This window comes from Coregonus clupeaformis, unplaced genomic scaffold (genome assembly GCF_020615455.1).
Source record: "Coregonus clupeaformis isolate EN_2021a unplaced genomic scaffold, ASM2061545v1 scaf0043, whole genome shotgun sequence".
NCBI lineage: Eukaryota > Metazoa > Chordata > Actinopteri > Salmoniformes > Salmonidae > Coregonus > Coregonus clupeaformis.
In genome coordinates, this window is record NW_025533498.1 from 736,089 (window position 1) to 792,145 (window position 56,057).

The 56,057-nt window shown below is 42.7% G+C and overlaps 3 protein-coding genes across 4 annotated transcripts; all 3 read left to right on the forward strand.

Moving 5' to 3' along the window:
- The first annotated feature begins 23,333 nt into the window (after positions 1-23,333).
- On the forward strand, positions 23,334-27,914 carry LOC121577780 (purine nucleoside phosphorylase). Its single transcript, XM_041891660.2, has 6 exons — positions 23,334-23,523; positions 24,403-24,566; positions 25,055-25,158; positions 26,351-26,526; positions 26,797-26,987; positions 27,257-27,914. Exons 1-6 carry the CDS (start codon positions 23,501-23,503, stop codon positions 27,472-27,474), a joined length of 876 nt encoding a protein of 291 aa, XP_041747594.1. The 5' UTR covers positions 23,334-23,500; the 3' UTR covers positions 27,475-27,914.
- Positions 27,915-28,582: 668 nt separating this feature from the next.
- cunh20orf96 (chromosome unknown C20orf96 homolog) lies at positions 28,583-34,512 on the forward strand. The gene is made up of 10 exons (XM_041892937.2): positions 28,583-28,808; positions 29,040-29,220; positions 29,397-29,533; positions 30,129-30,287; positions 31,015-31,114; positions 31,460-31,617; positions 31,709-31,810; positions 32,130-32,216; positions 32,433-32,551; positions 34,266-34,512. The coding sequence occupies exons 1-10, from the start codon at positions 28,752-28,754 to the stop codon at positions 34,324-34,326; spliced, it is 1,161 nt and encodes a 386-aa protein (XP_041748871.2). The 5' UTR covers positions 28,583-28,751; the 3' UTR covers positions 34,327-34,512.
- Positions 34,513-36,091: 1,579 nt separating this feature from the next.
- Positions 36,092-44,754, forward strand: LOC121577778 (GTP-binding protein REM 1-like). Of its 2 annotated transcripts, none has more exons than XM_041891659.2 (5): positions 36,092-36,257; positions 37,210-37,568; positions 41,517-41,599; positions 42,548-42,755; positions 43,501-44,754. In XM_041891659.2, exons 2-5 carry the CDS (start codon positions 37,235-37,237, stop codon positions 43,776-43,778), a joined length of 903 nt encoding a protein of 300 aa, XP_041747593.1. In that variant the 5' UTR covers positions 36,092-36,257; positions 37,210-37,234; the 3' UTR covers positions 43,779-44,754. The 2 variants fall into 2 exon arrangements, with proteins under 2 accessions (XP_041747593.1, XP_045068645.1); XM_045212710.1 differs by lacking the exon at positions 36,092-36,257 and adding an exon at positions 36,689-36,986.
- The last annotated feature ends 11,303 nt before the right edge of the window (positions 44,755-56,057 follow it).

The following is a 56,057-nucleotide window of genomic DNA, read 5'->3' on the forward strand; positions in this document are numbered from 1 at the left end:
ATTTCTGCGTATTGCACCATTAAATAATATTGCAAAAGAAAATGTGGCAAAGAAATGAACTTTTTGTCCTGAATAGAAAGCGTTATGTTTGGGGCAAATCCAACACAACATCACTGAGTACGACTCTTCATATTTTAAGAATGGTAGAGGCTGCATCATATTGTGGGTATGCTTGTCATCTGCAAGGACTAGGGAGTTTTTTAGGATAAAAAGAAACGGAATACAAATATAAGCACAGGCAAATTCCTATAGGAAAACCTGGTTCAGTTTGCTTTCCAACAGACACTGGGAGACGAAGTCACCTTTCAGCAGGACAACCTAAAACACAAGGCCAAATCTACACTGGAGTTGCTTACCAAGACAACATTGAATGTTCCTGAGTGTCCTAGTTACAGTTTTGACTAAAATTGGCTTGAAAATCTATGGCAAGACTTGAAAATGGCTGTCTAGAGCTTGAAGACCTTGAAGAATTAAAAAAAGAATAATGGGCAAATACTGTACAATCCAAGTGTGCAAAGCTCTTAGAAACGTACCCAAAAGGACTCACAGCTGTAATTGCCGCCAAAGGTGCTTCTACAAAGTATTGACTCAGGGGTGTGAATACTTATGTAAATGAGATATGTCTGTACTTCATTTTCTGTAAATTTGCTAAAATGTATAAAACATGTTGTCACTTTGTCATTATGGGGTATTGTGTGTAGATTGGTGAGAAATAAATACAGTGGGGGGAAAAAGTATTTAGTCAGCCACCAATTGTGCAAGTTCTCCCACTTAAAAAGATGAGAGAGGCCTGTAATTTTCATCATAGGTACACGTCAACTATGACAGACAAAATGAGGGAAAAAAATCCAGAAAATCACATTGTAGGATTTTTTATGAATTTATTTGCAAATTATGGTGGAAAATAAGTATTTGGTCAATAACAAAAGTTTCTCAATACTTTGTTATATACCCTTTGTTGGCAATGACACAGGTCAAACGTTTTCTGTAAGTCTTCACAAGGTTTTCACACACTGTTGCTGGTATTTTGGCCCATTCCTCCATGCAGATCTCCTCTAGAGCAGTGATGTTTTGGGGCTGTCTCTGGGCAACACGGACTTTCAACTCCCTCCAAAGATTTTCTATGGGGTTGAGATCTGGAGACTGGCTAGGCCACTCCAGGACCTTGAAATGCTTCTTACGAAGCCACTCCTTCGTTGCCCGGGCGGTGTGTTTGGGATCATTGTCATGCTGAAAGACCCAGCCACGTTTCATCTTCAATGCCCTTGCTGATGGAAGGAGGTTTTCACTCAAAATCTCACGATACATGGCCCCATTCATTCTTTCCTTTACACGGATCAGTCGTCCTGGTCCCTTTGCAGAAAAACAGCCCCAAAGCATGATGTTTCCACCCCCATGCTTCACAGTAGGTATGGTGTTCTTTGGATGCAACTCAGCAATCAATCAATCAATCAATCAATTTTATTTTATATAGCCCTTCTTACATCAGCTAATATCTCGAAGTGCTGTACAGAAACCCAGCCTAAAACCCCAAACAGCTAGTAATGCAGGTGTAGAAGCACGGTGGCTAGGAAAAACTCCCTAGAAAGGCCAAAACCTAGGAAGAAACCTAGAGAGGAACCAGGCTATGAGGGGTGGCCAGTCCTCTTCTGGCTGTGCCGGGTGGAGATTATAACAGAACCATGCCAAGATGTTCAAAAATGTTCATAAGTGACAAGCATGGTCAAATAATAATCAGGAATAAATCTCAGTTGGCTTTTCATAGCCGATCATTAAGAGTTGAAAACAGCAGGTCTGGGACAGGTAGGGGTTCCATAACCGCAGGCAGAACAGTTGAAACTGGAATAGCAGCAAGGCCAGGCGGACTGGGGACAGCAAGGAGTCACCACGGCCGGTAGTCCCGACGTATGGTCCTAGGGCTCAGGTCTCTCAGTTGGCTTTTCATAGCCGATCATTAAGAGTTGAAAACAGCAGGTCTGGGACAGGTAGGGGTTTCGTAACCGCAGGCAGAACAGTTGAAACTGGAATAGCAGCAAGGCCAGGCGGACTGGGGACAGCAAGGTGTCAGCATGCCCGGTAGTCCTGACGTATGGTCCTAGGGCTCAGGTTCTCAGAGAGAAAGAGAGAACGAGAGAATTAGAGAGAGCATACTTAAATTCACACAGGACACTGGATAAGACAGGAGAAGTACTCCAGGTATAACCAACTAACCCCAGCCCCCCGACACATAAACTACTGCAGCATAAATACTGGAGGCTGAGACAGGAGCGGTCCGGAGACACTGTGGCCCCATCCGAAGAAACCCCGGACAGGGCCAAACAGGAAGGATATAACCCCACCCACTCTGCCAAAGCACAGCCCCGCACCACCAGAGGGATATCCTCAACCACCAACTTACAATCCTGAGACAAGGCCGAGTATAGCCCACAGAGGTCTCCACCACAGCACAAACCAAGGGGGGCGCCAACCCAGACAGGAAGATCACGTCAGTAACTCAACCCACTCAAGTGACGCACCCCTCCTAGGGACGGCATGAAAGAGCACCAGCAAGCCAGTGACTCAGCCCCTGTAACAGGGTTAGAGGCAGAGAACCCCAGTGGAGAGAGGGGAACCGGCCTGGCAGAGACAGCAAGGGCTGTTCGTTGCTCCAGAGCCTTTCCGTTCACCTTCACACTCCTGGGCCAGACTACACTCAATCATATGACCTACTGAAGAGATAAGTCTTCAGTAAAGACTTAAAGGTTGAGACCGAGTCTGCGTCTCTCACATGGGTAGGCAAACTGTTCCATAAAAATGGAGATCTATAGGAGAAAGCCCTGCCTCCCGCTGTTTGCTTAGAAATTCTAGGGACAATTAGGAGGCCTGCGTCTTGTGACCGTAGCGTACGTATTGGTATGTACGGCAGGACCAACTCGGAAAGATAGGTAGGAGCAAGCCCATGTAACGCTTTATAGGTTAACAGTAAAACCTTGAAATCAGCCCTTGCCTTAACAGGAAGCCAGTGTAGGGAAGCTAGCACTGGAGTAATATGATCAAATTTCTTGGTTCTAGTCAGGATTCTAGCAGCCGTATTTAGCACTAACTGAAGTTTATTTAGTGCTTTATCCGGGGTAGCCGGAAAGTAGAGCATTGCAGTAGTCTAACCTAGAAGTAACAAATGCATGGATTAATTTTTCTGCATCATTTTTGGACAGAAAATTTCTGATTTTTGCAATGTTACGTAGATGGAAAAAAGCTGTCCTTGAAACAGTCTTGATATGTTCGTCAAAAGAGAGATCAGGGTCAAGAGTAACGCCGAGGTCCTTCACAGTTTTATTTGAGACGACTTTACAACCATCAAGATGAATTGTCAGATTTAACAGAAGATCTCTTTGTTTCTTGGGACCTAGAACAAGCATCTCTGTTTTGTCCGAGTTTAAAAGTAGAAAGTTTTCAGCCATCCACTTCCTTATGTCTGAAACACAGGCTTCTAGCGAGGGCAATTTTTGGGGGCTTCACCATGTTTCATTGAAATGTACAGCTGTGTGTCATCCGCATAGCAGTGAAAGTTAACATTATGTTTTCGAATAACATCCCCAAGAGGTAAAATATATAGTGAAAACAATAGTGGTCCTAAAACGGAACCTTGAGGAACACCGAAATGTACAGTTGATTTGTCGGAGGACAGACCATTCACAGAGACAAACTGATATCTTTCCGACAGGTAAGATCTAAACCAGGCCAGAACTTGTCCGTGTAGACCAATTTGGGTTTCCAGTCTCTCCAAAAGAATGTGGTGATCGAGTAGTGTCAAAGGCAGCACTAAGGTCTAGTAGCACGAGGACAGATGCAGAGCCTCGGTCTGACGCCATTAAAAGGTCATTTACCACCTTCACAAGTGCAGTCTCAGTGCTATGATGGGGTCTAAAACCAGACTGAAGCATTTCGTATACATTGTTTGTCTTCAGAAAGGCAGTGAGTTGCTGCGCAACAGCTTTTTCTAAAATTTTTGAGAGGAATGGAAGATTCGATATAGGCCGATAGTTTTTTATATTTTCCGGGTCAAGGTTTGGCTTTTTCAAGAGAGGCTTTATCACTGCCACTTTTAGTGAGTTTGGTACACATCTGGTGGATAGAGAGCTGTTTATTATGTTCAACATAGGAGGGCCAAGCACAGGAAGCAGCTCCTTCAGCAGTTTAGTAGGAATAGGATCCAGTATGCAGCTTGAAGGTTTAGAGGCCATGATTATTTTCATCATTGTGTCAAGAGATATAGTACTAAAACACTTAAGTGTCTCTCCCGATCCCAGGCCCTCGCAGAGCTGTGCAGATCCAGGACAGCTAAGCCCTGGAGGAATACGCAGATTCAAAGAGGAGTCCGTAATTTGCTTTCTAATGGTCATGATCTTTTCCTCAAAGAAGTTCATGAATTTATTACTGCTGAAGTGAAAGCCATCCTCTCTTGGGGAATGCTGCTTTTTAGTTAGCTTTGCAACAGTATCAAAAAAGAAATTTTGGATTGTTCTTATTTTCCTCGATTAAGTTGGAAAAGTAGGATGATCGAGCAGCAGTGAGGGCTCTTCGGTACTGCACGGTACTGTCTTTCCAAGCTAGTCGGAAGACTTCCAGTTTGGTGTGGCGCCATTTCGTTCCAATTTCCTGGAAGCTTGCTTCAAAGCTCGGGTATTTTCTGTATACCAGGGAGCTAGTTTCTTATGACAAATGTTTTTCGTTTTTAGGGGTGCAACTGCATCTAGGGTATTGCGCAAGGTTAAATTGAGTTCCTCAGTTAAGTGGTTAACTGATTTTTGTCCTCTGACGTCCTTGGGTAGGCAGAAGGAGTCTGGAAGGGCATCAAGGAATTTTTGTGTTGTCTGAGAATTTATAGCATGACTTTTGATGCTCCTTGGTTGGGGTCTGAGCAGATTATTTGTTGCGATTGCAAACGTAATAAAATGGTGGTCCGATAGTCCAGGATTTTGTGGAAAAACATTAAGATCTACAACATTTATTCCATGGGACAAAACTAGGTCCAGAGTATGACTGTGGCAGTGAGTAGGTCCAGAGACATGTTGGACAAAACCCACTGAGTCGATGATGGCTCCGAAAGACTTTTGGAGTGGGTCTGTGGACTTCTCCATGTGAATATTAAAATCACCAAAAATTAGAATATGATCTGCTATGACTACAAGGTCTGATAGGAATTCAGGAAACTCAGAGAGGAACGCTGTATATGGCCCAGGAGGCCTGTAAACAGTAGCTATAAAAAGTGATTGAGTAGGCTGCATAGATTTCATGACTAGAAGCTCAAAAGACGAAAACGCCATTTTTCTTTTTGTAAATTGAAATTTGCTATCGTAAATGTTAGCAACACCTCCGCCTTTGCGGGATGCACGGGGAATATGGTCACTAGTGTAACCAGGAGGTGAGGCCTCATTTAACACAGCAAATTCATCAGGCTTAAGCCATGTTTCAGTCAGGCCAATCACATCAAGATTATGATCAGTGATTAGTTCATTGACTATGACTGCCTTTGAAGTGAGGGATCTAACATTAAGTAACCCTATTTTGAGATGTGAGGTATCACGATCTCTTTCAATAATGGCAGGAATGGAGGAGGTCTTTATCCTAATAAGATTGCTAAGGTGAACACCGCCATGTTTAGTTTTGCCCAACCTAGGTCGAGGCACAGACACAGTCTCAATGGGTATGGCTGAGCTGACTACACTGACTGTGCTATTGGCAGACTCCACTAAGCTGGCAGGTTGGCTAACAGCCTGCTGCCTGGCCTGCACCCTATTTCACTGTGGGGCTAGAGGAGTTAGAGCCCTATCTATGTTGGTAGATAAGATGAGAGCACCCCTCCAGCTAGGATGGAGTCCGTCCCTCATCAGCAGGTCAGGCTTGGTCCTGTTTGTGGGTGAGTCCCAGAAAGAGGGCCAATTATCTACAAATTCTATCTTTTGGGAGGGGCAGAAAACAGTTTTCAACCAGCGATTGAGTGCTGAGACTCTGCTGTAGAGCTCGTCACTCCCCCTAACTGGGAGGGGGCCAGAGACAATTACTCGATGCCGACACATCTTTCTAGCTGATTTACACGCTGAAGCTATGTTGCACTTGGTGACCTCTGACTGTTTCATCCTAACATCGTTGGTGCCGACGTGGATAACAATATCTCTATACTCTCTACACTCGCCAGTTTTAGCTTTAGCCAGCACCATCTTTAGATTAGCCTTAACGTCGGTAGCCCTGCCCCCTGGTAAACAGTGTATGATCGCTGGGTGATTCGTTTTAAGTCTAATACTGCGGGTAATGGAGTCGCCAATGACTAGGGTTTTCAATTTGTCAGAGCTAATGGTGGGAGCCTTCGGCGTCTCAGACCCCGTAACGGGAGGAGTAGAGACAAGAGAAGACTCAGACTCCGACTCGCTACACAATCTTTGTCCTCCAAACACGACGAGTTGAGTTTTTACCCAAAAGTTATATTTTGGTTTCATCTGACCATATGACATTCTCCCAATCCTCTTCTGGTTCATCCAAGTGCACTCTAGCAAACTTCAGATGGGCCTGGACATGTACTGGCTTAAGCAGGGGGACACGTCTGGCACTGCAGGATTTGAGTCCCTGGCGGCGTAGTGTGTTACTGATGGTAGGCTTTGTTACTTTGGTCCCATCTCTCTGCAGGTCATTCACTAGGTCCCCCCGTGTGGTTCTGGGATTTTTGCCCACCGTTCTTGTGATCATTTTGACCCCACGGGGTGAGATCTTGCGTGGAGCCCCAGATCGAGGGAGATTATCAGTGGTCTTGTATGTCTTCCATTTCCTAATAATTGCTCCCACAGTTGATTTCTTCAAACCAAGCTGCTTACCTATTGCAGATTCAGTCTTCCCAGCCTGGTGCAGGTCTACAATTTTGTTTCTGGTGTCCTTTGACAGCTCTTTGGTCTTGGCCATAGTGGAATTTGGAGTGTGACTGTTTGAGGTTGTGGACAGGTGTCTTTTATACTGATAACAAGTTCAAACAGGTGCCATTAATACAGGTAACGAGTGGAGGACAGAGGAGCCTCTTAAAGAAGAAGTTACAGGTCTGTGAGAGCCAGAAATCTTGCTTGTTTGTAGGTGACCAAATACTTATTTTCCACCATAATTTGCAAATTAATTAATTAAAAATCCTACAATGTGATTTTCTGGATAATTTTTTTTCTCAATTTGTCTGTTATAGTTGACGTGTACCTATGATGAAAATTACAGGCCTCACTCATCTTTTTAAATGGGAGAACTTGCACCATTGGTGGCTGACAAAATACTTTTTTTCCCCACTGTATATTTCATCCATTTAGAATTCAGGCTGTAACATAATAAAATATGTAATAAGTCAAGGGGTATGAATACTTTCTGAAGGCACTGTACATAGAGGCAGCCACAGAAGCAGATATACAGGGACAGACACAGAGACAGCTCTACAGAGGATGATACAGAGGTAAATAGGCTTATACAGAGACTGATTGAGAGGTAGCTACAGAGGCTGATACAAAGGCAAGTTTGCATATGTGTTTTTTCTAAGATGTGTGTGTTGTCACTTTATAGGTCATGAGTGGTAGAAATGCTACAAACATGCTGAGAAGGAGAAAATAACTGATTATCAGTGAGATCTAGCAAGACATAAAGAAAGATGGAAGTGAAGCTATGTCCAGACCGGGAAATGGAAAAAGAGAAAGAGAAAGAAAGAAAGGAAACCTGAGTAACAGAAACAAATACTCTAAAGTCCAGTTTATACCTGGTGCTAACATGCGTCCTTTGTCCTGATCTTGTCCACAATCTGATACTGGCCATATTTTTAGACGGGTGTAGACGATTAAAATATGCATTGGGATCTGATCGTGATCAGATCTTCCTGACCACCTCGGGAGGTAGTCAGGCACACATTGTGTCTGGATATCTTACGAGTGTAGACAGATCTGGACAGTGAAACCATTTAAATCATCATTATCCAGCCCTCTAAAATAATTGACAGGTGGCACCATTGACTTATGGCATCAAAATAGGTCTTTAAATAAATAAATAAATATTATTTTGAAAGAATACCTGTCAAATATTTGCTCAGCTGGTAGAGCATGGCACTTGCAACGCCAGGGTTGTGGGCTCGTTTCCCACGGGGGGCCAGTATGAAAAAAAACGTATGAAAAAATGTATGCGTCTAAGATAAGAGCGTCTGCTAAATGACTAAAATGTAAAATGTCACAGTACAGACACAGTGGATGGATAAGAGACGTATTTTAATACCATGTGTAGAAGCATGTCTGAAAATTTGGGCACAATCAGAATGTTAGCGCCAGGTATAAACAATGCTTAAAAGTCCAATACAGAAAAATGCTGAAGAAAAATCCAAACAAGTCACATTCACCAGGCAGTGGGAAATATAGGCCTATAGTGTGTTAGGTTTGTTTGCACCACTTTGGCCAGCTCATTATTTAAACCACAGCGGCATTGCAGTACAGCCCCCAGCAGAAGAGGAAGTTGCGAGGTTAGAACCCAGCTTGGGTCCTCCTCTACCCCAGGTTTCCCCTGGACAGTGGTAGTGCTGTTGTTGTTGCCCCCAGGCGGCCCTTCCTCTTATCTCATCCACTACCCACAACCCACCAGGCCACTGCCAATGCCCCAGGAAGTTAGGCTGTAACATGGCTGTTCCACACTGTTTGTGTTGCTGTGAGAGATGCCGTGTGTTCATGTTTGATGATGCACTGTGTAAAGAGTGTGAGTGGAACGCCCTCCCCCACCGCCTTCTACCTCTGACTGACCTGTTGGTGAACCCTTTCATTTACAGTGCGCAGTCAACTTCAATGCAGTGAGAAGAATAACGATATCATGCAGAAATAAGTTTATGTGCTTTCTTCCCTCTTGAAGGGATTCAACTCAAAGGAACAAACATGGGTTTTGAGGACAATTGACCCTAAGCTATGCCCCGCCCCATAATTTTGGCCAACCAATCGCAGCGCTCCAATGGATAGCAACTGTTGAACAAGCTCACGTTTAAATCGCATGAAAGCCAGTGTGGGCTATGTATTCTTCATAAAATAAATACATGTTTAAATGGCTAGTGCACCAGGAGTACTTGCTACTGTGATTCCTGAAATGTAGAGCTTGTTGATGAAGAACTTTTAGAATCAGAAGTTATACTTTTGTTACATTGTTTGGTGACAGTAAATTCTGAACCATTCAGTGGCTAGCTGCACTACAAACATTTATTTTACCGTGAAGCAAATGTAATGACAGTCCACCACAACATACCTACGTTTCCTTATTAGCAAGGGGTAGTCTGTATTTCATTTAATTGTGTATTAGAAACACAGTTTGAGATCATTGTGAGGGGATTTCGCCAGTGGTTGAATGGAGAATTGGGCTTCCCAGGAAAATGTTGTCAGAGATTGCAACAATAACCAAGGGTGGCGGGGCTTAGCGAAGGGTCAGTTGGTGGAATATGTTTCCATTTCAACTCTTACTGTAGGTGGAGTGATTCCTGTCAATGGACCTCCATCCCCACCTTCATTGTCTCCTTTTTTTCTATACCCTCTACTAAAGTTTAATTTGATTTGACAATCTACAGTGAGGGAAAAAGGTATTTGAGCCCCTGCTAATTTTGTACGTTTGCCCACTGACAAAGAAGTGATCAGTCTATAATTTTAATGGTAGGTTTATTTGAACATTGAGAGACAAAATAACAACAAAAAAATCCAGAAAAACGCATGTCAAAGATGTTTTAAATTGATTTGCATTTTAATGAAGGAAATAAGTATTTCACCCCCTCTCAATCGGAAAGATTTCTGGCTCCCAGGTGTCTTTTATACAGGTAATGAGCTGAGAGCACTCTTAATTAGGAGCACTCTTAAAGGGAGTGCTCCTAATCTCAGCTTGTTACCTGTATAAAAGACACCTGTCCACAGAAGCAATCAATCAATCAGATTCCAAACTCTCCACCATGGCCAAGACCAAAGAGCTCTCCAAGGATGTCAGGGACAAGATTGTAGACCTACACAAGGCTGGAATGGGCTACAAGACCATCGCCAAGCAGCTTGGTGAGAAGGTGACAACAGTTGGTGCGATTATTCGCAAATGGAAGAAACACAAAATAACTGTCAATCTCCCTCGGCCTGGGACTCCATGCAAGCTCTCACCTCGTGGAGTTGCAATGATCATGAGAACGGTGAGGAATCAGCCCATAACTACACGGGAGGATCTTGTCAATGATCTCAAGGCAGCTGGGACCATAGTCACCAAGAAAACAATTGGTAACACACTACGCCGTGAAGGACTGAAATCCTGCAGCGCCCGCAAGGTCCCCCTGCTCAAGAAAGCACATATACAGGCCCGTCTGAAGTTTGCCAATGAACATCTGAATGATTCAGAGGAGAACTGGGTGAAAGTGTTGTGGTCAGATTAGACCAAAATCGAGCTCTTTGGCATCAACTCAACTCTCCGCGTTTGGAGGAGGAGGAATGCTGCCTATGACCCCAAGAACATCATCCCCACCGTCAAACATGGAGGTGGAAACATTATGCTTTGGTGGGGGTTTTCTGCTAAGGGGACAGGACAACTGCACCGCATCAAAGGGACGATGGACGGGGTCATGTACCATCAAATCTTGGGTGAGAACCTCCTTCCCTCAGCCAGGGCATTGAAAATGGGTCGTGGATGGGTATTCCAGCATGACAATGACCCAAAACACACGGTCAAGGCAACAAAGGAGTGGCTCAAGAAGAAGCACATTAAGGTCCTGGAGTGGCCTAGCCAGTCTCCAGACCTTAATCCCATAGAAAATATGTGGAGGGAGCTGAAGGTTCGAGTTGCCAAACGTCAGCCTTGAAACCTTAATGACTTGGAGAAGATCTGCAAAGAGAAGTGGGACAAAATCCCTCCTGAGATGTGTGCAAACCTGATGGCCAACTACAAGAAACATCTGACCTCTGTGATTGCCAACAAGGGTTTTGCCACCAAGTACTAAGTCATGTTTTTCAGAGGGGTCAAATACTTATTTCCCTCATTAAAATGCAAATCAATTCATAACATTTTTTACGTGTTTTTCTTGATTTTTTTGTTGTTATTCTGTCTCTCACTGTTGAAATAACCCTACCATTAAAATTATAGACTGATCATGTCTTTGTCAGTGGGCAAACATACAAAATCAGCAGGGGATCAAATACTTTTTTCCCTCACTGTATGTCAATGTATAAACAGCTCATTCAGAAACTGGTGCTCATTCAGAAGCTCCCAGAGACGCAAATTATATATCCAGGGCCCACCCAGCCCACTGTGATAAGGATTAAGCTATACTACCAGCAATACTAGCAGGTACTAGGTTAACATTATCGCAGGGAATCACAATGCACATCCCTTGTTTTGTTGATGTTGTTGCCAGACAGTCACGACACCACCTCACACCTCAGGTACCCAACCCTCACGAGTCCCCATTACCACCCCACATCCCTCCCTATCGAACTCAGAGAGCGTTTTTCTGTGTCCACTTTACGTTAAAGAGACATTAGACCTCCTCCTTCTCTGCGAACCTGCTCTCCTGCTCTCTCCTCTCTGGCCCAGGGCTCTACATGAATAAATGGGGAAATGTCTCCATATCTCAGAGTGACAGCGTGCCGACCCCCACTGCGAGTGAAGTCGAGTGTGACCCCCTAGCCCGGGCCCCAGCAGGGTGCCCATTATCAAACACAGGCAGCAGGCCCTCACTACGGCTGCCCTAATCCTGTCTGACATTTTTAGAGTCAAATGTTACACAATACAACCAAGACAAGAGGAGAGGAAAACAACAAATTAATCTTTCAGAAGGACCCTATTGGCAGGTATGCTACAGTATGTGGCACCACTACATTAGGATGTGGTTATAACATGCAAAGATACACTAGGGGGTTTTATGCAAACTCTGGGCATTAGTTCCTGTCTGGATTTAAGCATCAACATTTAATGGTACATTTGGATGGTTGTTAATTTACAGTAGCTGATTACAGTAACAACCACTTAATATGACTGTTGAAGTGTAAGAACAAATCTTCCTCCTCTTCAGATTTTCATTATCACCATCGTCATCATCACCATCACCACCACCAACACCACCACTTTAAATTGAATTCAACATGTCATGATAAATGAAAATATAAAGAAAGAAAAGAGAGAATAATTCCAGGAGAGTTTTGTGGAGTTGTGTGTAGAGGTGTGTGGCATTGAAGAAGAGCATGTGTCTGCTCTGGGGCTCGGTTGTTAACCTGGCTGGTGTTTTAGCTCCAATCAAAGGAAGAAGAGATGGAAGGTGTGAGGAAGTGGGCCGGGCTGAATGTGTCAGACCGGGATCTCCCCTGAGAGGGCACTCCACTCGCACAGTCAGAGAAGCAGCCCTGTCAAACAAGGAAGCGGATGAGGTGAGACAGGGTGAATCTAGGTGTTATGTGAAAGACGCTGCGGATCACCCTGGCACCTCCCGAGCCCTGCTAGACTAATGGGGCTTTATCTAGATTAGAGCTGGATCAGAGTGGGTCTCTGGGCCTGTCTCCTGGTTAAGAAGAGTATGGCGGAGTTACCATGCCAATGAGGTCAGCTTGGTGTTCTGCTAGCTATGACAAGCCCAAGGACAGGGCAGAGAGAGGGTGCCAGGCCAGCCCAGCCTACTGTAGCCTAGCCCAGCCTTCCCCCCAGGCGCCTGTGTCCTGTCTGCTCCCTGTCTGTCTGTCTGTCTCTGTGTGTGTGTGTGTGTGTGTGTGTGTGCGTGTGTGTGTGTGTGTGTGTGTGTGTGTGTGTGTGTGTGTGTGTGTGTGTGTGTGTGTGTGTGCGCGTGTGTGTGTGTGTGTGCGTGCGTGCGTGCGTGCGTGCGTGTGTGTGTGTTTCGTCCAGTATACAGCAAGGGATTACCCTCAGGGTGTCCGACAGCAGTGCTAATCTGGAATAATCTGCAGACTAGTTCGGGCTGTACAACTCACAGGGAATAAACAAGGGCTTAGTGTTACCCATCGCTGAGTGATACCAAAACAGAGCATCAGGTCGTAATCAGCCCAGTCAAATACCAAAAAACAAAATCCCTATATGTCTCCGTGGTGGCCGCTCGTGATTAAACCCTAGTAGACTGAATGAAATAGTCTAGATTCGTGAGGATCTCAGGTCAGCAAAATGAGGTAGATTTATACTGCATGTTAGATGTTTGTTTTATCTTGTTCGGTTAGGTTACTGTATGTGAAAACACTGCAAAGTACAATACGGGTCACATATGGTGCATGGTCACAGGGGTACATGACAGATGTGTCTGAAAGCTTGTGTGTGTGTGTGTGTGTGTGTGTGTGTGTGTGTGTGTGTGTGTGTGTGTGTGTGTGTGTGTGTGTGTCAGCTTCTGTGTGGACAGGACATACATACATAAGCATGTGCAAATGGATTCTCCACCTTCATTCTCCCCCCTATTCATCTGGACCCCCAGTGGAGAGACTGACAGGCAAGTTACCAATTAGTGCCAATTGTCATTCAGGCAGCTTGGTGAGGCTGCCAACTGACTAGGCCAACGACTGGCCTGGGACAGACTGGTGGGCCTTCTGTCTGCTCCTAACCAAGCCAACTCCCTGGCCCTGCCTTCTACCTGGGGTGTGTTCAGGGTTGCAAGGTTGTGTCATTTCTGTCAATTGTATAGCATGTCCCATGGGTTGTAGATGTTCCCTATAACATGATGTCAAGTGTGATCAAATGTACATCCTTTAGTGGGGTGCAGGGCCCAAAAAAATAAGAAATAGAGTGTGCACACTCATTAGGTGCAGGATCGAAACATTGTTTGTCTGTGAATAAAGGTAGGTGGTGGAGGTTATGAGTGTGTGAGCTCTATTTCCTTTAGAACATCTTAGAACACTTTTTAGCATTTACAACAACCCTGTCAGTTCTACTTGGTGCCGGCTCCCACTCATTATACAGCATTTTTCTCCACTGACCATCTCCTGGAATTACCTCGATCTGCTTAATTGTGTGTGTATGATATTGCGTGCTCTCCCCCATCACTACACCAAAAGGAAGGGAAAGGGGATAGCTAGTCAGTTGCACAACTGAAATGTGTCTTACGGATTTAACCCAACCCCTCTGAATTAGAGAGGTGCGGGGGGCTGTGTTAATCGACGTCCACAGCACAGTTGTTAGTGGTTAACTACCTTGCTCAATGACGATGAGTTAAAGTACCGTGGAAATGTTGACCGCCTGGTGCTGTCGCAACAACCTGGAACTCAACACAGTCAAAACCGTGGAGATGGTGGTTGACTACAGGAAATTCCCCCTACCATCTCTCCCCCTCGAGATTGATGGCTCAGCCATCAGCACGGCCAAGTCATTCAAATTCCTGGGGAGCATCATTTCCCACAACCTCAAGTGGGAGGACAACATCACAGCGGTCACCAAGAAGGCTCGACAGAGGATGTACTATCTGCACCAGCTGAGGAAACTCAAACTCTCTCTGACAATTCTTGTTCGGTTCTACACATCCATCATTGAGTCCATCCTTACCTCTTCTATCACCGTCTGGTTTGGGTCTGAGTCTACCTGCTGCAAGGGCAAACTGCAGCTCATCATCCGGTCTGCGGAGAAGGTCATCGGCTGTCACCTGCCCTCCATCAAGGACCTGCATGTCTCCATGACAAGGAAGTGTGCAGGTAAGATCATCGCCGACCTTGCCCACCCCGGACACCCCATATTTCAAAGACTCCGCTCTGGCAGACGGTTTAGGTTAATCAAAACCAAAACCGCCCGCCACCTGAACAGTTTCTTCCCACATGCTGTGGCCCTCATCAACCGGCCAGGGATTAAGTGACTTTGCATTGGGCCGATTACTGCACCTTGTCATCAATGACCTCGAGTACTAATCTGCACCACAGGAGGCTGCTGAGGGGAGGATGGCTCATAATAATGGCTGGAACGGAGCAAATGGAATGGCATCAAACACATGGAAATCATGCCGCCTCATGGGTCTCCCGGTCACAGCCGGCTGTGACACAGCCTGGGATCGAATCCGGGTCTGTAGTGACGCCTCAAGCACTGCGATGCAGGGCCTTAGACCGCTGTGCCACTCTGGAGGCCGGGACTGTCTGTATTCTGTTTGTATATTGTCTATTGCTGGCTTGCCTGCCTTTACCTTGGCTGTCCTTGCCGCTCCACATCCAGTTGCGTGGCAAGTTGTATATGGCTACTCCTCCTCCCTGTGTGTTCATAAAGATTAGGGTCAGGTGGTTAAGACACAGACAGACAGACAGACAGACAGACAGACAGACAGACAGACAGACAGACAGACTGACTGACTGACTGACTGACTGACTGACTGACTGACTGACTGACTGACTGACTGACTGACTGACTGACTGACACAGACAATGCCACAGAAAGCCCCTCACATCCCTACAGAGCCAAGACTTGTTTGTGGGCACAACAACATACTGTAAGTCAATAAGACAATACCATCATAAAATGAGTTAAAAGTTTGGAAACAAGATATTATGAATATGTATTAGTGGTAGTTATGTTCATTGTACCACTTGTATTGGATTGGTTTATCCTCACTGCTCCTAACCTTGACTTCTTCTCTGCGTCCGCTATTATTATGGTCCGAGAACAGGAATAGTCAATTGCATTTTACTACACAATGACACACGATGACACATTGTAATTTCATACACTGAGTTTTTGGGGTTAAACTGTGATAGCTAATGGAAACAGACAGACAGGCGCCCATATAGAACAGACGGATGGACGGACAGACAGACAATGTTGGAGAAGTCAGTCAGGTCAGTCACACGCTGCTCAGCAGCACATGCAGCAACTCTTCAATTAACCCTCCCCATGACCACGGTCATTCTCCCATACAGCCGGTATTGTTAGGCACATGAACTACCTTGCCCCAGCAAAATAAATGCTTGCCACCTTTCAGGAGCGTCTCAGGAGGCACACACAGTCCCTCTATTTACTTATGAGGAATGTAGCCTACGTAGACTACGATAAGGAAGGCAGTGGTGGGCTATACTAAGATATTTCTTGCCCTGTATTATTTCGAACCATCCAGATGCCATTAACCCTTAGGCATGGACCTGTTAGTTTTCATAGGGTTTCCATAGGGTAAACTTCCTAGACTTAGTTTTCATAGGGTAGACTTCCTAGACTTTGTTTTCATAAGGCTTCCATATGGTAAACTTCCTAGACTTAGTTTTCATAGGGTAGACTTCCTAGACTGGCTACTGGGAGGCCGGTGTAAACATAGTTTAATTATCGCTCTTATTCTGAAATAATAATGAATTGATCATTCCCATCCCCTATCTGCCTTGTAAAACTACTTCCTCTTTTGTATGTCTTCCAATATTGACATTTATGAAGGCATCACATTGCTAGACTGGTGAGTGAGAGTGAGTGAGTGGGTGGGTTGAACCACTGCCGCCCAGTGAGTGATCGCAGCCCCAGTCACATAGGCCTCATATGCTGCAGATTACTCCCAAGCCAGAGCCCAATAGAGAGAGGAAGACAGACCAGCTACCTTACCAGCTGCTGTTTCATAACCAGATTAAAGCTCCTCAAGTGCCAGGCATGCCCCGCTCATTAAAACCCTTGACTCCTATAGCCTTTCCTTCACATGACCTTGTTTAGAGTTGACCCAGCTCGTGTGGAGTGTGGGTTTACACTCTCACACACATAGGCATTGATGCACACATACAGGCAGACACACAGACATACACACACGGCCGTGTACAGTCTCCTGTAAGGACAATAAACCAGAGAGAGAGAGAGAGAGAGAGAGAGAGAGAGAGAGAGAGAGAGAGAGAGAGAGAGAGAGAGAGAGAGAGAGAGAGAGAGAGAGAGAGAGAGAGAGAGAGAGAGAGAGAGAGAGAGAGAGAGAGAGAGAGAGAGAGAGAGAGAGAGAGAGAGAGAGAGCTCTCTGACTGAGTCAGGGGGAACACCTAACAGCTGGAATCGTGCTCTGCTCAGGGAGGCGGCAGGAAAGGAGGGAGGGAGGGAAGCGGTGCAGGGATGAACAAGTGAATGTTTGGCAGATTTTCAAATAGGGGAAGAAATAAGCCTTTAAAGCATTCTGATGACTGAAGGCAGGCAGAGACACATCTTGTATTCAGACTCTCCTGAGTCTTTGTTTTAAAGGGAGAGTGTGTGCGCATGCATGAATAATGAGAAAGCTTTCCCTGCCTGTAATGTTTGGATTCAGAGCAGAGTTTCTCAAAGGAAGTTCTCTCAGCCAAGGGACAGCCGAAGAACCCTTTTGGAACCCAATGTTGTAACTGATATGGTGTAGATTTGGTGTGGTGTAACTCCTGTATAATCATAATGGGAGTATCATGCTCTTTCTCACTCTGGGAGGCTGTCCAGTTACAGTATCATTTTCAGTATTACTTTATTTGGATAGACCAAAATAGATGGGTTGTAGATATTCGGTAAATGTTCAACTAACTGTCAACAACCTTTCAACTATATAGAAGAAAAAGAAAAAACATTGGCATGTCCACTATCCCTTACGCTAGCCCTAACACTAGCTTCATGTCCACATCCAGGTTCAACCCACACCCTCAACCACAACCCTAACACTTACCGTAACCCTCAGTGGCTAAATTGAACATTTGAAGGTGGAGGAGCCCTATTTGCGGGGGGTTAGGGTTGGGGTTGAATCGGGATGTGGACATGAAGCTAGGGTTAGAGTTATGGTTGTGGTTGACCTGTATGCAGAAGCTCTTCTTCCCATGGCCCATAAAATCATTTTGGGTATCATGGGTATCTACCCTCAGAGGTAGATTTAGATATGGGGCCACCACAGATTTGACCCCTGGGGGGTTTGGCACCCATATTTCAAAATAAAGGTTGAATTAATAAAAAACACATCCATGGAAAGAACAGCTTGGCATTAACCTTGATACAGGAGTAAACAGCACACGACTGACATGAACGACTTCTCCGAAAATGTCCTGATATGCGGGCCCAAAACAAGGGACAATATGTTTTTTGGGCTCGCCTATCAGAGGCCATTTTGGAAGATGACTGCAATGGCTCCCAGAGGGCAAATGTGATGGCCCAATATCTAAATCTGTTATTTATACAGGAATCTACATCTGTGTCAAATGGTGCTTGTATCACAAACTGAACTATTATTATGCTTAGCTGCCAAACTATTATTAGGGTAGCGTCGATTGAATTCCAGCCTTACTTTCATCATATAATGCCACAACTATTTTTACTGGTACATAGTGGTGTTGAAAGAATCAATATGAGTTACATAATCATGTCATGTGATCTAATTTTAGACCCTCCCTTGTTCCTCACATATTACATCATCAGTTTGCTGGGATTTCAATTTTTAAAAAATCACAAAACTATATATAGAATCGAACATACTGTATAGAGCTTTATTTTCAATCTAATATATCACACAAGGCTATAGTTGTGTATCTAAAAGGGGGAAATGATTGGTAATTTTTGGGATCTTGTGAGGTACTCAAATTCAATTGCTGCGGTCCCATGCTTTGGATTAGGGGAGGAGTCCAGCATGCAGAAGAGTAATGGGCCTCACATGCTGACCTGCCTGGTCCTCCTCACTGTGTCTGTCAGAACTAATCTGGACCCGGCCGGCCTGCCTGGCCAACCAGGCGGCAGCATCAATTGGAGACCTCATGGTGCAGCAAAGTGGGTTCTCTGCTGATGGGCCAACGTCCAGCTCCAATTTACACTTGGATCAAAAGTTGTTCATTTTCTCTAAGCAAGACTGTAGTGACCATTGAATGTGTGGTGGTGGAGCAGCTATTAACGGTTACGAAACTCTCTCAGTTGTAAGAACAATGATTTTAAGAAATCCAATCAGAATAATACCACCAAAATCAATGCCATTTTCAAGGGGCCAAAGGTAAAATATGGTGAAAATGGGCATAATGGCAATTTTTATTGATTTAGGCCAGATTAATTCAGTCAATAAAAACTTGGGTGTATTGTGAAAAACATAAACAATGACGACAAATGACCATAGACTATGGAATGACAATGCAATCGTCTACGTATGTAGGTTATGTTTGCATACAAGCTTTTGTCAAATTTTCAGATTCTCACATTATTTCTATTGTACAGAGCCTTCAGAAAGTTTTCATACCACTTGACTTATTCCACATTTTGTTGTGTTACAGCCTGAATTCAAAATTGATTAAATTGATTAGATATCTACAGTAAATATCTATTTTACACAATTATTCACTCCCCTGAGTAAATACATGTTAGAATCACCTTTGGCAGCGATTACAACTGTAAGTCATTCTGGGTAAGTCTTTAAGAGCTTACCACACCTGGATTGTACAATATTTGCACATTATTCTTTAACAAATTATTCAAGCTCTGTCAAGTTGTTTGTGATCATTGCTAGACAGTCATTTTCAAGTCTTGCTATAGATTCTCAAGCCAATTTAAGTCAAAACTGTAATTAGGCCACTCAATGTAATCTTGGTAAGCAACTCCAGTGTATATTTGGCCTTGTGTTGTAGGTTATTGTCCTGCTGAAAGGTGAATGTGTCTTCCAGTGTCTGTTGGAAAGCAGACTGAACCAGGTTTTCCTCTAGGATTTTGCCTGTGCTTAGCTCTATTCCATTAACTTTTATCCAAAAAAAAACTCCCTATTCCTTGCAGATGACCAGCATACCCATAACATGATGCAGCCACCACCATGCTTGAAAATATGAAAAGTGGTACTCAGTGATGTGCCCAAACATAACGCTTTGTATTCAGGACATAAAGTTCATTTCTCTGCCACATTTCGTGCAGTTTTACTTTAATGCCTTATTGCAAACAGGATACATGTTTTGGAATATTTTTATTCTGTACAGGCTTCCTTCTTTTCACTCTGTCATTTAGGTTAGTACTGTGGAGTAACTACAATGTTGTTGATCCATCCTCAGTTTTCTCCAATCACAGCCATTAAACTCTGTAACTGTTTTAAAGTCACCATTGGCCTCATGGTAAAATCCCTGAGTAGTTTCCTTCCTCGCTGACAACTGAATTAAGAAGGACGCCTGTATCTTTGTAGTGACTGGGTGAATTGATACATCATCCAAAGTGTAATTAATAACTAACTTCACCATGCTCAAAGGGATATTCAATGTCTGCTTTTTTTTTTACCCATCTACCACTAGTAGCCCTTCTTTGCAAGGCATTGGAAAACCTCCCTGGTCTTTGTGGTTGAATCTGTGTTTGAAATTCACTGCTTGACTGAGGGACCTTACAGATAATTGTATGTGTGGGGTACAGAGATGAGGCAGTCATTAAAATAAACATGTTAAACACAGGGGTTGAATACATTTCAGATTTTCATTTTTAATTAATTTGTTTTAAAAAATCTGAAAACATAATTCCACTTTGACATTATGGGGTATTGTGTGTAGGCCAGTGACACAAAATCTAAATTTAGTCCATTTTAATTTCAGGCTGTAACACAACAAAATGTGGAAAAAGTCAAGGGGTGTGAATACTTTCTGAAGGCACTGTATTTACTGTATTATATGTAATAATATAGTGATGTGTTGTGTATTGACATTCTCTTGTATTGACATTCTATTTTGATACGCACATTCATCTGTCAGGCCCCCTTGCTTACCCACTGGCTTTACACCCCCTGCTATATTATGGATAAAGAGTTACCTGTTTAATGGAAGCCTCTCCAACATGATCCAGGTAGAATCAGGAATTCCACAGGGTAGGCCCCTTACTTTTTTCAATCTTTACTAACGAACATGCCACTGGCTATGAGTAAAGCCAGTGTGTCTATGTATGCGGATGACTCAACACTATACACGTCAGGTACTACAGCGACTGAAATGACTGCAGCACTTAACAAAGAGCTGCAGTTAGTTTCAGAATGAGTGGCAAGGAATAAGTTAGTCCTAAATATTTCTAAAACTAAAAGCATTGTATTTGGGACAAATCATTCACTAAACCCTAAACCTCAACTAAATATTGTAATGAATAATGTGGAAATTGAGCAAGTTGAGGAGACTAAACTGCTTGGAGTAACCCTGGATTGTAAACTGTCATGGTTAGGGCTGTTACGTGACCCTATTACCGCCACACCGGCAGTCAGGAGTCATGACCGCAGTCAAATTCCATGTGACCATTGAGTCATGGTAACTAGGCTTCTCTAAAACTGTCTCTGATGCCTCTGATGGTCATTAGTAGCCTACCAAACTTGCTAACGGCCAGACGCTAATCACCAGTACTCAGCACTCTATTGTCCCTCTAATCACTCTGACATCAATGCAAATGCCATCAAAAATCAAACACTTAATGAGAGCCCTGGCATTCAGAGTTTGAGCAGAATACGATCACCTGTTGCGCAGCAAGAGCCAGCTCCTCTTAGCTGTTTGATGCATGGAATAAAATAAGTGTTGCAGTTGCGCAACATTTCTATAGGCAATGCTATGCAATTGCATGAGAAAACATAGTTTTGATGGCCTCTATTAAAAGAGGAGGATCCCGTCAGCTAGGCCTACTATATTTATTTCTCAACTTTCCATATAGCACATTGCTTTGCTTTACAACCAGAGTAGCCTACCTGGCTTCCTCCATTTGCTATTCAACTGCATATGGATGACATGTCTTTTTTTTACCCTGCCCCTGTTCCGACAGGTGCATGATTATGGCCCATTCTAAATCTAAACAAATTTCACACATATTATTTAGTGTATGTAAAGACCAGTCCTTAAATCGGGAGGTGCCTGAACAAAAAGTGAGCTCGAGAGGGGGGTGACATGGGGAGCTCTGAGGTACCGGAACGCATAAAATAACCCACCTTTATAATAAATAATTTCAAGCATATCATCGTATTTGCTTAGTGGCATAGAGCTGTAGAGTTGAGGCACTTACAGATGTTGCATGCATGGGGAACATTTTTAGTAGCCTAGGATCCCGGAAAAATTTGTCATTTTATAAATGCATCTCATGCAATTCTAAGTAATTTTACATGACTGGAGACTGGCAGAATCTTTTTTAATACTGCACAAATTATCAAAATGACAGGCTACTTTGACACTGACAAAGTGAGAATCTGAGATCGATAAAAACGACCATGTCTTTAATCCATCAATAGCCTAGGCCTAGGTGTGTGTGGAGACATATATTGTAGGCTACAATATGAGGAGGAAATTATAGTCCTAAAAATGCTTTCCAGTTTCACTGACTCACCCAATGATGCACAGCTCACTCGCCGGTGATGGCCGATGCGTTCATGCCAAAAACCTATAGCTCTCTTGTTTTACTTTGTAAAACAATATTTGGAAGTTGATCAAATATTTTGGTAGCCTACAGCATACAGATTAGAATCTTCTCTTTTCAGCAGGAGCCATTTGCTTTCCAACCTGTGTTTTCCTGCGATTGTATTTGAAATATTTCCAAAATTATCGAAATGCAGGCTACTTTGACACTGACAAAGTGAGAATCTGAGATCAATAAAAACGACCCTGTCTTGAATCCATCAATAGCCTAGGCCTAGGTGTGTGTGGAGACGCACATATTGTAGGCTGCAATATGAGGAGGAATTTATAGTCCTAAAAATGCTTTCCAGTTTCACTGACTCACCCAATGATGCACAGCTCACTCGCTGGTGATGGCCGATGCGTTCATGCCAAAAGCCTATATCTCAAATCAAATATCAAATCAAATCAAATGTTATTAGTCACATGCGCCGAATACAACAGGTGTAGACCTTACCGTGAAATGCTTACTTAAAGCCCTTTACCAACAATGCAGTTTTAAGAAATTAGAGTTAAGAAAATATTTACTAAATAAACTAAAAAATAAATAAAACAATTATTTAAGAAAGTATCACAATAAAATAACAATAATGTGGCTATATACAGGGGGTACCGGTACCGAGTCAATGTGCGGGGGTACAGGTTAGTCGAGGTAATTTGTACATGTAGGTAGGGGTAAAATGACTATGCATAGATAATAAACAGTGAGTAGCAGCAGTGTAAAAACAAAGTTCCTAACTTTGGCTGGTCCACTACAAGATTTGATTAGGAGGGGAACACAAAACGTGCACAGCCTCACCATCATTATCCAACTTAACTCAGAATTACATTACATTGGGCTTGACCGAAAACTGAGCCAAATGGATTATACAGGAGGCGTATCCAAACAAAGTGACTCAGTGTGGAGCTCCAATGCAATTTGTCCCATGCACACAAACCCCTGACACACCTCTCTACTAGAGAGTCTTATTTATTAATGCTATTGGCCGTGGAAGGGTTGTAACCAATCAGGGACCATGTGACTACTCTGGAACCGGCACAGAGTCTATTTAACTGGAGCCAGAGATACTGTGACTTCATTCACACACCACTGTCCATAGGGTAGTGTATAGATCTATAGTACTCTGTTGTATCATCTAGGGGGAAATCCTACATCATAACAAATACAACAACATCAACATCAGGCTTTATTTTTGCTATTTCAAGACCTACCGTATATCAACCACATAACCTTCAAAATGCACAGCAAAGATCAGATCTGGTAAGTCATTGCTTTTTCCTTTACTGGTGTTTGGGTGAGTTTTCCAGTGTGTATATTTTTTGTAGGATTCAATCTGGACACCATTGAAGTGCCAGCTGTTTTTGTGTGAAATCAAGTTGTCCTCATTACTTGAATGTTAGTAGAATACATTATCTGTCCTTAATAGATTTGTTTTGTCTTGTTGGTTATTCGCTTAACTTTTTTGTACAGAGTAATAATATTAATGTTGTTTCATGCCACCTTTAGTTTTATGCATTCTGTGCTTTTGCCACAGCATTTTATTGACAACTTTCACAGTTATTAGACAAACCAGTACTGAGGATGGATTTTGTTTCTCGTTCTGCTTAGGTCAGACAGATGAATACCCTTTTATGGCAATAATGAGTAGTATTGCGTGATTCATGATTCCTGTAAAACAGGACATCTCACTCATACTGAACGTGTATCTGAGCATATGCTATACCATGGTTGGGTTCAATTTGAAATGAAGTCAGTCAATTCAGGAAGTACATTGAAATTCCATTTCAAAAGCTTTTCAATTTTTCAGTTTAAATTGACCCTAACCCTGTTCTATACACACGTGATGTATGTTAAGTAAAATCACATGTAGTCTGTACATGCACATGCACATTCACAATGGAACATACAAGACCTGTTGTCTTAAAAGATGTCCGATTCTGTGTGAGAACTAAATTGTCACTGAGGGGACCATGTTAATAATAATAATAATAATAATTATTATTATTATTATAATATATGCCATTTAGCAGACCCTTTATCGAAAGCGACTTACAGTATTGCCCATGACAGGATAGTTATTGTTCCCAGAGCCCGCGCTAGACAGTCTGAGTCAGTGTTCTCCTCGTCCTGTTTCCTTAGTCATGATGACTACCAGAAGACAGCCAGCTGGCTCCTGTCCCAGACGCAGCACAGGCCCAAAGTGGCCATCATCTGTGGCTCTGGACTGGGCATGCTGGCTGATGCTCTCAAATGCCAGGACTCCTTCCCTTACTCCGACATACCCGGGTTCCCACAGAGCACAGGTGAGAAAAAAAATTAATATAAAGGAAGAAAGGAGAGAGAGAGAGAAAGAGATATGGGGGCTGGGAATGTTCACATGGACCAAGGGCAGAAGTTTGTGTAACATACATTGATTGTTACAATAAGATATACAATAATGATCAACATAATATACCTAACACACCACAATGGCCATGATGACATTAACTTGGAATCTTTGTTATGAAAATTAAACGGTCAGCATATTGAACAAGTTTAACGGCGTCGTTTACATTTTAGTCATTTAGCAGATGCTCTTATCCAGAGCAATTTACAGTTAGTGAGTGCATACATATTTCATACTGGCCCCCCGTGGGAAACGAACCCACAACCCTGGCGTTGCAAGTGCCATGCTCTACCAACTGAGCTACAGGGTCATTAAATGTGTTTTTGGACTGTTGTTTATGTGACAATGACTGTGTTTGTGTGTGTATGTGTGCGTGTGTGTGTGTGTGTGTGTGTGGCTTCACAGTGCAAGGACACGCTGGGAGACTGGTGTTTGGGGAGCTGAAAGGGAAGATGTGTGTTTGCATGCAGGGTCGTTTCCACATGTATGAGGGACACTCACTCTGTAAGGTCAGTATGGGGATGGCGATAGTGAGTACCATAGTGAGGGTTGATAAGGAATGAGGAAGTTCCTAATATGGTGCTGTTATTTTTCATCTATTTGTGCCAATGGGGATGGCGTTAACACTCTTTTCATTGTTTCTCGATACTGATCACTGTGGATTGAGAAACAATGAAAATAGTGTTAATGCACATCCCCATTGGCACAAATAGATGAAAAATAACAGCTGTCACTGTCCACTCAGGGAGCAAATATTAGTACCAAGAAACACACCATATTAGGAACTTCCTCATTCCTTATCAACCCTCAGCCCTCCCCTGGTCGTCTCAACCATGCACTAATCAAGCGTCGCCCCTCCGCCTCACCTCTCTCACCCGTGCATCAGTCAGATCTCACCAACCAGAAAAATAGAAAGTGACATATAATTTGAAAGCTACAGCCCTTGTCTTTTTGGAAATTGAACTGTGGTAGCAGAACTTGGGGTGAGCTGTTGGGGATATGTTCTGTGTTGGACTGTGATGTTATGCCTTTCATAGACTCATGGTATGTCTGCACCCTTACACAAGGCCATTGTGCTCCGGAACTGTTGATTGTATTGAAATAACTGTTGTGTGAACAATATGATTGTATTATCACCTCCCACTATATAAGGGACATGTAACCATTTCTTCTTTGAAATCAGAGGTGGGTCTCCCCTGCAGCTGCTTGTATTAAAGAGGTTTCTATTATATCATGAAATAGTCTCTGCCTTAATCTTTGGATTGAATTTTCCACAACACACCCAATGAGTCACAGCATCTGAATTTGGGTGATCACGTTGACCTGCATCACATGGCTAATTCACTCGCTAAAAAAACGCAGTGCCAACCAATGCTGCTACTGTCTTCCTTGCATAACTCCAGGTTTTGTTAAGTTGGCTCTGGGCTCAGGCAGTTACTGAAGGAATATGTTGTTCTGTCCCACTACAGGCTTACTGAATCTGTGTTGTGTTCCAACTTCTTTTGGGTTAACCCTATCATTTTCTCTCTCTCTCTCTCTCTCTCTCTCTCTCTCTCTCTCTCTCTCTCTCTCTCTCTCTCCTCTCTCTCTCTCTCTCTCTCTCTCTCTCTCTCTCTCTCTCTCTCTCTCTCTCTCTCTCTCTCTCTCTCTCTCTCTCTCTCTCTCTCTCTCTCTCTCTCTCTCTCTCTCTCTCTCTCTCAGACTACCTTTCCTGTGCGGGTATTTAAGCTCCTGGGGGTAGAGACCCTGATTGTGACCAATGCAGCAGGCTCGCTGGCAGACAGCTACCAGGTTGGGGACATCATGATCATCAAAGATCACATCAACTTCCCTGGCCTGGCTGGGCTCAATCCCCTCAACGGACCCAATGATGACAAGTGAGTGAGATCTTCTAGTCTAGGTCAGGGGTTCTCACTTTATAATGGGTCCTACTAACTAATTACCACAAACAACCTCAAAATACCAGAAACGACTCCACAGAGCCTTTGGTGCTGTGTAACCCTTTAGTGATGTGGTTCAGTAGCCTACATGTTTCATTAGAGCCCATCATTGCTTGATGTTCTTTATTCAGCTTCATAGATGAACATTTACATTCATATTCATCACAATTCTCTTATTTGAACATCATATTGTTTTGTGTTGACCAGGTTTGGTCCCCGGTTCCCTCCCATGTCTGGTGTGTATGACAAAGACCTGCGGAAAATAGCCTTTGACCTCTGTAAGAGCATGGGCATCTCTCAGTTCGTCCAGGAGGGGGTTTACTGTATGGTGGGAGGGCCCAACTTCGAGACCATCGCAGAGGCCAGACTTCTTCACAGACTAGGGGTGAACGCTGTGGGTAAGAGAACTAGAACTTGTTCACTCCCAGATAGATTATAGATTATAGCATGGTCCCAGATCTGTTTTTGCTCTCTTGGTAGATTTATCTATTTAAGTGCTTGGTGATTGATCATTTTAGGGCAACATTTTATAAGACATCTGAGATATGCTTTGTGCATTAGACTTGTATTCCTTCATAAAAATGTAGGTCCCCACTCTAATGCATTATAGTATGTAGGAGTAGCAGTAGGTGTTCTTATCTTCTCCCCTCTCCTCTTCTCCTCATAGGAATGAGCACAGCACCAGAGGTGGTGGTAGCCACCCACTGTGGCATGAGGGTGTTTGGCCTCTCTCTCATCACCAACAAGGTGGTCAAGAGCTATGACGACACTGAGTCGGTCAACCATGAAGCTGTACTGGAGATCAGCAAGCTGCGCTCGCAAACCCTGCAGACGCTGGTCACCGAGCTGGTCGGCCGGATGGACATCAACAACAACACGGTCTGAACTGAAGAGAGCAAGAGGAGATGAGACACCGAAACCTGTCGACTTGTCAAGATGAAAACATTCCACAGCGACACGACCAATGTTGCATCTGAAATGGCACACTATTCCCAATTTAGTGCACTACTTTTGACCAGAGCCCATGGCACCCTATTTCCTATAAGTAGTACACTAGAGGGTGCCATTTCATATGCACAACAAGAATCTCAAGAGGATTTGTCATATTCACTCAAAATCTTGCAGCTACAGGCCTATTATGCTACCATGGTGCCCTGGTCATCCTCTTGAATATTGTTTGGGTTAAATCAACAATAATGTAATCTGTTCAGTCTGTAAATATTGTACCAAATGATGTGTGTAACTTTATACTGTCATTTGTATTTTGTGATAACACAACTGAGGTTTATCTGTGGTATATTTTGTATTTGTTCTGAAAAACAGGTTCTCTCAAACTTTTTACAACTTGTAATTTTGCAGCTGTATTAACTAATCTTTCTATCCACAATTGTGTGCTAATACTTGTTCACAGATAATAATATAAAAAATATATAAAAGTGAAAGATTATAATGCAGCTCTATTTATGATGAAATACGATGTATTAGAAATCAATGTCACATATTCAGATAATTTTATAGATTAATATAATTGTGCACATTCATATTTAATATATTGCAGAGTGGTGCTTTTAATTAATGTAAAATACAATCTGTATTTCAATTGTATTGTTACTCAACTTTTGTCTGATATTGGGTACGGATTGCACCGACAATCTGCGATGCTTTATCACATTAAAAAACCTATTATGGAAGAATTGTGTTATGTCATTTCAGGGAAGTGCAAATCTCTGTGTCACACCAACTTGCTACATTTTTATGTACTCTTATTATAATCCAAATAAATGGTTGAACTTGAATGTAGACTAAATGCAAGCTACAAAGGAATACCGGCAAAATATATAGCCTGCTACGGGTATGTTTATCTCCCGGACCAGCGCTCAGTGTAGCCTATTTGGTTACCCAAGTTCGAATCCAGAATGTTTCGTCCATAGCTTCGTCCATGTTCCAGTAGGTGGCGGTCTTTTTCGTCGTCGATGTGGTTGCTATGGCGAAGGGAAGCGTTACAGAACATTCCGGAGTAACTTCTATATTATGCAGCTAGGTCACAGTTAAATTAGCAAGGTTGCAAGTCGTATTTATATTTCAAAAGTTAGAATGACTTGTTATTATGCTGCAAGTTCACCTTTGGAATCAACTTATGACGATTTATTGATGTAAAAGCAATGAATGTACTGCCAAACCATCTTGTCAAGTCACTGAAGGAAGATTTCAAGAAATTGGTAAGTTCATTGTCATGATGATGTGCACACACACACACACAATATATATATATATATATATATATATATATATATATATATATATATATATATATATATATATATATATATATATATATATATATATAGTGGATAGAGGCAGAATTATAGATAGACAGACAGAGAGGCAGACAGACAGACATAAGTCACACACACACACACACACAATAAATAGTATTAATATCTGTTTAGGATTACAGCAAGTGGGAGAGATGCAACAGGAGCAAGACAGAGCCCCCTCCCTGGGTGATTTTGCCCCCACTGCCCAACAAGACTACTGGCTCACCAAGCGAGCGTTATCACGCCACAGGGAGAGAGGACAGTGGGCCCTCCTCCGCCTCCCATAACATTTTTCCAACAACTGACAAGCCAGGTGAGCTATCAACTCATCTTTGAATGTAAAATATGTTAAACTGGGGAGACTAGGTTGACACATGCTAGAAGGAAAAGATTCACTGAATGAAAATCCAGCTTCATATGATGCAGAAGGCATAAGTTGTCAAAGGGAAATGAACTAAAATGGTTGACTTCTTGTTTTGCCTTTGACAGGGAAGTCTCGCCTCAACACTGGCCATGAAGAGTCCACTGCATCATCTATGGGTCGACTCTCTCGACGGAGGAGGAACGAAAGAGTGAAACTGGACCCCATCACTTTGAAGAAACAAGAAAATATCAAAACACTGAATGTATATATAGCCTATTTCACAAGACATTAAAAAGTGATCTGTAAAATCCTCAGCTATTGAATAGTAGAGACGTTCCTGTCATCATGTTGAGTCGATAGCCACAGTCAACCACTAGAGGGAGTAACAGGCCATAAGAGATAGTCCATAGCATTAATAGATTTAGACCAGTGGTGTCAAACTTATTCCATGGAGGGCATAGTTTCTGCTAGTTTTTGTTATTTCCTTTTAATTTGTGTCCAATTAAGACAACCAGGTGAGGGGAGTTCCTAACTAATCAGTGACCTTAATTGATCAATCAAGTACAAGGGAGGTGTGAAAACCCATAAACACTTGTGATTTAGAGACAAGTTATAAAGTAATAATAATATGCCATTTAGCAGACGCTTTTATCCAAAGCAACTTACAGTCATGTGCGCATACATTGTTACGTATGGGTGGTACCGGGGATTGAACCCACTACCCTGGCGTTACAAGCGTCATGCTCTACCAATTGAGCTACAGAGGACCGCAAGATCTACCCTTAAAACACAATACTGCGTAAATAGGAAAGGTATTTAATTCTACATGTAAATAAACAAATAACAACCACTTTCAGTTGCTGATCATGTCGAGGAAGAAGGCCCTAATGGAGCTGGAGAAGCACTGTGCATTGCTGCAGGAGAGCAATGTCCGCATGGCCGGGGAGATAGACAGCACAGACAGACAGTCAGTGTCCAGTGCCAGGGAATTCCTCATCCGGCATGAGAAATTAGGGGTGAGTACATAGAATCTATGTCAATCTATTCCTCTATATCTGCTCCATTGAGGACAGGACACACTTGTGTCCTAGTACCTAGTACTCACTCAAATAGATTGGGCAAGCACCTCACTGTCTATTCTACTGCACTCATATGTAACTGAATTCTCTAGATATGATAGATATAGATAAGTATACTGTATATATGATAGAAGTACAGAGTATCAACACATAGATCACCATCAGCTGTAACAGTCAGTTAGGCCAGCATTTCCCAAACTTGGTCCTCGGGACCCCAAAGGGTGCACGTTTTGGTTTTTGTCCTAACACTACACAGCTGATTCAAATAAACAACTCATCATCAAGCTTTGATTATTTGAATCAGCTGTGTAGTACTAGGGCAAAAACCAAAATGTGCACCCTTTGGGGTCCCCGGGACTGAGTTTGGGAAATGCTGAGATAGGCTATAGATCACCATCAGCTGTAACAGTCAGTTAGGCTATAGATCACCATCAGCTGTAACAGTCAGTTAGGCTATAGATCACCATCAGCTGTAACAGTCAGTTAGACTATAGATCACCATCAGCTGTAACAGTGTGAGCTCAGAACCTGATATTCTCCTTGAGACGTTCAGACATACTAAGACTCTTGTAATGTAGTAAACCAATACCACCATTTGTACCATAATGTAGGAGCATACTATTGGTACCCTGAATAAAAAAAGTCTACCCTATTTCTTTGTAAGAGTTCGATAGCTGCTTTCAACAGCTGGAGCCACAGTCAGATTGAGCAGGCCAAGACAGAGCTCAAGGACGCTGAGGCTGCTGCAAAGAACAGACTTTGGGGTAAGTGGTGATATTATAAATAATGTAAAATGCAGAGGCAACAACAAGTTCCGTTTTTATTCATTGTGTTGCCTATGGCAGAGTGAGAATTATAAATCATAAGCAAATATAGTAGTACAGTAAGTCAAGTGTGCTTGTAAATTATGAATACTGTTTTGTTTTACAGTAAATGTGCCTATGAATGTCGATATTAAAGTTTATAGTTGTATGTGTGACAGCACAAGGACAATCTGGTTGACTGGTGTTTGGGAACTCAAAGGGAAGACGTGTGTTTGCATGCAGGGCCGTTCCCTCATTTATGATTGAAGTGTCTGAGTGTAAGCCCTTGATGTGTTACCTTGTCAGGTCTCCATGAGCAGCTGAGGGGGGTGAAGGCAGAGCTGGTGAACGCCCAAGCGGAGCTCCACACCCTGAAGACCTACAAGGACAAAGAGTACCCCGTCAAGGCCCTGCGCATTGCCGAGATAAAGAGAGAGATCGAGAAACTCAAAGAGACACAGCAGGTCAACAGGTCTTTCAATGGCAACTTCCTCCAATAGAATGCAAGAGGCTGTAGTCTCATATGCTGTGTCCCGTTCATTCCTGTGGTTCCAGGACGAGAATGAGGACGTGAACTTGCTGTGCCAGACAGAGATGGTGTACCTGGAGAGACGATCCCAACAAAAAGAGCAGGAAGTCCTCTCTGTCATAGCTAAGGTAGGATAGGATTTACTTCATTGTTCCTCAGGGGAAATTGCCTTGGACACACAGCACTGCTGTATACAAAAATAAAAAATAAACATTTAACATCACACATTCGACACAAACATAATACATAGGATACAAAGGTCTATCGTTTTTTTTAGGATGAATGATTCTCACTTGCCGCTAAAATGTTTTATACAAACATTCAGTAAGTATAATCTTAGGGCTATTTCTGAGGCTTATCTTTGTAATGAGCTAAAGTCAAACTTTATTGGCAGGAGTAGATGTTGACACCATTTGCATGGCTTTAATCCTTTCTCTCTGTTTTCAGCAAAATGTTTCATATATTCCCTGTGTGGTCAAACTGATGGCCACACATAATCAGACGATAAAGAAAGAAATTGGAATCCACAAAAAGGTTTGGTTAATAATTACAAAAATTGCTACCAATTTGATACTTCAGCAAGTCATAATGGACTCAGACTCACTCTAACTCCATACAGGTCATCATCAACATATGAAACAGAAACCCATTTTTCTTTTTTATCATGGCTTTATCTGAAAATGACTGTAATTGAAAAGTAATTATTTTCTTCCTTTTCTGTGTCACTCACTCATGCTTTCAATGTTTCAGGAAATTGCGGAGCTGGAAGATAAGAACAGAGAGCTGATCCAGAGTGTCCAGGAACTGCAACTATCACGGACCAACATCACGAAAGACATCTTCCAAGACGTTTTCCCCAAATCAGATAAGTATGTCAAGGTGATGGAAGGCACCTTACTGTACACTGCTGCTCTTAATAGGTTGTGCCGTCCCCAATCCATGCCATGGGGTTGATCACTTTAGACAATCTGGCTTTGGAAAAGGTTCTTGAGGGGGGCTTTAAAACCTCCATCAATAACCTTTCCTCAAGACACATTGTCTAAAGTGCATCTCTGAAATGTCCATCTCTAAAACTAAAACAATTACTAATGCTAATTTCCTTGCCTTCTTTTATTAAAGAAACTATTACCAAAGAGTAGTACATTGAGAACTCTAGGCAAAGAGTATGACAATTTTATAATACCAACCATATACTGTAGATACCCACTGAACTGTTGGCTTGTTTATCTATCTGACATCTTATCAGTGTCACAAAACCATCTAGACAGAACTAATAGACATGTGGCAGGAATTTAACCTCTTCCTTGTTCCATCAAAATCGATGTCTCGGAAAGAGTAATGGGGTATCACCATCTAATATTAACCAGGGTTGGAAACAGACTTGTAGCGCCATCTTAAATGGAAATGAAGAAGCACAGCAGAGCCCTGTGCTCACAGAGTCCCAGTCTGACATTAAAGGTTAATAAGGTGCTCAAATTTCCCCCCAGCCTGTTCCAAAGCAAGATGACACTCCACGCTGTAGACCATGAAAATCCCTCATACATACAACTCATCAAATATTCAACCATAAAATGTTCCCCTCTGGGGAATACATTAATTTCACGTGACATTTTATACAAGGGAGATTTAATGTTGAATTAGGGTTTTGCGAAATTACAATGTTTTGGGTAAACATCCTGAATCTCACTTCGCAAAGACACCTTTTTAGCAATGACGTGTTTTAAGCCTCAGAGAGGGAACTATAAATATGAAGTTGAACTGTAAGTGCAGATGTTCTATATGGAATTAGCTGTATTGACTATGACTGATTCAAACTCATAATTCTCCGGGCTGGTAAATAGCGAGTCCATACAGATACAACGGATTTCTCTCACTCTATTGTCTGAAGTCACTTTTGGGGAGAAAGTATGTTTATTTGATATGTATGTTTTTTTTCCTTCCGTAATATGATACAGGAAACGGCTGTCAGCTTGTTTATTCTGTATTTCACAATTACTTATGGCAATGGGAGATGTTACTTTCCATTAATTTGTTGTCACTCAGATGGGCCATTTTTAGGATGGAAAATGTAGGTCTTAATCATCACAATTGAATTGGTCTACAATACATCTATCATAGGATCCGTGGTCCTCTGTAGCTCAGCTGGTAGAGCACGGCGCTTGTAACGCCAAGGTAGTGGGTTCGATCCCCGGGACCACCCATACACAAAAATGTATGCACGCATGACTGTAAGTCGCTTTGGATAAAAGCGTCTGCTAAATGGCATATTATTATTATATTATTATAGGATGTAAATTGGAGAACACACTTTATGTGCATGTACTGTATCATTTTGTGTGCAATGTTTATATGTTCATTAGTATTGTAGGTTTTAAAAATATCTAATATCCATCAAGAATAGCCAATACTTAATCATGATTTCATTTTTGAAGGGCACTTTGTAATGGCACCAAAATACTTTCATCCTTATGGCATTATGCCTTCACAAGCAATTAACATTTCCAAATGTATACTAAGTATGTAAATAAGGAAATGGTGCTCAGTATACATTAAGGTTCTAAATGTGTGTCGTGTTCATTCCAGATGCACCCCGGATATGGACGTGACCTTAAACATCCCTCGTGAGGAGTGGCTCCCCATTTAGATGTGTGACAGACTAGGAGAGACACGACTTGTGTGTCGCTTGGCTGCATTTAAACCTGCTGGGCTCTTCTTGACACAACCCTATAATTTCTGTTATACTGAGTGCCCATCTTCTCCTACTACAGTGTCCAATCTGCATTGTAATACCAGTCAACTGGGGCCAATAAACATTTGTGAACCTTTCTAATATATACCTCCTTGGTTCAGTTTCAAATCATTTGCATATTCTTTATTCTCCTTTTTTTTTGCAGTGGAATCATATGGAATTGTATCAAAACCTCTCCAATGAGCATCTGATGTGTTTATTGGTGTGGTTTCATTCAGCTATAATTGATAGTCTATAATTGCCAGTTTAATCTAATTTATTGTCCATTAGCACATTCTTCAATGTGCCGGTCCACAGAAAATCCTGTTCAATATTTAGAATATGTTCTGTTTGCTTTTTCTCTCCACAGTAAATGCCCCAGTGAGAGTAACCACTTCCAACCCCTCTTTACAAATCTCCGCAGACCCTCTAACTGTAGTTTTGGGAAGTCTCTGACTGTAATTTACTTAAGTGTGGGAAAGAAGCTGGCTTTCTAAACAGTGCAAGGCCTTCATCTGGCTATCGTACGGCCGACTGGTTTGATTACTTATTTTCTTCAGTTGGAAAACATTCAACCAAGCCTCAGAGAATACAATTTCCTGGTAGAGAGCTCTGGTCTGTGGCTAGGGGTGTGAACTCTGCCCACACAGTGTTAGGACACAACTGATTTACAGATGTGTGTGTGTGTGTACTGCTTTTCTCAAACAAACTATGCAGCATACTGCTAAAAGTGCTTTTAGTGGAGACTGGGCTCACTTTGAAGATATTTCTGTACTTCATAAAGAGTTCAACACTGGGGCTTGATTTGACAAATCTAAACAGAATACTGTACTAATAGACATGGCGGTTAGGATAAAACACATCCTGTCCCCATATTTAGGAGCGCTTGCTGAAGACAAAGCACAACTCTAGATTTCTTTCATATTCATATTATTTGATTTCTTTAGCCCACTCTAGAGCTTAAACGATTTAAGCTATTAACATGAAACCAACTACCAAATGTCCAGTCCAGACTGCCCCAACTCAGATTGCTTGAGAAAACATTTCTGATAGCATTTCTACTTTTTTAACTATATCAATATTTAAATGCGCTCCCAATGCATTTCAATGGCAAAAAAAGGCATACAAATAACTCACCAACACTAACTCTTGAACTGTTCAAGCTAGAGACACCAAACCAACTTTCCCATGTTCAGGCTGTCCTAACTTCAAATTCCTTCTTTTTTTTAAATCAACTATAACTATATACATTTGCATATATTAGCATAATATGACCTACCAACAGTAACTCTTGAATTGTTCAAGCTAGAGACACTAAACCATATTTTACATGTTCTGTCCAATAAATCAATTTTTACATCTACCTACTTTTTCAGTTATAACCAGTCACTACCATTACTACTGCAGTCACTACCACTACTATAACTTATTTCACAACCATAAATACTTTAAAACATGCTAGCAAGCGCACCACATTTTCTTCAGGAAATGTAATTTTCTAGATATAGATTTGTATATAAAGCGGTGGTTGCCCTGTGTGGACAATGTCTAATCATTAAAGGCACCTTTTAAGTATGTCTGCACTGTGGAGGTAAACATTGTGGTAAAAGAGAAATAATACTAACAGTTTAGAACAGGAAGTGACTTACTTTCACGTCATGTAGTCGGGGTGGGTTCTTCAATGAGATTAAAGTGAAGTCGCACAGGGAAAAGTTGCAGCAGCAATGAGGAAATCAAATGAAGGCTGATTCGAAGCACGCGCATCATCAGAGGACCCGCTCGTCTTTAACACGCAGCGTGTTGAAGCGCGCATTGCCTACATGCGTTTAGCGGAATTTTCAGCACGGGTGAGTATCTATCCATAGGTGGAAAAATAAAGTGGCCTAATTAACATACGCCATGTGACATATGAAATCCGCCATATGACATATGAAATCCACCATGTAGCCAACAACTTTTTTGACAGGAAGTGCAATAGTGTTCCAGGAAAACGTTGGTTCATGACAGCAAAAATAGGATATTGAAATTATATTACCGACGGCAGTCCCTATTACATTATTTAGTTGTTGACTAACAAAGTTAGTGGTGCTTCGAGTTTTCCAAATATTTGAAGTAGGCTATACTATGGCTACGTCTCAGTGCATGTTATCACTGAAGGTAATCTGAAACATTGGCTCTGAATACCTTTGAACGTGTGTGTGTGTGTGTGTGTGTGTGTGTGTGTCGTATGTGACACGGAGAGGGAGACAGAGAGAGGAAAGAGAGCGAAAGAGCGAGTAGAAGAAGAAGAGAGAGCGACCCCTGATTCAACTCTTAAATTTTTAACAGGGTTGTGGAACTTTGCAGGCTGTTGCCATGACTCCAGTGTTTCCTGTTGCAATGTCCCATCAGCTATTCTATACAAGTGTAACAAAACTGATTGAAACATTGGAAGCTTGTCTTGTTACAAGAACAGAATGACAGCTCACACACGGCTCCCCGACGCGCGAAAACTTTACTAGCCTATATGGTGTAGCCTGTGCTTTGCTCTGCAATGGAGAATACTGGACACAATTAGAAGATTCATGGCTACAGTTGTGAGTAAATGAAAGACAATGTTATGTTTCAGTACTATTTTCACTCCATTAGGCTATGTGCTATTTTTGTTTGTTTCGCAGTTTAGCTTTAATTGGGGAGCAGTGTGTTTATAAAGTTTTAATTATTGGGGTTTATTATGTTATTTAGACTAACTCTTATGTCCTATAGTAAATTATGACTTTATCTTCTGATTATGCTGCATACTCTATTCTTCTTTTTAAGGGATGTTCTTTGCCTTTTCGCCAAGATGACACATACCCAGACAGAGGGCAAAGAGACTTTGCGGAGAAGGGCAAGTACTCCTATCCCTGCCTCTCATCAGCCGGGGCCAAGAGGCAGAGACCCGCCAGCCGACCTCCATCACCCTCCGCTCTGCCAGTCCGCCTCATACCATCCCGGAGACAAGTCTTTCCACTGCCGCGCCAATTGGTCTTCTGATGACTCAGACGATGACTCGGATGGCTCCGGAGCAGAATGTTTGTACCGCGTTGTTTTGCTAGGAGACCACGGTGTTGGAAAGTCGAGTCTTGCCAATATCTTTGCTGGCATACAGGAGAAGGATGCTCACGACCATACAGGAGGTGGTTTTTTTTACTAAGCACAATTCCTATGATTATTACAAGGCAATTGATGGTGTGTATGGCCTACAAACCAACTATTGGGATGTTTTTTGTCAATCTCTTATCAATAACCTAAAAACAATTCAGTATCATCCATCCTTTTCTGCTAATTAAAATCCATGGACACTAATGACTAATTGGTTATTAAATTAGTTAATTAATTTATGCATCTCTTTAACAATGACTGTCAGTAATGGTCTCTGACATTGCCCTAGCCCTGATAACCTTGGCTAACCAGTCACAACTATGTTGATGGAACTCCTGTAACTGTCACATGTAGTAGTGAGTGACCTCAAAGCATTGATTGGCAGCTTGTATTGACCCATGCATTTGGGAATCCAGCTGTGCTGTTGTGATGTGGTTTGTGGAGGTTGTCCTTTTAGAATACCAATTTCTCTATAGTTCTCAATTTCATAATAGAGCTAAGAATATTTGGTCATGCCTGATAGGGTAGCCTAGACAGACAGTGGCTTCATTCGTTTGAGGTTCATGTTGTTGTGACTTGTGTGTGTCGAGTCATTGCTGATGGCCGTGGACGGGAGTGACTGGCTGAAGATGCATCCCAAATGGCACCCTATACTCCCTTTATAGTGCACTACTTTTTTGACCATAGGGCTCTGGTCAAAAGTAGTACACTATAAAGGGAATAGGGTTCCATTTGGGACACAGCCTAGCTGAATGTTATAAATGGCCATGTTGTTGTGGAGAGACCCATCAGCTGTCAGAAGGGCTGTGTGTCAGGGAGACCTGCTGAGACAGGGCACCGTTTGACTGACACCGCCACCCAGGACCCTGTTCTGTTTGGTCATTTCTCAAACTGTGCATCCTAAATTGCATCCTATTCCCTACATAGTGCATAGTGTTCTACTTTTGGACCCTGTTCAAAAGTAGTGAACTAAATAGGGCAGGGTTCCCCAACTCGCAGCCCACGGGTGATGTTATTTGCCCCCCCCCCAAGTTGTTCGACATAAAAGACTGTAAAAAACACCAGCAAATCAGCTCCAAGTGATTTTAATTTTGGAAATCTGTTCCAAGTATTCCCGCACATAATAGAGAGAATTGTGATCGTATACAAATGTAAGCAAGGCTTGAAATTATTATGTTTTGTTCAAATATTATATCTGTTTGGGCTTCTTGTGGTTAATGTGCAGTCTACAAATTATTTGTAATTATGTTCTGGCCCCCTGACCATCCACTCAAGAAAAAATAGGCCCGCGGCTGAATCTAGTTGATGATCCCTGAAATAGGGAATAGCCTCTGTTGATGTTTTCTATGAGCTACATTTTGAGACGCTCTGATAAACTGGGAATGGAGTTCCCCCATCAAATGCTAGATATTACATGATCATTATAATGTGTGCAATTGGAATATGCACTGACTAGGCCCAGTGCATCTCTGTGGTTACTGATATGGTCACATTGGCTGCGTTTACACAGGCAACCCAATTACAATATATGGTCTTTTGACCAATCACCTCAGATCTTTTCACATCAGAACTTTTTCATAGTTAATCTGATTGGTCAAAAGACCAATTAATGAAAAAAAGATTTAAATTGGGCTGCCTGTGTAAACGCAGCCTAAAATATTCTGATGTTAGGCGTATTTGACTGGAGAGAATTCCTGAGGTGACGTGGGGACATGTATTTTCCTAACTTCATAATTCAGTTAGATAAAGCCTGTATTTTCCGAAAAGATTAGAGGAAAACCTTTTCAAAGTCTTTGTACTGTACATGTATTTTGCCAAATGCCAAAGCATATGCAGACACAGCCAGACAGAGGATGGGAACTCATACAGGAGAGAGGTATTGTAAGGAGATGGCATTCCTAAAGAGGCTATCCCAAACAGGACAGAGATGAATAATAAGAAGCAGAGAGGGGTTGCCCCTGTCTGTTCTAGTGAGCAAGAGAGGGGGTGGATGTGTGGGCTCCACTCACTTGCTTATCTTTGCTGGATGGTGAGGTTAGGTTCAGGCTCTGCTGACATGGCAGTGGTGTGTGTGTGTGTGTGTGTGTGTGTCCCAGCTCTTCAGAAAGATAAGGGCTCCCCTATGACACCTCCCCACCCCCACCCCCTCTGACATCTGTTTTCAGCCTGTTACTGACTGGTGGTGTTGTTGTTATTTTTAGTTTCTTGTCACTTAGCTTGTCACACTGGCAGCAACTGAGCTGTCAAGTGGACTCCTTGGTTAGTTTAGAGCTGGTGTGATGAATGGCGAGTGTTTTATGAGGACAGAACAGCATTACGAGGAGATTACAACTCGTGCCAATGTAGGCATATTACTAGACATATTACTTGTTTGCTTGTTTACAGGTTCTGACCTATATTGTCACTTCAACTCAATGACCTCAACTTCTAAAGGCTTTGCCGGACCATTTGTCATTGTCTAATGCGGCGTCTTTTACAATAAATGTAACAAGCTCTTTCACTCTTGGCCAAAGTGTGTTTTAGTCTCCCTGTCACGACAGCTAGGAGGATCTCATCAGATTAAACTAGACATGGCTCAATGCTTTTTCCACATCTTAGATTCCATAGTCATGATATGGTAGTGGAAGTGTAATACTCCATAGTCATGATATGGTAGTGGAAGTGTAATAACTCCATAGTCATGATATGGTAGTGGAAGTGTAATAACTCCATAGTCATGATATGGTAGTGGAAGTGTAATAACTCCATAGTCATGATATGGTAGTGGAAGTGTAATACTCCATAGTCATGATATGGTAGTGGAAGTGTAATAACTCCATAGTCATGATATGGTAGTGGAAGTGTAATAACTCCATAGTCATGATATGGTAGTGGAAGTGTAATAACTCCATATTCATGATATGGTAGTGGAAGTGTAATAACTCCATAGTCATGATATGGTAGTGGAAGTGTAATAACTCCATAGCACCTTTTATAGGTAGTAGGGATAAACATATCGGTAGAGTTCTTGGATGTCAAATATATTTTACCAACTTTGCAAAACACCTTCATATTTTAGTTACTAAAGACAGATAAGCTTAAAATTGCATAAATTATTAATCATAAGAAAAAATCAGATTCAGCACACTGATATACATGCATATGCGCCCATGTGGTTTCAAGCCTTAGGTCTCCATTAGATCTCCATTCACAAATAACAAGCCCATGTATACAGAACCAGTCAAAAGTTTGGACACACCTACTCAGCCAACAAGTGCTCAGCATATGTGGGAAAAGCATTCCAGGTGAAGCTGGTTGAGAGAATGCTAAGAGTGTGCAAAGCTGTCATCAAGGCAAAGGGTAACTACTTTGAAGAATCTCAAATATAACATATATTTTGATTTATTTAACACGTTTTTGGTTACTACATGATTCCATATGTGTTATTTCATAGTTTTGATGTCTTCACTATTATTCTACAATGTAGAAAATAGTAAAAATAAAGAAAAAACCCTTGAATGAGTAGGTGTCCAAACTTTTGACAGGTTCTGTATATCTCATATAGAGAGAGATATTTCCAAATGACTTCACACCTGCTGACTGCAACCAATTGTAGACATATAGTAGAAGGAGGTGACATAAATTATACTAAATCCTTTCTTTATCTACAACAAGGTGTATGGGTGGTTTCCCGGACACAAACTAAGCCTAGCCCTGGACTAAAAAGCATGTTCAACTGAGAATTTCCATTGAAGTGATTTTTAGTCTAGGACTAGGCTTAATCCATGACTTGGGTAACCGTTGTATTTTAATGTTTACCAAAAGTAGCAGGCCAACTAGGTTGCAATTTATACATTATACTGCCTATCCATCATCTGACGTAGCTATTTCAACTCCTTTTCTGTCTCCCTTTTAGAATGTTTTCCAACGTTATTGAGGAACGTACAGAATTAAATAATAACATATTTTCTAATCTCTTTCCTGGTTGTTGTTTGTTGGTTTAGAGGACACCTATGAGAAAACCATGACTGTGGATGGGGAGGAGACCATCCTCATCGTCATGGACACCTGGGAGAACGAGAAACAGGTCCGACAATAACCATAAACCTCTGTTTTTTTGTCACAAAAAATAGATTGCACAGTAGCGGCGAATACGATATATTTTTGCTTTTCAAAATAAAAAAGGTGGGAAAAATACTAATTTAAAAAAGAAAAACGGGAAAAAGCAAGTTCTATAACTTCATCTATTTAGTTTGTTTACCTTCAAGATACATGGTGTACTTGATGTCACTCGAGAGAACACAAATACTGAGGTAGAGCAAATAAAAAATCCTCTTGTGCCTGAAACAGCACAACTATGATACTTAAAGGGCAACCCCTCATTGTGGAAAAATATGTGCTCGCTCTGTGTGCCTGTAGCAGTAACCCATTGACTTGAGCCAAAGTGGGGAGAATCCTGGTTGTGCTTGTGTCAGTGAGTGGTGCATGGCTCCAGTGGCATGGGGCAAGCATCTGTATGGGACATTGATGGCTGTGGGGCCTAATTACTCCAGTATTGATTACAGCTGGGGAATGAAGCGTGCAGGCCAGGCTGCATGTTGATTTGTCTGTACCGGGTAAGAGGAGATATAAGGACATAAGGATGTCTATAAGGACAGTGGTTTGAATGCGTTTAAGGGCACCAAGTGTCAATAGAGGCAGAAAGTCAGATAGATGTATTGTATGTTTGACCAATGACCATCCCTGGAAACCAGAGTTCTGTATTCATAAATACATAGAAATCCGCTTGGTTCCATCTGTCACAATTAGCTTATACTCTTTTCAAATAAGGAAGTAAAAACGTCATGTTGACCATCACTAATCTTTTAAATGGATGAGGGCATATTTGACATCAAAGTTGGCTTCAATGATAACATCAAAGAACACATGCTATATCAAAGTCCAGATCCTGGCGAGCCCCCAAATATGGCTATTGTTGGTGAATGTTGAACTTTATCTCTGTTGGATAACATTTGTCTTGGTTTGTGTCTCTCAGGAGAAGGATGAGAAGTGGGTCCAGGACTACTGTATGCAGGTGGGCAACGCCTACGTCATAGTTTACTCCATCACGGACCGCACCAGCTTCGAGAGTGCCTCCGAGTTACGCATCCAGCTGCGGCGCATACGGCAGGCCGAGAACATTCCCATCATTCTCGTGGGCAACAAAAGTGACCTGGTTCGCTCCAGAGAAGTGGCTGTAGAAGGTAACGTTGATTCTAATGACAATGATGTCATCATTAAAGCATCTCTCCACACCTTCTTCTGAACAGTGATTTGATGACAGCCATTTAAAGCAATATGAGCAGCACTCTGCTTATAAAAGAGAGTGAAACAGTTTGGCATACAACAGTCCGTGTTGCATTTTCTGTGGACTTCTTCGTCAAAGAAACAAGCAAAAGTTACAACTACAGAACATAGAGATAACATATCAAATTTGGCAGTCCACACGACATACTGTGGACTGTTCATTTAACATTCCAAGAGTTGGATTTACAGCACACATCTCATACACTAACACTGTATTTAACAATGTTTTGATTTGGTCAATGTTTTAATATTTAACCTGTTCTGCAGATGAGAATAAGCTTGTGCTAAATCTGGTGCAATTGATCAAATGTAGTTATGTTACAAGATTCACCTGATCCAGTGATTGTTTTGTATATATCTAAATGTGGACATTGTGTATGATTGAATGTATGGCACAGAGTGCCCATGTCACTTGTTTAGCCTTGCAGCCACATGCCTACCAATAGAGGACCACAATGGAAACAAGTCTTTGACTTTTTGTGTATATAATCCTCTGCAATTTTGGTACATGTATTGGTTGCCTGGTGTGGCTTCTTTATGTATTTTAAATTGTCAGACCAAGACATGAATCTAATGTCGACCTCTCACACGTAAACACCTCTCGTTTGACCCTTTCTTTCTCTGTGCTCTGCTCTCTCCCAGAGGGCCGTGCATGCGCCGTGGTGTTCGACTGCAAGTTCATAGAGACATCCGCTTCGCTCCACCACAACGTTCACGAGCTCTTCGAGGGCATCGTCCGGCAGATCCGCCTGCGGCGAGACAGCAAGGAGACCAACGAGCGCCGGCGCTCCGTCTACAAGCGTAAGGAGAGCCTCACCAAGAAGGCCCGCCGCTTCCTGGACCGCCTGGTGGCCAAGAACAACAAGAAGATGGCGCTGAAGGTTCGTGCCAAGTCTTGCCATGACCTGGCCGTGCTGTAATGGCTGCCATGTGGCGTGCAGCGAGTGGTTCATGCCGACAGTGGTCGCAGACTCCAACGCTCCACTTTGCCCTAACAATCACCTTGTGGTAAAGAGGAAGGACATTGGTTGTTATTTTCTATTTATTTCACCCATTCGAAGCAATTGGGGTGAGGAAATGTGAGGCAATTGAGACTTTTTTTGTTGCTATATCACAGATTTGCTGAGAATGAGTTTGCTAAACATACACCTTATCAACTGTTTGCCTTACATCTAATTCAATAGATTCCTAGACCAGTGTATCCAGACATAGATCTGACATTTGAACTCCTTTTTCTGTCTCATTTTGAGAAGGTTTTCTAAGATTATTGAGGTATGAAATAATAATTTGAATTCAATATATGATGTATTTTTGCCATGAGGAAAGCAATGTCCACAGAGCTACTTTACACATGTCACTGACTACTTGATTTCAAGGTTTTGCACTATGGGAGACAGTCATGTGTTAGGAGGAATCAATGGAGCTTCTTCTACAGCAACAATGTTTCTCTCTACCAAGAAAGCTCAAGTCTGGTTTGAGACTGTTCTGTCTGTGAGCCCATCAGTTCACAGCTAAATAACGTGAATGCTGATGTTGTTTGGGAATCGACACCATCGTAAACTTTCCAAAAGGATTATCCTGTCCTCACCTTCCTTTACAAGCACCTCCTACACTGGAAGGACCAGTGGGGTGTTACAGTAAAACTGTCATGGACGCTTTTGAAGAGGGTTGGTCTGATTGACCACTGTCAAGAAACACCTTTGTATGATGACATGGTCCTGAAGAGACCAAAGAAGAAACGTGCTGAGTTCTTCAATGTGAGTGTGTGTGTCCAGGTTGGACTTGAGAGAGGTATAATAATCACTTTTGTACAAAATTATGTTCTGAGTTTGTAAATACAGTATGTCAAGGATTTTTATGTGGAAATAAAGGAGTAGGAAATGTATTACCACTTTACCATTGTCTGCAGTGGAATTTAAGGTCTGTCACATTTTTGTAAGCAACGCCTTCAGGGTATTATTAAAGGATCAAAATTAGCTATTCATAAAAGCTTTTATAAAATATTTCAAAGAAATAAAAGAGATAGTTGCTAGCCTGGGTGCTCCGTTTCTGCTTTCTCCTCATATTGGCTGAAACAAAACCAGACTCTCTGAGCAATGTGAGCATAGACTCTTCAATGGCTTTAAAAGTACATGAGTGATTCTGGTGGAGGTCACCTTTAGGCCAGAGCCTTCCATAAACCTGCTAGGGTTACTAGAGAACATATTGTTACAATGGCTTCTTCCCAAATGGCACACTATTCCCTATAAAGAGCACTACTTTTGACCAGGGCCTATAGGGCTCTGGTCAAAAGTAGTGCACTATTTAGGGAATATGGTGCCATTTAGGACGCAGACGACGTCTGCTGTGTGTGTTCCATATGGAGTTGTATGTCTGCCTCGTAACGTGGACAAAGTACAGATTATAAGGAGCAGCATTGATTAATGACGATGCCCATGTCTTGGTTTAAACTCCTGAATGGGAGGAAACTGTTAGCATCAAATTCATGTCCAGACACAGACATGTTTGGAAAAATAAAGTTACAGAGGGTCAAAGATCATACGTACCCCCAAGACATGCTAACCTCCTACCATTAACAATAACAGGGGAGATTAGCATGTCTTGGGGTTATGATCATTGACCCTCTGTAACTTACTCGCTTCATTCACGATTCATTCAGGATTATCCGTAATCATGGTATCATCCACATGAAGGTAGAAGTGTTTAGAAACATTCTATTCTTATTTACAATAAAAGTGACCCCAAAATGGCACAATACATAATTTACCATTAATTTCTGTTGGGCACAAAATAATCTGAAACACAACCAAAATGAACTGCAAATGCATCCAAAAAGTTTGTAGAGACACAAGCTTGATGTAGTCATTGCATGCTAGGAATATGGGATCAAATACTAAACATTTTGACTACTTTATTTATAAGAATCTTTAGGGGTGTTCATAATTTTGACCTCTACTTTTATGAAACAAAAATAAATACTTGTTAGTATAAAATATCATTTCCCCCTTTTTTGGAGCATACAATATAGCTCAGTATTTGAATTATTTATTTTATACAGTCATTATTGCTTATCTTTATCAAGGGTGTCAATAATTTAGTATCCCACTGAATACACTACATTACCCAAAGTATGTGGACACCTGCTCGTCGAACATCTCATTCCAAAATCATGGGCATTAATACCAGTGGCGGTTTTAGCATGTAAATCTTGCTGGGGCAAAAAAATAAAAGAATGTTTTGATGCATGCCAGCAAAGCCACTACACAATACAACACTAAACAATAAATTAATTGCGGTGAGAAAACGGTGCCCACAAACTGTTAGGGCATAAAGCTGTCCTAACAGCAGAGCTTTCTTTTCAGCACTATGGAGTTCTTACCACCGCTACACCTGGCTGTCAGCGGAGCCTTGTCTGGCAGCGAAACAGTTCAGTCAGCCTCATTTACTGCCTTTTTTAAAAACATAGCTGATATGGCTGACCTGCTTAAACAAATGTGGTTTCTACAGACAATTGAGATGTACAAACTATGGCATAAGGGGACGAAAAGCAGATAAGTGTGGCGTGTGATTTGGACGGAGTCAGGCGCAGGAGGGTAAATCACAGAATAAAGGTTTATTCCGTATATATATGTCGATACAAAGTATCGATAAAGCGCTGTACCTCCTTTACCGTGGTTGGAGTCGGCCAATTACACACGGCTGAAATGCGATTTCCCTCCATCTCCACACCTGAGGTGGTAATGCGGTATCCGAGAAAGGAGACGGACTGCTGGAAAAACAGACACTTCTCTGCCTTGGCATAAAGGTAATTCTCCAGCAGTCGGCCCAGCACTTTGCGAACCAGGGACACATGCTCGGCGCGCGTAGCGGAAATACACCAGAATGTCATCGATGTAGACCACTACACCATGACCAAGCATGTTTCGAAACACCTCGTTCACAAAGGACTGGAAAACGGATGGAGCATTCATCAAACCGTACGGCATCACCAGGTATTCGTAATGCCCCGTGGTTGTACTGAATGCTGTCTTCCATTCGTCCCCCTCTCGGACACGCACCAGGTTATACGCACTACGGAGATCTAATTTTGTGAAAAAGCGCGCCCCTTGCATTGACTCGATCACAGATGGGATGAGGGGCAGAGGATAACTATGAACGTATTGTCCCCTTGTTCAATGCTCGGTAATCAATGCACGGGCGCAGACCTCCATCTTTCTCGTTCACAAAAAAGAACCTTGAGGAGGCGGGCGAAGTGGAGGGACGTATGAACCCCTGGCGCAGGGACTTGGAGACGTATGTCTCCATCGCCTCTGTTTCAGCCTGCGACAGGGGATATACATGACTCCTGGGAGGCACAGCGTCTACTCGTAGGTTTATCGCGCAACCCCCCCCGCCCCGATGAGGTGGTCATTTGGTCGCCTGCGTTTTGGAAAACGTGTGCGCCAAATCAAGGTATTCGGGGGGGATGTGCACGGTGGAGGAAGTGTCTGGACTTTCCACCGTGGTTGCACCAACAGAAAAGCTAGGCACCTACCCTGACACTCTCGCGACCACCCCGTGAGAACCCTCTGCGGCCATGAAAAGGTGGGGTTGTGTATTGCTAACCAGGGAAGACCCAACACAACAGGGAAATCGGGGGACAAAATAATAAAAAATGTGACTTGCTTTCTATGGGTCCTTTGGGTAACCATCGTGACTGGTGCTGTAACTTCCCTAACGAACCCTGACCCTAATGGTCGACTGTCAAGTGCTTTGATGGGCAGTGGAGTGGATAGGGGAACCAATGGAATACCTAGACTCAGAGCTAATGACCTGTATAAAGTTCCCAGCTGCGCCTGAATCTACCAGCGCCTTACACTGGGAAATTACGGGGTAGTCAGCGAAGGTGACGTGTATGGTGCAGTGTGCAGCAGAGGGCTCTGACCGAGTATGGGTTTGCGCTACCTGGGGTGATGCGAGAGTGCCCTGCCTGCTGCCTGCTGCCTCCAGACATGGAAGAACCCTGACAACAGCGTGCAGAATAATGTCCTCTTCTGCCACAAGAGTGACACTGAAACTGTCCTCCTCCATTCTCCCGGATCACTGCCCCACCCAGCTCCATCGGAAGGGGGGGGGTTGGGGTGTGTGTGAAACGGGCAGGCCACTCCCAGGACGTCCTCTAGCAGCCAGCAGGTTGTCCAATCGGATGGCCATGTCCACCAGCTGGTCGAAGGTTAACATGGCATCCCAGCAGGCTAGCTCCCTTCAGACGTCCTCTCGCAGGCTGCACCGGAATCCGTCGATCAGGGCCTGCTCGTTCCACCCGGACCCAGCCGCTAGGGTCCGAAAGTCCAGGGCGAAGTCCTGCGCGGTCCTCATCCCCTGCCTCAGTTGGACCAGACGCTTGCCCGCCTCTAGTCCTTCGGGTGGGTGGTCGAAGACTGTCCGGAAGAGGCGAGCAAACTCCCCGTAGTTGTCCAACGCGGTTCCTCCTTCTCTCCAGACCGCGTTGGCCCACTCCAGGGCTTTCCCGCTCCGATGGAGCCGGGCTAATGTTCACGAAGTAGAGGTCCAGCTGCAGGAGGAATCCCTGGCAGCGGACAGCCGTCCCATCAAACTCCCTCGGTCGGGATAGATGAATCCCTCGGCGTGCTGGAGTGTGGGTGGCCGGATACGGTCACTCAGCTGGTCCCGACGGGCCGGGTCCTCTCCTCTCCAGGCGTTGGACGACCTGGAGAACCCGATCCATCGCTTCTCCCAAGATGGCTAGCATCCTGGAATGCTTGTGGACCTGTGCCACAACTCCAGGCATGGGCTCTTCTCCTGCTGAGTCCATGGCGGGTGTGTGATTCTGTGGCGTGTGATTTGGACGGAGTCAGGCGCAGGAGGGTAAATCACAGAATAAAGGTTTATTCCGTATATAAGTCGATACAAAGTACAAGGAGCTCCACCGAGCTCAAATAACCTCCACAATAAACAATCACACACAAAGACAAGGGGGCAGAGGGAACACTTATACAGGTACTGATGAGGGGAATTGAAACCAGGTGTGTGTAATAAACAAGACAAAACAAATGGAATGATAAGATGAGGAGCGGCAGTGGCTAGAAGGCCAGTGACGACGAATGCCGAAGCCTGCCCGAACAAGGCAATCCGTAATTTCCATTAAGACATTAAAGAGTGCGCTAAGACGGATGTAGTCAATAAAACTATTTGTTCAGCATTTTTTAAATGTACAGCGAAAGAATTCAGAAAATGGGCCATTGTTACAGTATTCTCCCTGTACACCAAGTTATAACCGTAGGATAAATAAAGGGGGCATATAAGCAGACAATGAAAGCTCTTACAATATTCGGTGATGACATTTCTCTAAAACAGGCTATAGGCTACATGTGCACCAACAAGTCAGAACAGTAGGCTAAGTTATGAGGGGGAAAGGAACCAAATTATTAGGGTGAGGCACATGGGCTACTAACAGCTTATTACACAACATAAACTTAGTATTACTTTCTTAGCTACAGTATACATATCTTCCTGGCATATTACATAATTTAGCAGCAGCACTCAAGACATTTTTGGACTCATATTGTTGTGCTCACTTGAACAAGAAGGTGGTGCAGCGGTCCTTCTTGTGGGAACATTTTGTCATCAAAATTTGTCATCAACGTCTGGCATTCTCTGGATTTTTTGTGCTTTCAAGACAACTGGGAACTCTGAAAAAAAACCTATGTTGAATCATGACGTCAGTGGTTTCTGCCAGTAGATTGTTGACATGATTAATGGTGATGACTGCTTGTCTAGATTGCTAGCTAAGATTTTGAAAGTATGATGTTGACATGATCAGTCCATTCAAAGCTACGGTACATATAACGTGATTTGACGTAATTTTATCTGTGGCCAATGACCTTGAGCCTTCTTGGATGGGCACTTCTAATGTAAATCTGAGGCAGCACCCAAGGCGCTTGAATTTTTCGATCTCTCCCTGTAGATTTTGTGGTGACGTGGTGTCCCCATGAGTGACAGAACACTGAGCCAATCACGGCGCAACTAGAGAACATTACCAACTCCTACGCTCTGTATTTTCCGCTGGCTACCCCACCACCACAGAAAGCTCTGAGCTAGGCTGAAACACCTGCATTTTGGAGCTGCCTCTCAAGAAATCAAAAAAGAGACCATGTTCTACCAACTGGGTTAGATTCTGCAAACACCATGCTCTACCAACTGAGCTACATCCCTGCCCGGCCATTCCCTCCCCTACCCTGGGCCAATTGTGCGCCGCCCCATGGGTCTCCCGGTCGCGGCCGGCTACGACAGAGCCTGGATTCGAACCAGGATCTCTAGTGGCACAGCTAGCACTGCGATGCAGTGCCTTAGACCACTGCGCCACTCGGGAGTCTAGAATGTCATTGTATGCTGTAGCGTTAAGATTTCCATTCACTGGAACTAAGAGGCCTAGCCTGAATCATGAAAAACAGCTCCAGACCATTATTCCTGCTCCACCAAACTTTACAGTTTGCACTATGCACTTGGGCAGGTGGCATTCTCCTGGCATCCGCTAAATCCAGATTCATCACGCGTTCTCCACTGCTCCAGAGTCCGATGGCAGCGAGCTTTACACCACTCCAGCCGACGCTTGGCATTGGGCATGGTGATCTTAGGCTTGTGTGCGGCTGCTTATTGTGCCGACGTTGCTTCCAGAAGCAGTTTGGAACTCGGTAGTTAGTGTTGCAACCGAGGACAGACCATTTTTACACTCTACGCGCATCAGCACTCGGCGGTCCCGTTCTGTGAGATTGTATGGCCTACCACTTTGCGGCTGAGCCGTTGTTGCTCCTAGACGTTTCCGCTTCACAATAACAGCACTTACAGTTGACTGGGGCAGCTCTAGCAGGGCAGAAATTTGACAAACTGACTTGTTGGAAAGGTGGCATCCTATGACGGTGCCACGTTGAAAGTCACTGAGCTCTTCAGTAAGGCCATTCTACTGCCAATGTTTGTCTATGGAGATTGCATGGCTATGTGGTCGATTTTATACACGTGTCAGCAACGGGTGTGGCTGAAATAGCCGAATCCACTAATTTGAAGGGTTGTCCACATACTTTTGTATATATAGTGTATGCTTTAGTCAATTACAGGTATCTGGGTTTGATTTAATTTGAGGAACAACATGCTTAAAGAGGGTTCTGATTCTAGTAACAACAAAGGCCTCATGTTATGGCAGCATTGATTGTTAGTGTTGTGCCATTCCACAATGATTGGATCAACATATAAACTGATTTATACAGGGTTTGTTGAGATGAATTTGCTGTCCAGATTGGGTGGCTCACTATACCTATACATAGAAAGTAAAATCAGCATTACTGTATAGTTGAAAATAAGGCGATATGGTGACCACCCACTGTAGCAGCAGTGAAAGTAACATTTTGAAAGTACAAATTTGAGTGGTCAAATCCCGCAAAAGCATCGATACAAGTTATTTAATCACGCATGCAAATGCTTATAGGCCTACATGTAACGTCCTGTTACCCAAGGGGCATTGAACTATTTTGACTAGCTTCTTCTAACTCGGTTTTACATTTTACATTTTTACATTTTTATTCATTTAGCAGACGCTCTTATCCAGAGCGACTTACAGTTAGTGAGTGCATACATTTTTCATAATGTTTTCTATTCAGAAGAATGCCTCACTTGTTTTACCTACGTTTTTAGGCATATGTTTAACTGATATACAAATGTATGCTTTCTAAATTACCCCTTACACTGCTGACAAACCTCAGCAATTTTAAATACATTTTCACATAAGGTGCCAAAACAAACACATTTCACATCAATGATAAAAAACATGAACAAACAGTAGAACTGTAAATAGTCCATGTGTGCATGCATGTCTGTGTGAGTGTGTACATGTTATTGGAGCCTGGGTCGCATGTGTTGAAACAGCCACTGTGTGTGTGTGGCGCTCCATGAGCAGCAGGCCAGGCAGGGGGCCAGGGCTGCATCAGGGCCTGCCCTGACAGGGTTGGGTCAGCTCTTTCCGCTCTCCCCCCTGTCAGAACAGCATAGCCAGAGAGGGAGAAGGAGGAGGGGATGGAGGGATGTTCTTATTGGCTCTGAGCTCAGTGCATTGATTTGGTCTGGGTAATGGAAGGAATGCATTGCTCTGCAGTGCACAACCCCTGACGAACACACACATGCACATACACAAGCATACTAAACGCAAACATACGCACTTGCACGTCTACAACTATGCATACCCACAGGCTGCTACAAGTACACCCATAGAAACACACACAGAATCATGTAATTTCATTAATTTAGGTGGAGTTATTAAGCCAAGATGCTAAATTGAATGAAACATTGGTGTCATTACACATTACTCATCAGCTGTGACTGATGTAATGGTTTTAGGTTTATTTTTGTACTCACACTGTAATTAACAAAAAAATCCACCACCATATGTTTTTACTGTACTGTCTATTATGTTTTGCAATCATCATGTAGAGTTTATTAGATCCAACCTCTTAATATAATTTTGACAGTGAGGAAGATCAGTAATTTGATAATCAACTGGAGAGTTTGGGGGACTCAGTCAGAGTCCGTTGACTAACACATGCTGCCTGCGGAGCACGGACAACAAAACAACAGAAAGCAGAGGGCAGAATGGAAAAAGTGAATAAGAGGGAGAGGAGCGGGGAGGTGGCGGGGGATACAGGAAGATGAATACTCTTGCGCCAGTCGCGAGGCTGGTTCTTGTAACGTGTCAAGAATCTGGCGTCCTCCAGATGTATGTCATGTGTATACTGTCCAAATCCCCCAGAGAGATTTACATTTGCCGGCCCTGCTCTCTGGTGAACAGCTAGCAGAGAGGGAGAGAGGGAGAGGGGGAGAAAGAGAGAAAGTGAGAGACCAAGCGAGAAAGAGGGAGAAAGAGAGAGGGAGAGACAGAGAAGAGAAGGGAGCAAGAAATAGAGCAAGAGTGTGAGAGAGCAGGACAGAGAGGAGAAAGAGAGGAGAAAGAGGGGGAGCTAATTACGGAAAGTTGGCAGCCAGCAGAGGAGCGAGCAGCAAGCTGTGGCAGGATACAACGGAAAGAATGAGATTAAACCCAGAAAAATGCAGGGTAATAACTGGGTTTTTTTAAGACAAAAAAGATGAGTAATGATCGTGCTCCTCAGCCTCTAAAAAGTTAACTTCCTCCCTTATCGTTTTGGCAAGTTTGTCCAGAAGAGCAGACTGGTTGTAACATGGATAAAGAGGAGACTGGTTGTAACATGGATAAAGAGGAGACTGGTTGTAACAGGGATACAGAGAATACTGGTTGTAACAGGGATACAGAGAAGACTGGTTGTAACAGGGATACAGAGAATACTGGTTGTAACAGGGATACAGAGCAGACTGGTTGTAACAGGGATACAGAGCAGACTGGTTGTAACAGGGATACAGAGCAGACTGGTTGTAACAGGGATACATAGAAGACTGGTTGTAACAGAGATACAGAGCAGACTGGTTGTAACAGGGATACAGAGCAGACTGGTTGTAACAGGGATACAGAGAAGACTGGTTGTAACAGAAATACAGAGCAGACAGGTTGTAACAGGGATACAGAGCAGACTGGTTGTAACAGGGATACAGAGGAGACTGGTTGTAACAGGGATACAGAGCAGACTGGTTGTAACAGAGATACAGAGCAGACTGGTTGTAACAGGGATACAGAGCAGACTGGTTGTAACAGGGATACAGAGGAGACTGGTTGTAACAGGGATACAGAGCAGACTGGTTGTAACAGGGATACAGAGGAGACTGGTTGTAACAGGGAAAAAGGAAGGATGATCTCCAGGTCATAAGAAAGTTGTACTCTGGGGCTCTTGTTTCAGGGCTATTTATTTAGTTGTTCTTTCATTTTGTTTCTCTGTTTAATTTTTGTCAATGTGAGACATGTTTTTGAGCAAATATTATAATCCATACATATATTTAGTCATTTATCAGTGACTTTTATAGTCTACTGGGAGAGTTTTATGGCCAACTATTTGTTATTTTTCCTCTCTCTCTGTCTCTCCCACACTTCCTGTGTGGACTGGCGCCATGGATATCACGCTAATTCACAATCCTTGAACCACAAATCCCAAAACCATGGATATCCTGCCAACATAAAGCCATATAAAACATTAAGGATTTCTTGTCACTTAAAGGAAAGCTAAGAATGTCAACCTCTTGTTGTTCCCCGTCTGAAAATCAAATAACGTCTTTCGGGGGAATATTACTCTGAAATTACACTGTGTTTGAAATCAATATTGCCTGCCCCTGACTTTGACATAACCTCAATGGAATTAAATGAGGAATATGTGCAGTTTCAAAAGTGAAAAAATAAGACTATTTTAAAAGGGAGAACATGCACCTCGGTTTAAATGTTATTTTCCGTATCAACCAATACAAATTCCATGACTTCTCATATTGTACTCAAAAACAATTTCCCCCCTATATGACTTCCTAAATAGATTTTTCCAAGTGATGTTTGGGATGATTAGTGGAAAAGGCTATATCTTGCATCGGTTAAGTCTGAGCCTCACATAGCAATGGCTTGTGCACGAGACCAAGAAATTAACAATAGTTTTTTCTTGGTCTCGTGCACAAGCCATTGCCATGTGAGGCTCAGACTTAACCGATGCAAGATATAGCCTTTTCCACTAATCATCCCAAACATCACTTGGAAAAATCTATTTAGGAAGATCATGTACTAGTATTTGGACACTGTGTCTGCTAGTTTATTTACTTAACATTAGGTTGGTAACTGATCTGAGCTTCAGAAACCAGGTATACAAACATATATTGCTGACTTCAGATATGCACTGCTACATGGATTTTCCAAGAGTAGGCCTAGGTCGAAAGGGTAAGGGGATGATGTGGTGTAAAAATGACTGATTTAGATTTAGTCTTTTGCTCCCTCTGGTGGATGTACTAAATATCAGCATACAGTCTCTACTGTTCTTACAAGTCAGGTGGTTCGTTTGTATACTGTTTACAGCACCACCTGATGCTGACTTTGGTTTCACGTCATAGCAGTGATTTGTGAAGGTGCTACTCCAGTCTATTCCAGTCTCATTCACCAGATGTCTCATTCACCAGATGTCTATCACAGATGTAAAGTAAAGTTAAATATACCAGATGTCTCATTCACCAGATGTTTTTGTTGTAGAGCCTCAAAGGCTGACATGAAAAACCTCTTATGTGAAAGGTTGAAAGATAAAGTAGATGTAATTACTAATGAAATTAGAGTGTTGTTTATTGTAAACTATTTTATCTCATCACAGACAAAGCTTCCATGAGTCCTTAAACGATAGAACAAATAGGTTCCTGACGCCAAAGACAATTTGAAATACAATAGAAACAAAATATTTAAAATAATAATAATTGACAAACCTGAATTTGCCAAAATTCTCAGGATGATTAAAATGAAATAATTTCTCTGAATTCTTAAAACCTCAGGGTGCCAAACTAAAATCTGATTTTGGTGCAGAAAGTCCAGAACTACACTGAACTAAAACATAAATGCAACATCCAACAATTTCAAAGATTTTACTGAGTTACAGTTCATGTAAGGAAATCAGTCAATGGAAATAAATTCATTAGGCCCTAATCTATGGATTTCACATGACTGGGAATACAGATAAGCATCTGTTGGTCACAGATACCTTAAAAAAAAGTATCTGGTGTGACCACCATTTGCCTCATGCAACGCGACACATCTCCTTCGCATAGAGTTGATCAGGCTGTTGATTGTGGCCTGTGGAATGTTGTCCCACTCCCACTTCAATGGCTGTGAGAAGTTGCTGGATATTGGCAGGAACTGGAACATGCTGTTGTACACGTCAATCCAGAGCATCCCAAACATGCTCAATGGGTGACATGTCTAGTGTGTATGCAGGCCATGGAAGAACTGGGACATTTTCAGCTTCCAAGAATTGTGGACAGATCCTTGCATCATGGGGCCATGCATTATTATGAAACATGAAATGATGGCGGCGGATGAATGGCATGACAATGGGCCTCAGGATCTCGTCACGGTATCTCTGTGCATTCAAATTGCCATCGATAAAATGCAATTGTGTTTGTTGTCCGTAGCTTATGCCTGCCCATACCATAAACCCATCGCCACCATGGGGCACTCTGTTCACAACATTGACATCAGCAAACCGCTCGCCCACACGATGCCATACACGCTG

Bases quoted from the DNA above. Each gene is read 5' to 3' on its own strand.
- LOC121577780 (XM_041891660.2), top strand. From the start codon at position 23,501: ATGCACAGCAAAGATCAGATCTG. The intron at 23,524-24,402 runs GTAAGTCATTGC...CTGTTTCCTTAG, and splicing joins CACAGCAAAGATCAGATCTG to TCATGATGACTACCAGAAGA. The intron at 25,159-26,350 runs GTCAGTATGGGG...TCTCTCTCTCAG, and splicing joins AGGGACACTCACTCTGTAAG to ACTACCTTTCCTGTGCGGGT.
- cunh20orf96 (XM_041892937.2), top strand. From the start codon at position 28,752: ATGAATGTACTGCCAAACCATCTTGTCAAGTCACTGAAGGAAGATTTC. The intron at 29,221-29,396 runs GTGAGCTATCAA...TGCCTTTGACAG, and splicing joins TCCAACAACTGACAAGCCAG to GGAAGTCTCGCCTCAACACT. The intron at 31,115-31,459 runs GTAAGTGGTGAT...TTACCTTGTCAG, and splicing joins TGCAAAGAACAGACTTTGGG to GTCTCCATGAGCAGCTGAGG.
- LOC121577778 (XM_041891659.2), top strand. From the start codon at position 37,235: ATGACACATACCCAGACAGAGGGCAAAGAGACTTTGCGGAGAAGGGCA. The intron at 41,600-42,547 runs GTCCGACAATAA...TGTGTCTCTCAG, and splicing joins CCTGGGAGAACGAGAAACAG to GAGAAGGATGAGAAGTGGGT. The intron at 42,756-43,500 runs GTAACGTTGATT...GCTCTCTCCCAG, and splicing joins CAGAGAAGTGGCTGTAGAAG to AGGGCCGTGCATGCGCCGTG.